Here is a 72089-nt window from a genome sequence, read left to right on the forward strand (position 1 = left end):
AAGATATTTTTTAGCAACATGGAACAAGGGGGTTAGAGCATTGGACTGTTTTTATGGTTCTCTAAATTCCTCTCCTTAAGGACTTATCTATAAGTGATCATCCGGGACTTACAGTACAACTGTGAAGGCTACATGGCTCTGGCTTTAGTCAAGTATGAGGATCTTTTCTAGCTTGTTAGTAGTTACCTTTATGGCACAAGAGGGGCTCCGACAGGTATGACCTTTGCCTGCCAGGTTGAGTGCATTTTGGTTTATTGACCTTTTGTCAGTCACTCCTTGGAGGGGAGTTCATGCTTATTGATGGGGAAACCTAGCGGTCCTAACTTGTTAGACGAACCTTTGAAAGGCTTCATAGTGAACTCTGCCGACCTTCCTTAGAAGTGGGTCAAGAGATTAGCTACCTCGGGCGAAAGGGTAAATCACGACTTACAGTGAAAGTGCACAACCTCAGCAGAGTATAAAACTAGTATATCAGCCGTGCTCACGGTCACGAGCGACGTTGGACCCTTACGGAATAGATGATGAAAACTGATGATAAAGATGCCCATTAATGGTTAATTGTTTATACTATTCATTATTCATGTTTACCTAATCATGTGTTTATATGGGCTTATGATAAACTTGTTGCTACTCCTATGCTAAAATTGTTACAATTAAAAGCTAATCGCAGTTAACCAGTGTCAGCCATTTGAGCCTCATGAATCCCATGTTATATTTGTTGAGTACGACACGTACTTATGCTTGCTTTATTTTTCAATTATTTAGATAAAAATTCTGGATGGGTACCAGATTACTAGAGTTTGAAGGAATTAGGCTTGCGATCAACCATTCAGTTGTCCCTGTGGAATTGAAGTCTTCACCCGAAGATCGGAGTTGTCTTTCCGTTGTTTGCTGTCTAAGGTTATATCCTTTATACTAAGTACGTTATATATTGAGCATTGTCTTTCGATATTACCCTTATTTATAGCTATATCTGAGATTTGACTTCCTGGGCTCATATATGGTGCGTATCTGGTTTTGTTCTTAAAATCGGGTGCTATAAGAATCAACAGTGATAAGGTTCACAGAAAACCCAAAAACAAGATGAAAAAATAGCAACATTTTTTTTCAATACTAGGAGAGACCCTTTTTGATACAAGTCACATGATTTTTCGCACACTTTGCGGCCGACAGCGCTTGAACCCACGACTTAAGGCTTCGAGTGTTCATCCTCGTACCACTCCACTTGCAAGACACTTGTGTCCATTTGGAATATTCGTCCTCCTCATTCTATTTTTATCTGGTTTTGAAATAAGTATTTGATACCCTAAAAGAATTCAAATAAAAAAGTTGTCAACTACAAAGTTTTATAATTCATTGTGATCTACAACTTTGGTTTTGGCCATTTCTCCATCCAAGGTCATTTGAAAATTTTGAATTTCAAATGTGAGAAAATTCGTCCATAGTTTTCTTTAGATAAATGATTTCAAATGAAAAGTTGTCAACTGCAAAGTTACATAACTTTTCGAGATCTATAACTTCTGTTTTGGTCATTTCTCGATCGAGGTCATTTGAAAAATTCAAATTTCAAATATGAGAATTCAAATATAATTTTCGTTGGAGTCGATTTCAAACGAAAAAGTTGTCCACTACAATGTTGCATAACTTTTCGAGATCTACAACTTTTATTTTATTCGCTTCTCCATCCAAAATCATTAAATATAACTACACATTCACTTATGACTACAGAGCATATGGATTCCTTTATATTAACTTCTATAAAATGTTGTAAAACAAATAATTCATCACCTTCCTTTTAAGTTTTATTATTATCCCAGAGTACGTATATGTGTCAAATGCTTTCAACTGCCACGGCATTTTTTTTTCTGAATCACGCACGCAAACAAACAACCATGTTCTGTTGTTTCTATTGTCAAGGAACCGCAGGACAAATTGAAGACCAGAACCTCTATAACAGGGTTCACATTATTTTTGTATAAGCCGTCCAAGGAAAAAAGAAAGACTAAGAATAGCGGGACTCCAAGCAATGAGTTATGGTCTTCTGGAACAAGTTGTTATTTTTGTTTAAAGTATGTTTGCCATATATTGGAAGGACTTGTATGTTTGGTATGGCATCGATGTCATACACCCTATAAGAAGAATAAATATGTTTCATGGCATCATTTGATTCTTACTAAACATATAAGGTGAGACAAAAGTATGGAACCAAATTAAATCCACTTGTACAATTAAAAATCAGGCCATAGGTCCATCCTGAAGACACAGATCAAATGGAAACGTTATCTTACTCCGCCATTTGGTCAGAACAAGTCTGTTGCTCAAGTCCTTATACATGGGGGTAGTGGGGAGTCCTGACTGGTTACTTACCTCATGATTTGTCATGTGATGTGATACTATCGCTAGCCATTGCAATGAAGGCCGTCAAGCGGGTATGCATGCACCAAGGTGGTCATCGATGGGCTACCTCTTTTCTTCAAGGGTTTTTTTATTCACGTCATTGTAATTTTTTAAGTTTAGAGATACGTCATTACAATTCATCTATTTAGAGACTGCCATTATAATACCATCTCTCCCCATTGATGCCATTTTCTACGTCTTCCGTCTACATGGGCCCACTGTCACTCATGTATACATAAATGATGGCGTATGGACGTTAGGTCCCGGCCTCCTTAGTTAGAATGAGCCCACCCACGGCGGAGGACCGCGCGAGGCGGAATGGCGGCGCTTGCCCTCGACGGCCTGCGCGCGAGGTGGGCCTACAAGATGATGCGCATCCCGGACAGCAGGGGGCGATCCAAAAAATTGAGTCATTGATGTCATAGTGTAATAATCTTATTAAAATCATAGGATCATCTCTTGCACAAGCAGTGTTTACAAGGTAATTTGTCCAAATTCATTGCTGTCAGATGGCTCCGCCCCTGCTGGACAGGATGGTGTTCGCCGGGTGCCAGAAGCCGTCCTAGAGCACCCCATCCTAGCCGCGCACCTCGAGGTTGTCAGTGTCCCGCGGGCCCTCTTGTTGGAGGACTAGAGCAGCGACGCCGCGGCAGTGCCGTTGGACGTCGTGCCATTGAGGATGCGGATCTCGCCAGTGGCGTCCCCGTGCCGATGGACATGACGAGGAGGTCGTCGATGGTGGCCCCGGCGGAGAACTCACGCCGATTGTTGAGTACGTGCGGATGGCGTCCGCTGTGGGGTTGCCCAGCGCGACGGCGCCGCTGACGGCGCGGATCCGCCACGGACGCCACCTCCACCACCCTGGCTCTGGAGAAGAGAGGAGGCCACGCACCCTTCGTCAGAGCAGCGAAGCCATCCAGTCCTTCAGCGAGGCGGAGGTGCTCCAAGAGGTTGGTTGGGTGCACGAACACGAGCTCGCCTCTGCAGATTTCTTGGTTCTTGTTACCTTTTCGCAATGCTCACGATCGGGGAAATTCTTCTGTTATTGGTTGCGTGGTGGCAGTGATTTTGAAATTCTTCATATAGGCATCGCGTTCTGAAAATCTAAGAATTTCTTTGTGGTTTTTTCCCGTGTTTGTTTTGTCCCAGCAAGGCAGAAACTCCAACCTTCAGCAGAAATGCGAAACCAAGAAGGAAATTCATCAGCCCATGAGCGAGACACAGAGCTCCCTGAAGAAAGAGGCAGGGACCTGAACTCTGCGGCTTGCTATTCTTTTGTTTCTGGTTTCAACTTCTCTTTTGTTGTTAAAAACAAAAGCTCCAATCCAACACAAAACTGTGCCTGAATAACATGATGAACTGAACTGAACCTGAAGTTTCTTGCTCTGTTTTTTTCTTTGTTTGAAAGATAGTTTCTTGGTCTGTTTCTCGGACTGACATGATGCGCACATGCCGGAACTCGTGTGCGGATGCGCGAGAAGAACAGTGCCCGCGCCGCCAGGTCATAGCAAGGGACCAGCACGGGGCGCACCGTGTTGCGTAGGAGGAGAGGCAGCGGCGGCTCGCCACCAGCCCCAGGCCCCCCGCGCTGCAGCGGTGCACGCGGCGGAGGCAGCGCCGCACATGGGCCGCGCCGTGCCTCGTGCACAGCAAGGCCGCCGCGTCGAAGAAATCGGCAAGCTGTTCCGCGGGGTTGCCGGCGCGCCGCTGCAGCACGGCCTCTAGGAGCACCAGCGCGGCGCCGGCCTGGAGCCTGTCGGCCGCCATCGATGGAGAGGACACACACCTCTCCCGTGCTGGCGGCTACCCAGGGGGGCCGGAGGCGGAGCGGCGGCGCTCGCCCGTGGCAGCCTGCGCGTGAGTGGAGCGGCTCTTGTCCGCAGCGGGCATCGCGTGAGGTGGAGCTCGTCTACGGCAGCCGGCGCGACGGCGGCGACATAGCAGAGAACGACGGCAGGCTCATTCTAACGGAGGCGGCTGGGACTTTGACGTCCAAACACAGTTATGTACGTCTACTAGTATGACAGTAGGTCCATGTACACCGGAGACGTAGAAAATGGCATCGGCGAAGGAAAGATAGAATTATAATGACAGTTTTTCAGATAGACAAATTGTAATGGCGTATCTTCAAACTTGAAAAATTGCAATGGCGTGGAGTCAAAAAGCCCTTTCTTCAAAACAACTACACAAAAGGTGGTTGTAGGAAATGTGGTGCCTACAAGCACGTGATTGTGATCAAAAGGGAGATGGATGAATTGGGTTAGGTAAAACTTTTCTCCTATCGCTTTGTTAGGCTTAGTCCAACACTGAAATTTGATGGTGGGGGAATAACATGGAAGGTGGGATAACCCAACTTATGAGGCTAGTCTTTGGGTCAAGTTAGGTCCAATGCCTTGGGCTCCTGTTCACCTCCAATCCTTTCTCAAGTGGCCCTAAATCATCGCTCTTCCATTTGGCAAATTATCAAGGAGATGTGGGAGGTTGGTGGCCAACTATGGAGACCGGAGACGGTAAAGATTAGCAGAGTTTAGAATAATTTATCTCATGAGTTGGCGCAGTATGTCATTAGGTCTAGGAAGTGTCAGTCCTTTTTTGCTTGTTTTCCAGAGTGGGTTTCTTCACTCTCTTGTAAGGATGTTACTTGAGGTTTAATAATTTTCCCATTCGCAAAAAAGTAGAGGGAATACAAACCTCCCGGTGCAAACCACACAAGTTGGGAGCTCCCAGGCAACACCTAGCTGGCTAGGGACAAAGCCCCAAGAATAATAAACAAAAACCGCATAGGCTTAGCAAAGAACTCAAGTGGTGAATCTTAACTTTTCTAGCGAATTCCCTTCTCATAATCTAAAGCAAGATCTCACTTAGAATCAAAAGGTGAGAATTGAGGGAGCTTTATGAATTCTCTTCAACGGCTTTAGCTGAAGTTTGGTCCCAGTAAATGAAGTGAGCAATGGTTGGGAGAAGAGTATATATAGTCCTCACTCAAACTACTCGTTTTTTCTGAGAAAGTCGAAATTTTCGATCAACTTCCAACCAACTTCCGATCACTAGTACAGAAATAATTTTTAGCGTCAATCAAAATCGATCTTCAGGGGCGGTTCAAAAAACCGCTACTATGCCATCGATCGTAAAGGTAGGTGTTTGTAGCATCCGGCATCTAACCGCCCCTGGAAAGCATTTCTAGAGGCGGTTCCATTAAGATATCTGCTCCTGAAAATTGTATTACCAGGGGGCAGATGCAATATGAGAACCGTCCCTGTAAACTTATTTTTAGTGGCAGGTGTTGCACTGCCACCATCCTTGAAACTAATTTTTTAAACACGGTTGTGGTAGTGCAACCGCTTATAATAACACATTTTTAGGGGATTCTACTAGCAAAAAAATAAGTCCATCAATATTTGAACAATTTCAAGCTAAGCACCATAAGATATAGCATTTAAAAAAGACCGAAAGTAGTTTCATAATTTTCTAAGCTAAAACAATTTTTCTATAAATTTCTAAGAGTAAACTAGATTTTCATTTTTTTAATTGCATTATTTTTCTACATAAAAATATATTTGATTTTTGAAAAAAAATCTATGATTTTTAGATTTTTAAGTAAAAATATTTCTAGATTTGGTATTGGTAATTGAGACAGCTAATGGGCTAACATTTTGCTAAGTGTTGATTAGCTAGGTTAGGTCCAGAGTGAGGTGGTGAGCAAGGCTTGGACATGAATGAAGGGTGATCAATTCAATTGGAGCAAGCTCATACTTGAAAAGAAGAAAGAGAAAACAAAACCCTATGTCGAAAGCAGGGATATATGCTAGGGATTTTATTTGCCGGCCGAGACGCAATAAAGTGCATGATCGGGTTTAGGATAGATAATTGTACTATTAAGAGGGGACTAAGCTTAATCAATTATCTAAGTGCCACTAGGTGTAAAACAAATTTGCATATGCATTGGACCTAGTGACGTGGTGAGATGCAAGTGAAAATCCTTTTACTAATATTTGAAAAATGCTAACTCAGGGCTAAAGATATTGTTGTCATGTTGCACAATATTTGGAAGTTGGTGCATTTGAAGAAGGGTTTGAAATGGAGCTTGGGGAAGTGCTTTTGTAGGCACTGGATTGGTCTGGTGTTAGCCTGCCAGAAGCACCAGACTATAACGGTTGTGCTAACGGAGCTAGCTAGGGTTTACCGCTAGATTGGCCCGGTAGTCACGCACTGGCAGGCACCGAACCATGCATGGTCATTGTTCACAGAGGGGGTTCTCGTAGTACTCACCGGATTGATCGGGTGTGAAAGCACCAGACCAATCTGTTGGCCTAAAAACGTTTCTAGACCACTCTAGTGGACACCGGATTGGTCTGGTGGTGCATTAGGGGGTCACCACTAGAGCCATTGGGGAGCCAATGGCTTGTTTTCTATGGTCCAGCGGTTGCGAAGCTACCGGATTAGTCTAGTGGTGGTAACATGGGGCATCGGACTATGAATTCTACAGGCGATACACGTAGTTTATAGTCCGGTGGCGGGAGTCTGGCAGGCACTAGACCAATCTACAACCTGTTCGCTTGAACTTATCAGCCTGGCTTACCAGTCATAGTACAATATTTTCTCTCACAATAAAACAGCCATAGCCGGCTTATCAGCCGCAAAAACCATCAGCTGAACAGTCTGCTAGTTCCTATGCAGACTGCCCATCTTGAGGTCTATATATATGGGATGGCTAGTACTTTGGACCTCTCTCTTGGTTTTCCTAATATTTTAAGCATCCTATAGCTTGTGTGAGCATCAAGAACAACTTCCACTCATCCCCTTGCTAGTGATTGATCCAAAGATTAAGACAGATTTAGTGCATTTTCTTTCTTGATTTACATCTAGTGGCACTAGTTCTTCGATTGAGCCTTGGTTTTCTTGTTACTCTTGGTGGTTTCTGCCATCTAGATGGCTCGGTGGATTGGAGATCATTGAGGGGTGGTGATTGTTGTCGCCTCTAATCAAGTGACTGTAAGGGGCTCTTCTACTCATCCCCTATAGGGTCGAGATGGCGGACTAGAGGAGGGTGAATAATCCTTAAATTAAATGCATCGGCTAACCAAAACAAATGCGGAAATAAGACTATCGGTCTAGCCAAGACTATACCTCTCTATCTAAGTTCACAAGCACCTTATGAAGATCTTAATTAGGCAACAAAGGTGTTAGGCTAGCTAGAGCTCACCTAAACAATTCTAGAGAAAGGTCACACAAACCTATGCACTAGTACTTTGCACAACCGAGGGAGCTCCTACACAATCTAGTAAGCAAAAGCACAAAGCTCATAAGCTCACTAGCAATGCTTAATAACAAGGCTACACAAGCCAAATTATAGAGCGCAAATTACTTAGCTACATAAACTAAGAAATGTGACTAACAAGGTTACTCAAACCAAATTAGCCACGCAAGGGAGCTACTTCTATACTACACAAGCAAGAAGGTAACTAGCCAACTACACAAGTCAACTAATTACAAGAGCAGCTACACAAGTACAATGTATATGAAAGTAATTTTAAGCTTGTGTAAAGGAGATGCAAACCAACGGGAAGATAAGGATGACACGGTGATTTTATCTTAAGGTTCACGTGCTTGCCAACACGCTAGTCCCCGTTGTGTCGACTGCTCACTTGGTGGTTCGGTGGCTAATTGGCATCACCCGCCAAGCCTGCACGTCGGGTACTATAAGAACCAACCCCAAAAGTGAGGGTAGCTCAATGACACACTCTACTAGAGTTGCTCTTTACGATCCCCGCGGGGTGAGCAGAATCCCCCTCACAAATCCTCCTTTGGAGCACCGCACAATCTTCTCACGTGCTTCAACGAAGTCACAAGCCACCAAGGCATCTAGGAGGTGGCAACCTCCAAGTGTAACAAGCACCACCAGCTTGCAACTCAATCACCTAGTGCCACTCGATGCAATCTCACAATGCAATCACACTAGAATCACTCACTCACAATCGATTCACACTATTGCAAGCACAAGTGAGTTAGAGGCTCTCCTAGCACTCCGCAAGCATGGACACCAAGTCCCAAGGGTGCCAAGCATATGCCAAGGCCGGCCACACACTCCTTTAATAGCCCCAAGGGCTAAAATAGCCGTTACCCCCTTCATCCTGATTTCTACGTACTGATCGGACTCGCTGACCGGACTCACCCTAGAGTCCTGTCTAGAGTCCGGTGGTAGAGTCCAGTCGCTTCTCGTGCGCCACGTGTACTAGCCGTTCGAAGATGACCGTTGCTCGCCAACGGCTAGCTCCCGCACGCGCATACTCCAGCAACCGGATGCGCCTAGGTCCAGCAACCGGACACGCCGAGGCCGAGTCCAGTCACCAACACGCCTCTGCACAACTGACCTGACTCCCTTTTCTCCTATGACCGGACTCGACTCTCCTAGAGTCTGGTCACTTCTAGAAAGGTTTCAGAGAGCTCTTTTGATGACCGGACACGTCAGGTCATCACTGACCGGACTCTCCGTGCGTACGGTCATTCCTGGACACGTTAAAAACATTGACTAGACTCTCAACCGGACTCGCTGGTACTGATCAGATGCGTCCGGTCGTAGAGTCCGGTCACAGACCTTTCAGCGCTAAAATGGCTATAACTCTTAGCTTCGAACTCTGATTTTGATGATCTTGGACATTTTGGAAAGCTTATTCAGAGGGATACACAACACACTTGCATATTTGATCCAAAGCACAATGGATCAATGCAGAATTTCAAATCAAGAGCCATCCTATAGTTCAGAGTACACCGAAAAACACCTCTCTCTTCTCCAAGTTGATCCAATTCAACTCCAACAAGTTCTCCTTTGCAAATCTGCCAACACCACCAAGTGCAAGTGTGTCAGCATTTTCACAAAAAAAATTCAAAGGATTAGTCACTCAATTCACCACGCCACTCGATCCTAGCAACGTCGCAAAGTTAGATCGCTCAAGTGGCACTAAATGACCGATATGCAAACAAGTTTGCCCCCTCTTGATAGTATGGCCATCTATCCTAAATTCAGTTATCAACTTCTCTACATGCCTATGACCGGTGAAATAAAATACCTTAGGTTATACCTTTGCCTTACGCATTTCATTCCATCTCCTCCATTGTTGATGCAACACATGCACCAACCAATCACCAAATGATATGATCCACTTTGTAGGACACGTGGACGCCTAAGAGGGGGGGGTGAATTAGGCAACTTAAAAATCTAACTCTAAGCTATGGCCTCTTTTTCTACCTCTAGCAAAACCTATGCAAAAGATAATCTATCTAGATGTGCAACTACGGTTTTGCTAGTGTGTTGCTATCTCTACCGCAAATGATAATAATATGATCAATGTAAATGCGGAAGCTTAAAGAGCAAGGTAGAAATATGCAAACTCCCATCGACGACTCCGGTATTTTTACCGAGGTATCGAGAAGCGCGCAAGCTTCCCCCTAGTCCTCGTTGGAGCCCCTCGCAAGGAATCCCTCGCAAGGGCCAAGCTCCCGGTCGGGTAACTCCGTGGATAGCCTCGGGCCTTCCCCACGCGCAAGTGGGTCTCCGATGTGCCTCCCGGCAAGCCTCTCCCGGATGCTCCCCGCCGTCTTCACTATCAAGCTTCCGGCCGAAACGCCGTGGGCCTTGTTCCCTCCGGTACACGGTGGCGGCCACACCACAAACGCGGTTGGTGTGATCTCGCAAGACTTCAAGCCCCTCCGATGTACAACACTTGTGCTCACAAGCACGGGGTGGCAAGAGGTATGCAAACCTCACTTAAACACTAGGCAAACACGTAGAGCAAGCGCATAAGCGGTGGTCTAATCAACCTAAGCACTTCGCAAAGCACTTATGCTAATCACCTAATAAAACACTAAGCACTATGCATGTGGAGATCACTCAAATGGTGTATCAACACTCTTGATATGTTTCCTCAGCTCCACACACCTCAAATGGCCGGTTGGGGGTTGTATTTATAAGCCCCACTGAGAAACTAGCCGTTGGGGTCGAACTCCCGCAAATCTGCTACTGACCGGATGCTGAATCGTCCTGACCGGACGCGTCCGGTCGTCCCGACCATTGTAGCCGCGAACTACCGATCGGACGCTGCCAGCGTCCGGTCGCCTGCCACCGGACGCGTCCGGTCGTAGTTTCGCGCGCCTGGAACCTCTCTGTACTCGATCGGACGCTGCGTTCCTGCGTCCGGTCGGTTGCCGCCAGCGTCCGGTCGCCTGTCTGCCGAGCCACCGGTCCAGCGTCCAGTCGCGCTTCCAGCATCCGGTCCAGCGTCCGGTCGCCTCTGCGAGCTCGTTTCTTCGTGATCTTGCGCACGGCTTGGTTCCTATCTTCATGCTTGGACTTTGCTTGACATCTTGAGTCTTTTCTTGTGCTTCTAAGGTCTTGCTTGAGGTGTTGATCATCAGATCATCATGTCGCCTTCGTCCAAGTCACGTCTTGCACCCTATTGGACTACAAAACAAACACTTGCAAATTCATTAGTCCAATTTGGTTGTGTTGGTCATCAAACACCAAAATCCAAAGTAAATGGGTCAAGGGTCTATTTTCCTTACAATCTCCCCCTTTTTGGTGATTGATGACAACACTACCAAAGCAAGCAAATGATAAAAAATTTTAAATTTAAACATTATCTACTTGCTAGGATGCAATGCAAAGGGCAAGGTTATATGATACTAATTGATAGATACCAATTAAAACTTTACTCAAAAAGCATGTCTTGCCCTTGCAAATGTCCCCATGTGATATTATGGATTAAAGCCTATCTTTCTAAAAAAAATTCTCCCATTACATAGACTAATCCATAATTCACTTTCCTCCCTTTCTCGGACCATTACAACTTGTAGACATCAACTTGATGCTTGCCTTTGGTCCTTCAAATTCTCCCCCTTTGGCATCAAACACTAAAAAGGAAGACATTAGTAGCACAAGGGAGGGTCAAATTTCATGATCCTTTGTGTATAGAGAGAAATGGATCACAAAATTTGACTCTCGCATTATATAGACTAAGCTCCCCCTAAATATATGCATACATATGGTAGAAAGCAAAGCATATGCATATTTAGCAATATTTTGCACAAGAGAGTTTAATCTATATAATGCATGGAGAAAGCATATAAAAATGAAATGAAATCAATATGATGATGCCAATTGAAGAACGATGCTTCTCTTCGGGGACTCCATTTTCCTTGCACTGAGACTACTACACACATGATAAACTTCAAAAAGGTATTAGTCTCAAAGCATCCATTTTGTAGATGATCCTCCCCCTAAATTTGTGCATGGAGACATGGAATACTTGTAGTACTCATGCACAATTGATTTTGGAGTCAAAATACCACTTGAAAGATGATATTTGGGAGAAAATTATCTACAATTTGGACTTTGGCACATATTAGATAAACAATAGTAAGACAAGCTATGTGCCGTGCTCCTAAGCAATTTTCAACCATGTAGGTTTGCTCCAAGGGTTACAAATGAGACCGAGCAAGCCTACCATATGAAATACCTAGTGTATGCATGACAAAAGATATAAGCATGCAAATGCAACCCTAGGTATGAAGAGTAACAAGATGCTTAAAGATACCAATTGTATGAAAATCTAATTGCAAGATGTACCAATTAAAAAGTAATAACATCTAGTTACCTAACATGGGAAGGGGAATTTGGGTCCATAGTATTCACTAACCCACTTGGCAATTTCTTTGTCCATCTTGATGCACCCCATGAAATGCACCCCTACTTTGCCAAGTCTCCAAATTCCCCGAGGTCCGACGGACTTCTCACTTCCCTTTCGGGATCCAAACCTTCTTGGTGCTCTTCATGTTTGAAATGATTTCCTTTGGCACCCAAAAGCGTTTGACCCCTTTGTTGGCTTGCTTGTTCACCTTGATGGCCACCACCTTGTCATTTTTTTTCTTCTTCAAGAGATAAGGTGTGGAGGTCTTCTTGTCCACCTTGTTGGTGTAGGTGTTGGAGAGCTTGCTTGTTTGCTTTTTCTCCTTCATCTTTGCTCCTCCTTCATTCTTCACCTTGCACTCATAGGACTTGTGACCTTCCTTGTGGCACACGTAGCAAACCACGGTTTGTCCTTCATCAAGCTTCTTCACTCCCTTGACGGTGTTATCTTGATGAAGTTGGGTTTGCTTCGCCTTGCCTTTCACTTGAGTCAAGTCCTTGGTGAGGCGAACTACTTCTTGCTTGAGTTGCTCATTCTCCTTTACAACCTCTTGTGTGCATGTATCTACAATCACTTTCTCAACACAAGCTTGGTTGCACAAGGGTGAGTCTAAATATAAATCATTGCAAGAAGTAGAGGCATCCTTTTTAATTATGTCATTTCTTTTAGATGCCTTGGTGGAGGTTAAATTGACGGCCTCAAGATTAGCAACTTTATTAGTTAGCTCATCACAATGTTTGCACATGATTTCCATTTTAGCAAGCAAACTTTGATAATCTTTTTGTGAGATAGCTAACTTTTCTTTTAATTTTTCATTTTTCTTTTCAAGTTGCTTATCGTTAATTGTGCATGCACTTGTTGTTGCACTAGCCTCAAGTTGCTCAATTTTAGTAGATAGTTCAACATTGAGATTTGCAAAGTTTTCATATTGTTCAAGCAAATTCTTGTATGCTTCTTGTGAACTACCTAGCTCTTCTTTTAAAGTTTTGAGCTTCTTTTGTTGACTAGTGCAAACTTTAGCATATTTAAGATTTTGTTGCACAATTGTATTGTAAGAAGGCAAGTCATCATCACTATCACTCTCACTAGAGGATGAGCTTTTGTTACCTCGTGCCATAAGGCACACACGAGAAGAGCTTGATGATGAGTGCTTATGACCTCACCTTTTGTGATGGTTTTCTTCTTCACTTGAAGAATCATCCCATGACCTTATTGTTGTGAGGGCTTTGTTTTTGCACGCCTTCTTCTTTGTCTTGGGTGTGGGCTTGTTTGGACAAACTTCCACAAAGTGCCCCATCTCGCCGCATCCGTAGCATCCTCTCTTTCTTTGCTCATTTCTTTGATTGGTGAAAATGAGATCTTGAATTTGGATGGGCACACCCTTGACATTGAGCCTTTGGATCATCTTCTCCACCTTGTTGATTAATTTGATTGATTCTTCATCAAGGTCGGAGGTGGAGGAGGAAGATTGATCATCATCACTTGATTCTTGTTCATCATCATCATCATCCTCATCTTCTTCTTCTTCACTTGAGGAGCTTGAGCTTGAGCTTGACTCAACTTTCTTGCCCTTCATCTTTTTCTTTTCGCTACAAGCGAGAGCTTTGCCTTTGCTTGATGAAGATGCTTCTCCTTGACCCATCTTACGTGACATTTCAAATGCCACTAGCTTGCCAATGACAATGCCTGGGGTCATGGTGCTCAAGTTCTCCATGTTGTGAAGGATGGTGATGATGCTTGCATATTTCTTTTGTGGTAGAACAGAGATGATCTTCCTCACGATGTCTGCATCATCTAGCTTTAATAATCCTATTGAATGGAGCTCATTGATAATTAGATTCAATCGAGAATACATATCACGAACAAGCTCATCATCATTCATAGCAAAGGAATCATAATTTTGCTTAGCTAGACAATGTTTTTGCTCACGGACATTACTTGTACCATCATGGAGCTCTTGAAGTTTTAACCAAATTTCATGTGCCGTATTTAAGGTGAACACTTGGTTAAACACATCCATGCTAAATGATTCAAACAAGCAATTCTTAGCTCTAGCATTAAAATGCATTTCTTTTTCATCACTCTTTGTGGGTTTTTCGGGATTCTTGATGGGTTTCATCCCGTCATGAGTGACTCTCCATACACCCAAATCAATCGCCTCAAGGTGGCAAGCCATTCTAGCTTTATAGTATGGGAAGTTAGTGCCGTCAAATTGTGGAGGCCTAGCGGTATCCATCCCAACCACTCTACAATAGCGTCGGCTCAACGGCGGTTAAGCCAAAGATCCAAATATGAGCCAACCGGCTCTGATACCACTTGTAGGACATGTGGACGCCTAAGAGGGGGGTGAATTAGGCAACTTAAAAATCTAACTCTAAGCTATGGCCTCTTTTTCTACCTCTAGCAAAACCTATGCAAAAGATAATCTATCTAGATGTGCAACTACGGTTTTGCTAGTGTGTTGCTATCTCTACCGCAAATGATAATAATATGATCAATGTAAATGCGGAAGCTTAAAGAGCAAGGTAGAGATATGCAAACTCCCGTCGACGACTCCGATATTTTTACCGAGGTATCGAGAAGCGCGCAAGCTTCCCCCTAGTCCTCGTTGGAGCCCCTTGCAAGGAATCCCTCGCAAGGGCCAAGCTCCCGGTCGGGTAACTCCGTGGATAGCCTCAGGCCTTCCCCACGCGCAAGTGGGTCTCCGATGTGCCTCTCAGCAAGCCTCTCCCGGATGCTCCCCGCCGTCTTCACTATCAAGCTTCCGGCCAAAACGCCGCGGGCCTTGTTCCCTCCGGTACACGGTGGCGGCCACACCACAAACGCGGTTGGTGTGATCTCGCAAGACTTCAAGCCCCTCCGATGTACAACACTTGTGCTCACAAGCACGGGGTGGCAAGAGGTATGCAAACCTCACTTAAACACTAGGCAAACACGTAGAGCAAGTGCATAAGCGGTGGTCTAATCAACCTAAGCACTTCGCAAAGCGCTTATGCTAATCACCTAATAAAACACTAAGCACTATGCATGTGGAGATCACTCAAATGGTGTATCAACACTCTTGATATGTTTCCTCAGCTCCACACACCTCAAATGGCCGGTTGGGGGTTGTATTTATAAGCCCCACTGAGAAAGTAGCCGTTGGGGTCGAACTCCCGCAAATCTGCTACTGACCGGACGCTGAATCGTCCTGACCGGACGCGTCCGGTCGTCCCGACCGTTGTAGCCGCGAACTACCGATCGGACGCTGCCAGCGTCCGGTCGCCTACCACCGGACGCGTCCGGTCGCAGTTTCGCGTGCCTGGAACCTCTCTGTACTCGATCGGACGCTGCGTTCCTGCGTCCGGTCGGTTGCCGCCAGCGTCCGGTCCTTGCGTCCGGTCGCCTGTCTGCCGAGCCACCGGTCCAGCGTCCGGTCGCGCTTCCAGTGTCCGGTCCAGCGTCCGGTCGCCTCTGCGAGCTTGTTTCTTTGTGATCTTGCGCACGGCTTGGTTCCTATCTTCATGCTTGGACTTTGCTTGACATCTTGAGTCTTTTCTTGTGCTTCTAAGGTCTTGCTTGAGGTGTTGATCATCAGATCATCATGTCGCCTTCGTCCAAGTCATGTCTTGCACCCTATTGGACTACAAAACAAACACTTGCAAATTCATTAGTCCAATTTGGTTGTGTTGGTCATCAAACACCAAAATCCAAAGTAAATGGGTCAAGGGTCCATTTTCCTTACACACTTCGTATCATCACGTGACAGTATTGATTCATCGATCTTGACTTCACTTGCTCTTCACCGTTGTTGTCACACCCTAAAAATTTTCATTTTCTAAATAGCCAAATTAATTTATTTAAGCAATTTTTGTGAGCATTGAACCTAGGGAAATAATAGTTTTATGGAATTAAAATCAATTATAAGGTTAGTAACCTCTTTATGCATGCATGCTGCTGCAAATTCATTCTTGGGATGATTGGTTTGACCAAATTTGAAAACAAGAATTCAAATCCATTTGAAAAATACTTTTGAAAAACTCTAAAAATAAAAAGAAAAAGAATTTCTTCTTTTCTCTCCATCTCTTCCTCACTTTCGGCCTGCAGGCCATTTCCCTGGCAGCCGCCGGCCCAGCTCCCCTCCTTCCTTGCGCACGCAACCGACCGCGCCCTGGCTCGCGTGGCCCAGCAACACGCCGGCCCAGCTCGGCCAGGCAGCCGTTGCCGCGTGCCTCCGCCCCGCTCTCTGTTGCTGCCAACCTGGCCCCACCTATCGGTGTCATCTCCCTCCTCCCGTAACCATCGCGCCGGGTCCATGCCGAAACCACCGTTGCGCCCACCTTGCATCATGGGAGCACCCCCCCACGCCCCGGCCTCTATAAAAGGGTGCCGAGTCCTTCCTCACTCCCCCTGCTGCTCTCCCCATTCCAATTTCGCGCCCCGCCCGTGCACGAGGAAGCTGCAAACTGCAGCACCGAGGTCGCCGGGATCCGCCATCCGCCCCTCCGCGTGAACCGCTGTCTCTGAGCCGCCGTCAACCCCGTTTCTCCCCGCTGTGAGCTTCACTGTTCTCCCCTCTCTCTCCTCGTGCTGTTTATTTCTCGTTTCATGGCTTCTAGTGGCCGTTTTGCGTGCGCCCGCGAGCTTCGGCCACCGGCCATGGTGACCACCGCGCCAACCGCGTCCACCGGCCCCATTCTCGGCCTGGCCGAGGTCTCCTTCACCCCCTTTATCCCCCGGTGTTCTCAGATGCGCAAACCGAGGCTTCTAGGCCTTGTTTCCCGTACGCCAGCGAGGTTCTTGCCGTCAGCCATGGCAGCGCCGCCGTCGGGCCACTGTTCCGGCCGGCGTCTCCCTCTCTCTCTTCCCCTCTCTAATCCAGGCAGTCCCTTGATTGATCGACGGCCCAGAATGGCCAATACCCTTTCACCCTGGCAATTTTGCTTAGAGACCCTAGGTTTTTCTAAGTCCTAACCCGCCATCCCTAGCGCAGTTTCCACAGTACGCTTTCTCATTTTGAAAGCATAAAGTACACTATTTTAGTCCAAAATACGTTTTCAGTATTTACATAAATGCCACTAGATTTGTTTTGCTCATAAAAACTTCGTTTTAGCTCCGAATTGATCCGTTCAAATTGCGTTAGCTTCGTAATTTCATAATCTACATGTTAGTACCACTGTTAATCAATTTTGCAACTTTTAAATTTCATGGTTAGGTTTAATTAAATAAAGTACTATAGGAAAACCCGTTTAATTCATAACTTTCGCGTTTTAGCTCCGATTTTCGTGAACTTCGCGTTGACGTGATCGTAGCGAGACGTAGATTCTTTTCATAAACATTTTATCTTGTTTTCTATACTGTTGGTGTACTGTTCTAACTATAGGATTGTTTGCTTTGCATGAATGTTCCTGGAATGTTGTGTGTTGCCGTGTTGGTCGTGTTCAGACGATGAGGAGAACGTTGGAGATCTAGAGTTCTTCGAAGACCAGCAGGATCAATAGGAGTTTGTGAACCAAGGCAAGTATAGCATGGGCCTACCTTGATGTCCTATTCACTTTAATCATTCACTCATGTGCATGTGTCTAAATTTGATAACCTTAAGGACATCCTAGTTATTTGATGACATGTTCCCTTGACTCCTTTGGGTTAATTGCATATGGGTAGATTGCTAGTGCTCTAATTGAACATGGTCTATACAATGGTTAATGGTTCTATGGGACTAAAGGTAAAACATGTTTTATAACAACTGATCCATAGGGCGAAGGAGCAAATGACTTTCGATCATGTTGTTCTCGGCCCTCCATAAGGACTTATCTATCGGCAAAAGCTGGGACTGACAGTGCAACTGTGAGAGTCATATGGCTCTGACTTTAGCTCAGTAATAGGATCTTTTCTAGCTTATTAGAGGTTACCTTTATGGCGCAAAAGGGGCTTGCCATGTTGGGTATAGGGTTGCCTCTGTTCCTGTGTGTATAGCCGCGATGGATATGTGCCATAGGAAAAGGGGGTTCCTACATCTGCCTGCCGAGGAAACCTAGCGGCCCTAACTTGTTAGAGAAACCTATGAAATGGCTTCATAGTGTACCCTGCCCGCTCATCTTGGCAGTGACATGGGAGTAATTAACCCGGGCATATGGGAATCATGACTCGCGGTGAATGTGCACCACCTCTGCAGAGGGTTACAAACTGTTATAACAGCCGTGCTCACGGTCACGAGCGGCCTGGAAAACTCACAGAATAAATGGTTACTCATTGTGGTACATTTATGATGGTATACGATGATACTATGATGCAAATGGTTCTGATATCTGATTATGTGGGTATAAATGGGAGCTTAAGCATAACTTGATTATACTTGTTAATAAAATCTGGACTTACTAAAAGTGCTAACTGCAGTAAACCTGTGTCATCCTTTTTGAGCTACATAACCCCATGTTATCTTGTTAAGTACGGGAAGTACTTACTCTTGTTTACTTTCTATATTTGGATAAAAATCCCAGATGGTAACAGATGACAACGGGTATGAGGAGTTTCCTAAGGATTATTAGGCTTGTGGTAAACCAGTTGACCTTCCCTGTGATGGTGTTCCACGAGAGAGAGTTGTCTTTTATTTTCCGCTGTGATGTGTAAGACTAAGTTATGTTATTATCGTGATGTAAGATACACTGTGATGATACTCTTTTATAATTTGTCAGCTTGTGTGTGTGACTGATCCCTAGGCACACATGAGTTAGTGCATTCAATTTTATCCTTAAAATTGGGTGTGACAGTTGCTTTGGTCCATCGGTGCCAAGTCATCACTCAACTTGTCCTTCACATTTGCAACCGGTCCATCGAGCCAAGTCTTGTCTTGATCTTCTCCACCTTGATCACATGACTTCATGTCATGTTTCATATGCAGTGAGCTCCTTCATCACATGTGTGAGCTTTGCAACATCTCCAAGCCATTTCACCTCCATGGCAAAGGTTGCTCACACATGATGTACCTATGGACTAATCACATGTGTATCTCATATTAAACACAATTAGTCCACCTAGGTTGTCACTCAATTACCAAAACCAAATAAGGATCTTTCATCCCCATAGGGGATCGTGAAGAGAAACTATAGTGGAATGCTTGTGACTAGTTGGAGTGCTCCTCGTGCTTGATTCTTGTGGCACCCAAGTTGTGGATCTAGCTTGTCACACTAGTGAGCCCACGAATCGTCGCCACAACGTGGACTTATGTGGCCGGCAAGCAACCGAACCATGGTGATAAATCATTGTGTTTGATCTCTCTTTCTCTTGATGGTTTGCTACTACTCACACTTGTATATATATATATATATATATATATATATATATATATATATATATATATATATATATATATATATATATATATATATATATATATATATATAATATTACATGTGTGGTAGTTGCTAGCTAGTTGTTCTTGTTAGTAGTAACTAGTTGTTAGTTGCTCTCTAGTGTAGTTAGTTGCTGGTAGCTCTTGTGTGGTGTTTTAATATAGATTAGAAACCATTGCTAGCAATTGTGTAGGCGATTGCTTGGGTGAAGCAGAGCTAGAGTTTATAGTTGCCATTAGGGTCGTTTGTTATACTAATCAACTTTGCTTTACTCTTGTGCTTTTGTAGAAGAATTTTTTATAGGCTATTCAAATCCTCCTTTAGTCATCTAGATCCTTTCAAGCCCGCAAAGCAGTAGCAGTGGGCTTTGGCCCGTAAAGCACCAGCATGCAGCGCAACAGTCAAGTCCTTTGCCATCTATTTCTCTTCTTTGCCGTTGTCTCTCTCACCCTCCTCTCTTTCTGTCGCCAGATTGCACAGGCTCAGGTTGGCATGTTAATATTTCACTTGTCGGAATTCTTATGCAGTACTCCATCCGTCCCAACAAAAAGTGATGTTCTGTGATTTAAAATTTGTCCCAGAAAAAATGATGTTCCGAGTTTTAGACACGTTGTTGGCCCACAAATCCGACGCCAAATTACCAATTGAGATGCGCTACTGATTGTTGTCTGCCTCGAATTTTTGCATGCTTGCATGCATCGCATGTTAATTAGGAAGTAAACCATGCGACATCCCTTTCTTTTAAGGGAATCATGTGTGACATACTAAGGGTATTAAGGACGTTTCTCTTCTCCACTAATCTGTCTGAAAAATCCAAGAACATCACTTTTTCTAGGACGGAGGGTGTATGTTGAAGCATGTGTCTTTGAACTCCGTAACTATAGAAGATACCCAAAATGAGCAACCAGTTTGGTGATGCTTGTAATGTAACAATTGATGATTCTTAGAGAAATTTTCTTGCCTAAAAAGTTCCCTTTTCATCCTGAGAAGAAAAGGCCATAATAAGAAGACGAATGTTATATTTGTGCTCAATTATTGACCTCAGGTTACAATGGAAAGTATGTGTGTGTTTTTTAACAGGTGGGCAACAGGAGCCCCCTACCTATTTTTTTCCTTTTCTATTAAATATGGTTATGTACGAATATACAGCAAACAGGAAGTACAAGGCTTCTAGGCCCAAAAAGGGAAAAATAGATGAAACTCTAGCTGTAACTCTCTCTCTCTCTCTCTCTCTCTCTCCACAACAAATGGAAAGTATGTCTGATTTGCTCTGATAAATTGTATTCAGCCATGACCTACATCATGTATCCATGCTTGCTTATCAACAAATTATATAATAAAAACTCGCTTTCCTGTGCTCCACTTCCTCCATTGAATATTCACCTTTTCAAGTGCTAGAAAATTAAAGGTAAATTTACCATGCTAACATTTATTCTTCTTTCTGTTGAGAAATTTTATAATAATTGGAATGTCCACACTAGGACTAGGAGGGAAGCAATCCAGTCACTCTTTCATCTCCTCCCCTCAGGCTCCGTTTCACACCTTCTAAGCAAAAATCAAGGGAGAATGAACCCAAGGGGGCATTTGGTTGATCCCCAACCCTCCAATCAACCCCCTTCCATGCCGGGGTTTCAATCCCTTCGCTGTTTAGCTTCATTTGGCATCCCAATTCTGTTTAGCTTCATTTGGACATAACAATGAGGGGGCTAGATTGGATTGAGCTTCTACACAACTCGGTGGCTATTGGAGTTGGGCATCTCTCCATTATAAAATCTTGCTTGCTTGGAGCATGAGTTCTTATGGAACCAATATGGCTCCAATATAAAATATGTCCAGTACTACTAGCGCATCTGTATACTATATGTCACATTTCTTCCACGCAAAGTGCAAGCAGATCAGCCCTTTGTAAGGTTATTCATGTTTCGACTTCAAATTAAATAAACTTCAGAAGGAAAAGATCTACAAGTAACTGGCATCCCACGGGGCAGAGCAATGCTTTCAGGAGTAATATGTAATATGTAATGGGGTGTTGCCGAACCAGCGACCACACATGCAGGATTCAGAGAATCCGAATGGCCCAGGTTGCATTGTCCCGAGTCCCAAATATAGATACTAGAAAGCACGGCCCAAGTGCAAAAGCGAAGTCTGCTTACATGTGCAAGTGGCTGCTTACATGTGCAAGTGGCTGCTCAATGTCACAGCCTCCAATGACTTGGTTTTTTCGATTATTATTAATAAGGAGCACAAATATGACGGTCTCCAACATTCACAAATGAATGAATATATCCAAACAATACAGACTCATAGTACTTACGAGACCAAATTTCCCCTTTTAAGGATAAACAAAGTTTAGCCCTCCAATGACTTGGTATAGTAGTAAATTTGATTGGGACGACGACGCAGCGTAATCTTTCAGGATGGACTCGTGGTGAAGAATGAATATGGAGCTGGAGAGCGACGAGGTAATTGATCACTTCACTGTTGTTCCTGACGACCTCCTCCTTCTTGGCATGATGAAGATCCTACATAGAGCCTGATAGTTTGAGTTTCTGCCAGAAGACTAGCTTAATTATCATAAAAGCTACCAAGGAAGTCTGCTTTTGAGGAAAAAATATTTTTGAAAGCCGCTTGCTTTTCAAATAAATATATGCAACTTTTGCAACTTGTTTCTCAGAAAGGTTCTTTTTTATTTGCCCACTGCTTTGGAACTTGTGCGAAAGCCATTATTAGAAGCCCGAACAAGCAGGGCCAGATGTAGACACCATCAATGGATCAATGCTTAATTTGGTTGTTATTCTCCTCTGGAAGTTTTCAAATGCACACCATATTTTTCTGTTCTAATAAACAAAGATTGTGTATGCAGAACTTTCTAAAGCCCTATTTGTTTTAGCTTAGGATTTTGGGTTGTACTACCTTTTTACAATTCCAAACAAACGAGCAGCTTTCTCCACAGATTTTAACAAACTAGCTTGCCGGCTTAGGGTTATTGCAATCCACTCTCCAATGGCTTCTAACAGACTGTAGCATAGTACATATTTATCCCTAGTACTATTTATTAACAAGTCCTAGGGGAGTGGGGTTTGTGTTCTCTGCAATATTCTCACTTTAGAGAGATAAACGAGCAGCTTTTAAGATTTCGCTTGACTGCGTGGAAATTTGAATATATAAGCACATCCCATAAGTCAAACAAATGCAGCAAGGAAGAAATATGGCCAGTACATTCAGGACAAGTGGAGAATGAACTGCCAAATAATTTACTTTTCAATGGATAGGAGACCCAGAGCAAGCAGAACAGAGGAAAACATTACCGGTGTCTGACGAGGATACTTCAACAGCCGTGGCACCGGAACCAGGGTGGTCGTCACGCAAGGAAAGGCTGTTGAAGGCGCTGCTGAATGCATTTGCAAGGCCGTCATGTTGCGACGGCTCGTAACACTCCATTGCCTGTCGTTCAGCTTCAGCGTTGGGAGCTGATCCAGAACTGAATGTGAAGACGGCGGCATGAATGGCCCCTGTTGCTGAGGAGCAGCGATGAGTGGAGGCCCCAGAATATCAGAGGTTGGGGCGGCCCCTGCCAAATGATTAAAATCAAGTCAATGGCATTATCAAGTTTGGAGCATGGACCGTGTAAGGCACTCGACAGTAGGAGTGTAGGACATACGAAGCTGAAGGAATAATCAAATAAACGCGCCCGGGAAGAGTTTGTTTGGTAGGCATAAATAAATGCATATAAAACCATACCTGAAGTTCCCTTGACGCGATCAGGAATAAGTGGTGCACCCTGAACCAATTCTCGTCCACGGATGGTGGCGCTCTGGCGAGCTTCCGATCGGCGCCGCCGTGGCTGGCCATGTCGACTGCTAAGTTCAGGGGAGGTGCCGTGATGGTGGATGGTGAAGGAGAGGTCCGCGGGTAGAGTCAGTGCTGCAGTCCGTGACTGGCCGGAGTTATCGTCCGTGATGGAGGAGCCCACCTTGTCATCACCACCTGCAAATTTGCATAAACACACGGCGATTTTAGTATAGGAGCAACAAGCAAGCTAGCAAGTTCTTGTTTCTGTGACTGTGAGAATGAAGAATCCATACCTGAAGCGCAGATGGCAACATCGTCTGCTACCTCCAGAACAACTTCTTGTTCCGACAAGTCAGCTGTGGAAGGAGGCTTTGGCTGTGTTGTGTGAACAGTAGACTGGCTGCGTCTTCGCGGCCTTAGGCGTTCTCGGTGGCTCCACTCGCCTTCGGTTGAAACGAATCGTGGAAGCTTCGGGTGGTTGGCAAGCTCTTTCTCAATGGCAACTTCTAGACGCAAAAAATTCAGTTTGGTGCCGAACGTATGACACAAGAGTACAAGATCACCGTGAGTTGGGAGAGATGGTTGAGACCAAAATCAAGACGACCATTGCTCAAAGAAATTGTTATATCTGCATCAAAGTCAATATAGAGTTGTTCCAGCTTTGGCATGGATCCAGCTTCAAACGTCAGCATCGAGATACTGGGGCGCCCATTCAATGTTGCTACACTGAAATGCCTCAAGCTTCTGTATCCATACCTGTTGCTGATCAGAAGACGTTGTTTGTCTTCAACGTTCTTTAATATCTCCAGTGTTAGATCGACAAGAACTGGTAGGTCACCGAGAATACAAAGACTTTCCTCATCCAATTTCTTTATTCTTATATCCAATTCTTCAATGTTGACAAGAGACTTCATCCACCTTGGCACCCTTGGCATGGGATTCATCTTGAGAACAAGCTTTCTTAGGCTAGCAGAGCACCACGGCACCTCAACGATGATGTCACCTCCATTGAAGATGACGTCCTGCCCTTTTTCATATCTTTTATATTTTACCTTTAAAGTTTGAAGCTTATTTAACCGTTGAAAAGAAGAAACCATCTTTTTTATAAGATCCACATAGCTTTCCTCGTCAATAAAACCAAATTGGGAAGAGAAAAATATACCCAGATGCCTCATCTTGGTTAAATCGCCAATTTCTTCAACAAAAATAGCTGCCTTTATCTTAATTTCTACTAAATATAACCATTCCAATGCCTGCATGTATTTAATTCCACTGGGAAAACACTTTAGCGGAGAAGGAACCATTAGGTTGACAAGTCTTTTTAGTCGAACTATAGCTGTTGGTAATTGGATTGTGGAATAGCCCGATGACAAGTCAAGTGTTTCCAAATACTGTAGCGCTCCAATCTGTTCTGGGAGCTTAGTTATCCGTGTATCACTGAGACCCAAATACCTCAGCTGGGCTAATTCTCCAATGTTTGCAAGATGATGGTTTCCAAAACTAATAATTGACCGGACATTTGCATAAATCTGGTTCGAATGTAAGGTCGCGTCACCTTGCAGACTCAATCGACGAACCTTGATTCCTGGTGGAGGTGCTGGTCTTGGAATACCATCATGTACTACAACAAAGTTGTCTTCGGTGGACTTGCACATGATGAAATCAAGAATTGTATCATGGACACGACAGGCGTCCACCTCGCCAGTCCACTTATTCATGTTCCCTGGAAGGATTAAATTTCTATTGATGAGCTCATTAAAATACTTCTCTCCCAATTCATACAAGGTGCATGTAGATTCAGCATGAATGTACCCCTCTGCAACCCATAGCTGCACTAAACGTCTTTTCTCAATTTCATAATCTTCAGGGAATATACTAAGATATAATAGGCAAGCTTTTAAATGATGAGGAAGATCAAAGTAACTGAGTGATAATATTCCCATCATTCCCTCCACAATATTATCTCTCTCAAGTCCATAACCAATAGAAGTTTGAACTTGATCCCACTCTGTGACCGAGTGAACTTCATTCCGTGCTTTGTTAGCTAACAAACCAGATATTGCAATAATGGCTAATGGTAAACCTCCACACTTCTTCAAGATCTTATCAGCGACTTCTTTTAGGTTTTCTGGGCATTCATTTCTGAGACCAAATATTCTGTTCTGGAACAACCTTTTTGAGTCCTGTTCTTGAAGAGGCTTTGGTTGGTAAACCAAACCATCAGAATATAATGAGCAACATGCTTTGGCCACATCATGAATCCGAGTTGTGATTATTATGACACTACCACAACTATTGTTTGACAATGCATACTTAATTGTGTCCCATGTTTCCACATCCCATACATCGTCGATTACAATGAAGTACCTACGACAAGATTTGATAAAGCTATTTAGTATGGCAGGATACATATTTAGCTCAAACAAATCTTCCACCAATATTTATTAATATGATAGACGACCAGAATGTATGAAACTCTATTCTTTAAAATAATAACGTTATACTATAGTAAAGTGTAAGCATTCACCACTGGAAAACTGGACTTTGCCGAGTGTCTGAGACTTTGCCGAGTGCTTTTTATCGGGGCACTCGGCAAAGCAATATTTTGCCGAGTGCCGCACTCGGCAAAGGTGGCTTTGCCGAGTGCCAGGCACTCGGTAAAGCCTGGCTCTCGGCAAAACTGGGCTTTGCCGAGTGCCGCGGCACTCGGCAAAGATCCCACTCGGCAAAAGGTGGCCGGCCCATGACGGCGGCCACTTGCCGTCAGATTTTGCCGAGTGCCTGACGGCTGGCACTCGGCATTTTTTTTTATTTTTAAAAACTTATTTTGCCGAGTGCCAGCCCCAGGCACTCGGCAAATTTTTTTTAAAAAAAACATATTTTGCCGAGTGCCAGAGATAGGCACTCGGCAATTTTTTTTTTAAACTTATTTTGCCGAGAGCCAGATCCAGGCACTCGGCAAATTTTTTTTATTTTTTAAAAACATATTTTGCCGAGTGTAAGCCTTGGGCACTCGGCAAATTTTTTTTTAATTTTTTAAAACTTATTTTGCCGAGTGCCAGCGCCACGCACTCGGTAAATTTTTTTTTGGCATCCGACGTCAAAACTTGCTCGAAACCTTCTCAATTTTTTACCACAGCCTCCACATGCGATAACACGACGCCTCGACAAGTTTCGTGATTTTCGGACTTCGTTTGGATTTTATATAATTTAAAATCACATTTCCGGCAAGTACCTCGACAAGTTACGTCAACGAGATGCTCCATATTTCATGTGAGTTCCTGGATACGGCCTAAACATACCCTAAATATCATGAGTATCAATTTTTGGATGACCAAAGTCCATTATTCCATGTACCTGCAGTTCAAATTTGAAATACCCCGAAAAATTCGACGAAACGAAATAAACTAATGAAATATATCAAAAAAAGTCAAAATTGCCCCAAATTTTAAAATAGAGTTTGAAATATTGTCACAAGGCTCCAGAAAAAAAATTGGGCCCAAAATAAAAAAAAATATTTTGCCGAGTGCCATGGGGGGCACTCGGCAAAGTTGAAAAAAAGGGCACTAAAAGCCCACCGGCCCAACCCCCACACGGCCCAACCCTAAGTCATGCCCCCAGCCACCCGCCCGCTCCCCCGCGCCCACCCCAGCCGCCGCCGCGCCCACCCCCGCCGCTGCCGCGCCCTCGCCGGCGAGCCCCGCCCTCGCGCCCGTGCCCTCCGCCGTCCTCGCCCGCGACCGTGCCCGTCGCCGGCCGCGCCCCGCCCCGGCAGCTCCCCGCGGCCCGGCCCCCCTCGCCTCGGCCGCCCAGAGGTTGCGGCTGGTGCCGACCGGCCATTTTCGGCAGCGGCGGCCGTGTCCCGGCCGTCCCTTCCCTGACCGCGCCGCCCGTAGGAGCAGGGGAGGTAGGAGGAGCAGGGGAGGAGGGAGAGAAGGGAAGGGGAGAAGAGGAGGAAGAGAAGAGGAGGAAGAAGGGAGAAGGGAGGAGGAAGAAGGAAGAAGGAAGAAGGGAGGGAAGAGAGGAGAAGGGAGGAGGAAGAAGGAGAAGGGAGGTGGAGAGGAGAAGGGAGGAGGAGCCCCGGCCGCTGTCCACGCCTCGTTAGCGGCGGTGCCGTGCTCTCGGCGCCCCGCTCCCGACTCCGCCCACCATCGACGAGCACACTAGGTTCGCCCTTCCCTTTCTATTCAAATCGTGCAATGGATGTCGGCCATCGAGCCCTTGTTAGTAGTAATAGTTGTTGTATGTGGTTTTCGGCCATCGAGCCGTTGTTTGTGGATGTTGGTCTTCGTGCCGATCTTTTTTGCAGGTTTTTGAAACCTCCCCGTGCAGGGGAGGTTCTGCCGAAATTTTCAATTGTCACTAATGTATTGCCTTTTTATGCAGGAGGAGGCCCCGGCGGAGGGACCTCGGTGACCCCGATTGTCTTCATCAGCGTTGCAGGTCTGCCTGCATCGCGGCGCGGCGCCACTGCACCGACTCTCCACAGCCCCGCTAGCCTGACCTCACCGGCACCCTAGGTATAACCCCTCTATCCGTGTTCACCTCGCCAGTCCACTTATTCATGTTCCCTGGAAGGATTAAATTTCTATTGATGAGCTCATTAAAATACTTCTCTCCCAATTCATACAAGGTGCATGTAGATTCGGCATGAATGTACCCCTCTGCAACCCATAGCTGCACTAAACGTCTTTTCTCAATTTCATAATCTTCAGGGAATATACTAAGATATAATAGGCAAGCTTTTAAATGATGAGGAAGATCAAAGTAACTGAGTGATAATATTCCCATCATTCCCTCCACAATATTATCTCTCTCAAGTCCATGACCAATAGAAGTTTGAACTTGATCCCACTCTGTGACCGAGTGAACTTCATTCCGTGCTTTGTTAGCTAACAAACCAGATATTGCAATAATGGCTAATGGTAAACCTCCACACTTCTTCAAGATCTTATCAGCGACTTCTTTTAGGTTTTCTGGGCATTCATTTCTGAGACCAAATATTCTGTTCTGGAACAACCTTTTTGAGTCCTGTTCTTGAAGAGGCTTTGGTTGGTAAACCAAACCATCATAATATAATGAGCAACATGCTTTGGCCACATCATGAATCCGAGTTGTGATTATTATGACACTACCACAACTATTGTTTGACAATGCATACTTAATTGTGTCCCATGTTTCCACATCCCATACATCGTCGATTACAATGAAGTACCTACGACAAGATTTGATAAAGCTATTTAGTATGGCAGGATACATATTTAGCTCAAACAAATCTTCCACCAATAATTATTAATATGATAGATGACCAGAATGTATGAAACTCTATTCTTTAAAATAATAACGTTATACTATAGTAAAGTGTAAGCATTATTTGTAGCTGTCTCATTTTACTTTTCACACACTCAGAAATGGGTGTTAGGAGGAGAGGTATGATTTAGGATTTCTAGAACAAAGACACGACATAAGATCATGATGTACTAATAAGAGGATAAATCCAAACTAGGATTTGTAAAACTAAAGCTCGGACACTTAGAAATGAAACCTACACCAAACTATCTAGATACGCTCTGAGCTATTCTTGTGTATGACACAAGGAGGTGTCAAAGTTTTGCACCCTAGGTTCCTATTTGACAATAGTTTCTTGTTTTATAGTTTTGTAATGACAACTCACTGAATAATCTTTAGAACATACTTAGGCAGAACAAAACTATAGTATATATGCAGTTATGCACAGCTACTTGTGGAAAACTTTGGTATATTTATTTGACCCAACAAATAGGCAGCCTATATGCATGTACAGGCTTTAGTGGTGCGGAAACTGTACTATTAGATTTATATTACAAAAAACTGGTTATCTGTTTTCTAACTTTTAGCAATATATTGAGAGAGAAATAATTTGTCGAACTCTAACTAATTACAAGTGATTACAAGTGAAAAATCAAATTGCTCCTTATAAATGCTCTTAGTGATAATTAATTTAAGGGATTTTCTCCTTATCAAGTGACTGATACCTTGGATGTGTACTATGCGCATTTCAAGGCTACCAGTCCTAGATAAAACAACAGAAAAGAAAGAGCATTTATGATAACTATCTCTCGAAACGCCCGTTTCCTTCAACTGAATTTCTTATAATGGCAAAAGCTTTGCTAGAAGAAAATTAAATTAGGTTTCTTAGCGGAATATGGATGTGACATGCTGAAAGTATACACCGTGTGTACCTTTTTGTCTGAAGGAATTCACGGATTTTCATGACCAACTGTTGCATGCTTGCTCCTTCTGTCATATAAAAAGCTTGACATGTCAGCTCGCTGAGAATGGTTCTCAAAATCTTAACCATGTCAGGATTCCGTGACACCGACAAGAAAGCTCGGCACTGGAACTGATCCTTCAGCTCTTCGTACACTCGATTTGCAAGGGTTGTCTTTCCAACTCCTCCCATTCCCACGATAGAGACTATCTTCGGTTGTTGTGATGAAATACCACCATCTTCCTTCTTCAGAAATGAAATTATCTCTTGTTTTGGTTGATCGATACCCACGAGCCTTGAAGCATCCTCAAATATGGCAAGAGCTCTTCGATCCACGATGTTGTTGCTTGTGTTCATGACAGTATTGCTGATCTGCCAGTATCTTGCATTCCTTTCACTCACCTCCTTGACTTGGCCTTTCAGCTTTTCAAACTCCGTGGCAATCCGACGGCGGGCCTTGATCTTGTCCAATTGGAATAGCTTCTTGCATTTGTCGATGAAGCCATCTGGTTTCGCCGAGTCGTCGTCAACACGGACTCTGAAGTCATCGAGGCTGTCCTCGATGTCGTCGGAGAGCTCTCGCACCTCCTTCATCCACGCCTTGTCTTGCGCATCAGGATTCTCCTCTTCCGACTTCTTGAGAAGGAAGGCGTGCATGGCTTCCAGTTCCCGAATGAGGAACTCGACCTCACCACGCAAGCCTTTGAAACGCTTGTACTCATCGCTGAGCAAAGCGCCAAGCTTGTCCAGAACGGGGCTCAAGGCCCCCGTCACTGCGCTCACCAGGAAGTCCGGCATGGCGCACAGAACAAGCTCTAAGCTTCCATTGGGTTCAGTTGGCGTGGTTGCGTGGATAGGAAGGATGCAGGCAGTAGCTCTGTGAAACGGATTCTGCACAGGCCGGCCTTTGTGGATGTTGAATTAAGTATAAACTGTGTCTGCTCCGATCCACTGATGTAAAATAACCACAAAGTTTTCTAGATTCAATCTGCACTTCTCCCTAGGCTTCAACACTACTAAAAAAAAAGATACTAAAAAAAGATTTGTAGCAAGGGCTCATTTTTTTAGGGGCGGCTGGGGATGGAGGCGCCCCTACAATGAACGTGCTCGGGACTCACGAGACCAGCTGCACCTACAAATGACACAGTAGGGGCGGCGGGTGATACGAGCCGCCCCCTACAAATGGATCGATTTGTAGGGGCGGCTCACTCACCAGCCGCCCCTAGTGTTGCGATTTGTAGAGGCGGCTCAATCACCAGCCGCCTCTACAAATACATTTAGCCCACTGATCTCGTCCATCCATCTTGATATCCAACGGGGAGGCTCCCCTTCGCACCGAACCCCGTGCCCGGTTTGCGAAACCCATCGTCGCCGCCCCTGTTTTCGTGCGACCGCAACTGTGGTTTCAGCTAAACCGCTGGGCCCTGCCTGTCCTCGCTTGTCCCCTGCCGCCTTCCCCCTGAGACCAAGCACGCGCGCGCGAATTGGAAATTCGCCGGCCCCGCCGCTTCACACCTGCACCCAATCTACCCAGTGAGACCGACGAAAGGGCCCCACTGCCAGATGGCGCTCAGGCACTGGCCAGTCAACCTTCAGGAGGTCCCCCACAGCCGCTTGACCCAACGCCGTCCCAATTTTCCCGCGCGCGACGGCGCGTTTGGGGAGGATTGGCGCTGGTTGCTGACCGAACCTGCTGCACCGGCCTCACCTCATCTCGTTTCGCGTGCGTGGTATGGAAAACAACCGGCGCCGCGCCCCTGGTTTGGCGAATCCGCCGTCGCGTGGCATGCGGCCAGTGGCCATCTCCCTTACCGCCACACGCACCCACCCCTTCCTTTTCCCAACTCCGCCCCAGCCTCTAGAGAGAAAAGCTCGAGAGCCACGCACCTCATTTCTCTCCTCCTCCCATTCACGCGACAGCGCGAGCTCTGGATCCGGTGCCACCGTGCGGGCGAGCTCCGGCCCTGGCGTCGCTGTGCACTGTGCATGAGGTCTCTGATTTTGATTTTCGCGATTTTGTGTTTGCAGTTTTGTGTTCATCGTTGTTCTCCCATTCTTGCCCCAAATCGAGCAGCCACGAAGTTTGAATCAATTTCAGGCAATGATTTCTTGGGGATAGATTCGTTGCAAGTTGAATTGCATCTCTACAAAATTTGGGAGCATTTCCTTTTGATTTGGTCGATTTTCCTTCGAATTTTGTGATCACTTTCTCTTCTGTACGTAGCTCTGTTCTTCATTGATTGATGTGCAGGCACATGGAATTCTTACAGGAGCGTTACTAGAGCCGGTGCACAGGTGTCGTGCTTGCTTCCTAGAAGCAGCGTTCGTCCCTCTCCTTGCTGCCCGTCAGCGCTCGTGCTCAGTTCTTCTCTGTCCGCTCGTTCTTTCTTTTTCCCTCTGTTCGTTTAGCGCCGGGCTCAGTCAGAGCGCTCGATGTGATCAGGTGGCAGCGACTCATCTCCGCTGTCGGTTTGAATCTTATTATCAGTTGTCTAGATTTGGTGTGTTTTTGTGAGATCCGGAACATATTGGCTTGAAGTCTATTATGTTGTTTATGAAAGCGTGTTCTACGGTTTGCTTACTCATTCTCTTCGTGCCAAGAGCAGGAGCTGATCTTGTGTCTCAGATTTGCAGGTCAGGCAGCAACTAGCCCAACAATAACAGTTCGCCCTGCAAAAGGAGTTTAACATTGTTAGTCAGCAAGATTAGCCGTGCTCTCTACAACATTAACCACAGCTCGGCTCTGCCTTGTTCTTTTGTTTCTTGCAATAAATGCATTTCGTTTCCTTGCAGCTAGCTGTAGCCGCACTATCTGTTTGTGCTTTGGTCAAATTTGAATTATATATATATATATATATATATATATATATATATATATATATATATATATATATATATATATATATATTCGGGTCGAATTTGAATTGTAAATTTATTTTTTTTTACGAAAAAATATAATGTAGGGACGGTTATAGACTGAACCGCCCCTATAATACCCCTACAAACAGGTATTATAGGGACGACTGGTACTATATCCATCCCTAAAAATCAATTTTGTAGAGACGGCTGGTGTTACCAGCCGCCTTTACAAATTGATTTGTAAGAGCAGTCTAGAAACCGCCCCTACAAATACATGATTTGTAGATACGGTTTGGTAGGGGCGGCTGACCAAACCGTTGCTACAAATGGTCTTAAGCCGCTCCTAAAATGCTTTGTGGCGTAGTGCAAGTTGTTGTATATCATATGTCATACTAATGTAATTGGCAATATCTCTGTCAAGTCAACTCACTCCAGCTATCCAATTGGCTTATTTATAGTCTCCGGCTTCCTGGAAACGATGTTGTCTCGCCTTAGATTTTTTTTTTACTAGCAAATAACCACATTAAAATCTGTAGTACATTGCGAAGAAACGTATAGTCTACAATATGTAAAATAACCACATATTAAAATAGATGTCGGTACATTGCGAAGAAACGTATAGTTTACGTCATCTATTTTAATGTCTTAGACGCGATATAGTAAATCAAGTAAGACACTTATCTCTAACTGATCACATACTCTTAGTAAAATCATGGAGACCGTTATACTTAGGGTAGTGGATGGACGGATATATGGAAGAGAGAGTGAGTGACGAATGGAGAGACAGAGGAAGAAATTTTCTTCTTTTAGTTATATAGTGTGCCTGTGTATTGCTATGGGACAACTAAATCACTACTAGAGACGGCCTCTTTGCCGAGGGCCTGAGGCCCTCGGCAAAGGCCCATTAACCCTCGGCAAAGGCTTTGCCGAGGGCGGCCCTCGGCAAAGAGCTCTCGGGGAATTTTGAGTCGGCGAAGAGGGTCTTCGCCGAGGGTCCTTTATCGGGCACTCGGCAAAGCCTTTGCCGAGGGCTGGACCAGCGCTCGGCAAAGAAAAGCAGCCGTCACGGCGCCGGCGCCTGGGACGGAGTCTTTGCCGAGGGCCGTCTCCGGGGGCCCTCGGCAAAGAATTATTCTTTTTTTTAAAAAAAAATCTTTGCCGAGTGCCTCCAACCATGGCCTTCGGCAAAGAAATGTTGCAGATTTTTTCCAAAAAATCTTTGTCGAGGGCAATGGGACAGCCCTCGGCAAAGAATTATTCTTTTTTTAAAAAAAATCTTTGCCGAGGGCTTCCCCGCAGGCCCTCGGCAAAGAATTTTTTTTTAAAAAAAAGTCTTTGCCGTGGGCCTCCAACCATGGCCCTCGGCAAAGAAATGTTCCAGAATTTTTCCAATGAATCTTTGCCGAGGGCAATGGGACGGCCCTCGGCAAAGGACCCTTCTTTGCCGAGGGCCTTGGTCATTGCCCTCGGCAAAGAGGCAGAAATTTAAATTTTTTTTTGTTTTTTGCATTCCATCGACACAAGCATTTCATATATATACATATATATCAACCATCACATATATATATCACACAGAACCCATTTTCTCATAATATATCACAACCATAATTGTGAACCACAAATCACAATATATTACAACGACAAGTCACATGTCCATCATCATTCACATGTTTATTACGACAAGTTCATGAAATCCAAGCACAAGTCAGAACCATAAACCACAAATATTACAATAAAGTCTAACCACATCACCTAGCACTAGTCCTCATCAAGGTAGCCTATGAGACGGTGGTGAAGGAAAGGCGGGATCACCCGGTGACGCACTACTGGGATGATTGGAACCCGCGGACGGAGGCTGCACAAAGGAGCAGAGATTGCATGTGTGAGTAATCCGGGAAAACAGTTTTGGAACTTAGAGATTGCATCTAGTAATCTAGGAATACAAAAAGATTAGACTCAATTGAAAATTTCGGCAGCACCTCCCCTGCATGGGGAGGTTTCCAAAACCTGCAAGAAACAACGGCACAAACGCCGACATCCATAACGACACGAACACCGACATCCACAACGGCACAAACGCCGACATACATGCAAAGCACAAGCGAAAAGTGAACTTTCATACTTACAGGAGTAGCTGCAGGAGTAGGAGGTGGAGGAGCTGAAATCTGCACAGGTACACCCGATGCTTGCCCAAGACTTTGCATGATCACCATCATCTCCGCTATCTGCTTCTGCGCGGCCTCGAACGCGACCTGCTGGGCCTGCAGCTGTGCGGTCAGTTCCGCGTTCTGCTCTTGACTTTGCCTTTTTGTTTCTTGTAGCTCGGCCTGCAATATTTCACTCCAATGTATCAGTAATGCAAATCTAATTTAGGTGTGTAAATATCAACGTACGACGAGTAAAACAGGAATTACCTGGAGTGCATGGACCTGCTGCAGTGCTGGAGAAGGCCGTGTGCGTATGGGCTGGCTGGAGCTCGTGCTCCGTGCTCGGATAGCGTCGAGGGAGGGAACAGTGGTGGAGTCGATGGCGCCGTCTGCAATCCACAGCCACCCGTGCTTCTTGCCTCCTCCGAGCGTCATGATCGTCTCTACATCAATGGGCTCAGTGCGCACATTGTAATCTTCACCATAGATCTCCCTTACTGAGGACGTGTACTCTTGGACTTTAGTGTACACGTTCGGGGCGGAGTACACCTAGGGCGGGGCAGTCGGGTCGAAGGAGACAGAGGACGACGCCCTGTCCATGTGGGACATAGCCCACGCAGAGAACTCCGAGACCTCCTCGCCCGGGTGCGCAGCCTCCTGCGAGAAAGACGGGAAGATGGTGAGAAATCAAGCAGAATTGAGCATCAAAATAAATGAAAGAAATCACTTACGTATGCTTGTTTGTATCCGGAGAGGCTGCGGCTACCTTGATGGTGAGTTGGACCTTGCCTCATCAGACACTGTTCCCGCTGCCTCTTGTGCGTGTCAACATAGTCCTATGATAACCACTTGTCCACGATCATGGCCCAGCACTCGGGATACGATCGGCACCACCAGGGAATCACCTACAAGTCATCGAGTATTTGACATATAAGAAGATGAAATTGAACCTACTTAATATCAAAACGAATCATTATGAATGTTATTCGCCTACCTCAAGGTACTGGTCCTGGGTCAGCGTAATCAGTCTTGCTTGAGGCTTGGGGAGGGACTGCTTAAGTACCGACCTGTAGTAGTCTATGTGGGCTTGGACGCGCCCATGGTGGTGCATCTCGGTGACGTACTTCCTACAAGCTGCGGCAGCCACCCAATCCGCCTGGGCCTCAAGTCCTTCTTCGGCCCTGAAAAATTTCTGCATACAAAACCGATGTATCCATTCATTATTTCAATAAAACATTTAACCAATGAATGAGATGTATTAAGCAATGTTGTGCGAGAGAAACTTACCCAAAACTCCGCCAATACCCACTCTTGCTTGTTGCGGTAAGTGTCATCCATGGCCAGCGCGTACCTGTCCCAGTTGGAGGCCGGCTCCCGCACCACCGGCTCTTCGGACAGTTGCACAATGCCGGGGTACCATTTCCTGCACAAAACACCAAGGATGCTCGCGGGGGTGCGTGCTGGAGTACCTGACAAAACCAACCAGGCCCTGCACAAGTGATTAAGAAAAAATATCAGTTTCTCTTATGATTTCCAACATATCTTATGAAGTAGTTGTGATAACATCTATAGTTACTTACCTCTTTGCCATAGGCCAAATCACTAGGCGGTTGTGAGGAAGCGGAACCGGAGGGAGGCTCGCGGGACCTCGCTCGTAGGGAGTCCGGGTAGCGGTACCCCCTCCCTCGCCCTTGAGCCCCTCGCCTCCCTCACCCTCGAGCGCCTCGCCTCCCTCGCCCATCTGCTGACCCCTCTCGTCCTCCGACGAGGATGTGGCCGTGGCCGTCACATGCTCCTCCTCCAGCACCTTGTCACGTGGCGAGGGAGGAGACCGCTGCCTCATGCGGCTGCTACCCCTGGTCCTCCTCTCGTCACCTCCTGTGGACGCTGCCCCGGACGACGACCCCTCACCTCGAAGGAGAGGGCGGTCTCTCCCGTAAACCGAGGGCGTGTCATGGCGTGGACGTCTGCTCGCCATCTTTGTTCAATCACCTGCAATCACAAAGAATGAACAAGACTAATTAGTACATATATTAGAAATAGATTCAAAATATATAAACAAAACACAAATTAAAAAAACATAGTATTACATGTATTAGGAATAATCTTCATGATTGGGATCATAGGTCTCATCATCACTGTCAAAATTGTCCAAATGGGCAACACTATCCGAAGGTTCTATGTTGTCATCATAGTCATTGCCTAGAAGTAATCGCTCAAGCATTGCTATGTCCTTGGCATTTACCACCACATCTCCATCGACCTCGCCATCAACCATTTCGTTGCCTACTTCCATTTCGATTGCTTCAGGTAAGACTATCTCAAACGTGCCTGGTAGCCCATCTTCTTAATAGAACTGTCCATCATATGTGTTTGCGTTGAAGTTGAAATCATCATCGTTTGGGGCAGGTAGTTTACCATGTGGAGATACCTGGTGCACAATAGCCCAACCCTTAAGATCCTCTTTGTCTTGGTTGGCGTATTGAGTATAATACACCTGCACGGCCTGTTGAGCCATAATGTAGACATCTTTTCCAGGATAGATGGAATCTTCTCGAATCTCGACTAGCCCAAGATGAGGGGTTCGTCTCGTTGATTGAGGATTAAACCAGTGGCATTTGAACATGATAGGTTTAAGAGGTTTGTCTCCATGAAATGAGAGTTCATAGATTTCCTCAACTCTATCATGATAGTCGAGGCCATCAGTGCCGGGCGTACAAACTCCGCTATTTGTGGTTTTTCGTTTGGGCTAAATATGCTCGTAACTTGTTGTGTGGAAGCGATATCCGTTCACGTCATAGCCGGTAAATGACTTCACCCTAATGTCACAGCCGTTTGCAACCTGTTTCAACTCGTCACTCATGGATGAACCGGTCTAGGCTTGCAAGGTGAAGCATGATAGATTGTTATATTAATCAAACGTACGATCACCTTGGACGATCGAACGTACGAGCTAAATTGGACATTACCTTTTGTTTGAACCAAGAAATGAAATCAGGCCTCCTCGCTCCCGCACCCCGCGAAACAAGGGTGTCTTGTTCATGCGAGGTAGGATCCCTTGATTGATGCCAGAATTCACGAACAAATTCCCTGTCCGAACGAGAATCAATGGGGTTGGATGCAGAATAGTGACAGCGTATTGAAACAAGTTCGTTGCGAACTTACTTGATGAACGGCTGCACCTCAATAAGGTTATTCAACACATATAGCATGATACTACGCCACTCTTCATTTCCCAATAGCTTTGGGGTTGATCCACTTGCACTGCCGAGTTGGCCTTGGAAAAGGCTGAGGGTCGATTCATTTTCGCCAACATTGTAATGAGGGAGTGGATTATGATTGCTAGGAAGGTTCGGCTTGTAGTATTGCGTTGTGAAGTTTTCCACCTCCTCCAGAAGGCATGCCTCTGCAATGGAAGCCTCAATTCTGGCTTTATTTGTACATTTTTTGTAAAGAGTCTTTAGACATCTCTCGATTGGATAGCACCAATGAGCCTGCACGGCCCCCCCCCAAACGTGCCTCAGACGGGAGGTGCACAATCAGATGCTACATCGGCAAGAAGAAGCCGGGTGGAAAGATCTTCTCCAGCTTACAAAGCAACACAGGTGCCGCTTTTTCCAAGTCCTGAGCGACGGTCCGAGATATCTCCTTGGCACAAAGCTGGTGGAAGAAAAAGCTCAACTCTACCAGCACTAGCCAAACATGCTCAAGGACATAGCCTCGGACCATCACCGGAAGAAGCCGCTCAATCCATATGTGGTAGTCATGACTCCTCATCCCGTTGACTCGCAGAGTGCCTAAGTTCACTCCCCTGCTAAGATTCGCTGCATATCCATCTGGGAACATTAATGTCTGGATCCATTTTAGTACTTCCCTCCTTTAATTGATTTGCAAGACGAAATTGACATTAGGCCTTTCCAGTTCTTGTTTCGGCCACTAGGAGGCTGCATCGCTTGATTTGGTCTATCACACAACGTCGCTAGGTCCACTCTAGCCTTAACGTTGTCCTTAGACTTGTCACTGTCCATGAGAGTTCCCCAAAGTGCCTCGGTAATATTCTTTTCAGTGTGCATTACATCAATATTATGTGGCAGAAAAAGGTCATCGAAATAGGGGAGCCTCGTCAAGCTGGACTTATGAGTCCACATATGTTCCTCACCATATCCCACAAAACCACCTTCTTCATTGGGCACGAGAGCATCTATCTGAGCACAAACCTCGGCACCAGTCCTCAAGTGCGGTTTAGGGTCTGTCACTTTGACACCTTTCGTAAAGCTCTTGATGTCTTCTCTGAATTCATGGTCTAGAGGGAGGAACTGACGATGCTGGTCGAACGACAAATACTTGCCACCCTTCTTCAACCAAATGAACCTCACAGCTTCCTTGCATATTGGGCATGGGAACTTCCCGTGAACACACCAGGCGGCAAATAACCCATACGCTAGGAAGTCATGCAGGGAGTAGTGGTACCAAACGTGCATTTTGAAGCTTGTCTTTGTAGCTCGGTCGTATGTCCATACCCCCTTCTCCCAAGCATAGATCAATTCATCAATCATAGGCTCCATGAACACACCCATATTACTCCCTGGGTGTCTAGGAATTATCAACGACAAGAATACGTTATGCCATTGAAAGGAGATGCCGGGAGGGAGATTGAGGGGGATAACAAAAATGGGCCAGCATGTGTATGGGGCAGCCATCATTCCATAAGGATTGAACCCATCTGTTGCCAGCGCGACACGTACATTACGGGTCTCAGCTGCTTTGTCACGATGTTTGTCATTGAAGTACGTCCATGCTTCAGCATCAGACGGATGTACCATCTTCCCAGGATTGTACCATTTGCCATCTTTGTGCCATGTCATCTGTTTCATGGATTCCTCGATCATGAATAGCCATTGGATCCTTGGCAGGAAAGGAAGGTGCCGTAGCACTCTCGCGGGGATCGGAAGCTGCTTTTTCTGACCATCACCAGAGTCTACCTCTAGGTACCTGGAGGATTTACACTTCGGACAGTAATTTGCGTCCGTGTGTTCTTTCCTAAATAGGATGCACCCCTTCGAACAAACATGTATCTTGTCATACGACATCTTAAGCATACGAAGGAGTTTCTTTGCCTCGTACAAGTTCGTCGGCAAAGTGTGCTTCTCCGGTAGCATGGTGCCAATCACGGCCAACATCTTATCGAAGCCTTCTCGACACAGGTTTAACTCGGCCTTCAACCCCATTATGCGTCCAACCGCATCTAGCTGAGAATCGTTGTACGCTCATGAAGGGGTTTCTGTGCCGAGTGCAACATTTTGTAGAAGTCCTTTGCGGATTCCTCCATCTCCTCCTTTTCATGTCGTTCAGCGAAGTGAGCTTGGTGGGCGTCATCTAGCATGTCTGCTACCCCGGCATCATCATCAAAAGCCTCGAGGCATGCTCTCACCACCTCCGCTCTTATATGATCTGCTTCACCATGGTAGATCCACTGCTGGTAGCCAGGCGTATAACCATTGAACACAAGATGTCTACCCATGGTCTTCTCATCTACCTTTCTCCTGTTGTCACATTTGCTGCATGGACACCAAACTAGAGAATGTCCTCCTGCTCCTGGGCCAAATGCGTGTTTCAAGAAACGATCTGTCCCCTTCACCCATTCATAGTCATAGTCACTCCCGTTTCTCCAGCCCGTGTACATCCACTAACGGTCCTCCATCCTTTAACATTTACATCACAGAGTATTATGACCATCAATTGCATCTACGCGGTGTTCCTAATGTCTAATAGGTGAGGATAGGTCCTAATCCCACCCACGGATGCGTAGATGAGGTCAGTTTCTGGGCTCCGCTCCTCTCCGAGATAGAATTTCGGCAGCACCTCCCCGCTGTTCTCCGGATACACGTCCTGCAAGGGAGAGTGTGTATCCAGAGAACAACAGGGAGGTGATGCTGAAACTCCATCTCGGACCTGAGCGGACCATGGAAACTAACCCATCTACGCATCCGTGGGCTGTCCAAAAAACGTGGACAATCCGAAACAGATACGGTCGCAGATATGCAAAGATCCGCATACCTACGACCGTATCTCTTTCGGACGGGAGATGCCTAACTGGGTTACGCGCGGTCTACGACAGACATGCGGAAAAAGAAGTTATTTATACCTAGGGTGTCGGTGAAGTCAGGCTAGCGGGGCAGTGGCGAGTCGACGCAGTGGCGAGGCGACACAGTGCAGGCAGAACCGCGACGCCGACGAAGAGATCGGGGTCCTCCGGGTCCCCTCCGACGTGCTCTTCTCCTGCATAAAAAAGGCAATAGGTTATTGTTTGTTTAAAATTTCGGCAGCACCTCTCCTACACGGGGAGGTTTCCAAAACCTGCAAAAAACGACAGGATGGCCGACATTCACAACGACACGAAGGCCGACAACCACAACGCCACGAAGGCCCTCATATCAATTTACGGCACGAAGGCCCACACAACCACATACGGCACGAAGGCCGACAACGAGAGTTTTACCTAGGGTTGCAGTGGAGTCGGGCGTCGCGGTGCGGGGGTCACTTTCTTCTCCGGCGAGGTCGAGCGGCGTCGGAGTACTCCTCTCCCCCTCTTCCCTTCTCTCTTCTCCGCTTCTCCTCTTCCCTTCTTCTCTTTCTCCTCCTCCTCCTCTCCTTCTTCCCCTTCTTCTCCTTCTCTCCTTTTCCTCTTCTTCTCCTTCTCTTCCCCTTCCTCCTTCTCCTCTTCTTCTCCTTCTCTTCCCCTTCCTCCTTCTCCTCTTCTCCTTCTCTTCTTCCTCCTACTTCACCCTCTGCCTCCTCCCCTCCAATAGCAGCCGGCGACGGGGGTGGCCTAGGGGCTGGTGTCGGGGCGGGGAGGCCGGCGAGGGGGGGGGGCGGGAAGGCCGGCGCGGGGGGCCGCCGGAGGGCCGGCCGGGGCAGCCGAGCTCCCCTTGCTCGACCGAGACGGGGAGGGGAGGCAGGGCGCGCCCTCGGGGCGGCTCTGGGGCGGTGGGGCGTCGTCGGTGGGGCGGCGCGGTGGTGGGCGGCCGGGCGCGCTGCGGCGGGCCGCGCGGGACGGCTGGGCACGGGGCGGCGGGGCGCGGGGCGGCGGCGGGGCTAGCAGCGGCGGCGTATGAAATGTGGGCGGTGATTTTAGGCCAGGCCGCTGGCCGGTTTAGGGTTGGGCCCTTTGCCGAGGGCCCAGATCCAGGGCCCTTTGCCGAGGGCCCAGATCCAGGGCCCTCGGCAAAGATTTTTTATTTTTTTTAATTTTCTTTGCCGAGGGCCATTGGCGAGGCCCTCGGCAAAGATCCCCTTTGCCGAGGGCCAGGCTAGGCCCTCGGCAAAGATTTTTTTTTTTGTTTTTTGAACCCAGTTTTTTTGTTGTGCTATAATACATTATTGAAAACTCAATTTTAAAATTTGGGTCAATTTTGACTTTTTTATATATTTCCCTAATTTATTTCTTTTCGTTGATTTTTTTTCGAATATTTCAAATTTGAACTGCAGTTGGATGGAATAATGCAATTTAGTGATTCGAAAAATGTTATTCATGGTATTTGATGTATGTTGAGTCCCTATCCACGAACTCGCATCAAATTTCGGGCATCTTCTTCACGTAACATGACAAGGAACTTGTTGGAAAAGTGTTTTTAAATTATATAAAATCCATACGAAGTCCGAAAATCACGAAACTTGTCGAGGTGTCATGTTATCGCATGTGTAGGCTGTGGTAAAAAATTGACAAGGTTTCGAACAAGTTTTTGACGTCGGATGGTACAAACACTCACAACGCACGCACGCACATCCACAACGCACGCACAGTAGCCTGGAGCACCCTCAGTTCCCTCAGCAGACGCAGCTCCTTCACAAACTGCATTGTACCATCTTGACCGCGTCTTGTTTAGTTCCAAAAAGTTTTTTCCCAAAAAGTGCTACAGTAGCCATCACATCGAATCTTGCGATACATGCATGGAGCATTAAATATAGACGAAAAAAAAACTAATTGCACAGTTTGGTTGGAAATCGCGAGACAAATGTTTTGAGCCTAATTAGTACATGATTGAATACTAATTGTCAAATAAAAACAAAAGTACTACAACCAAAACTTTTTGAAACTAAACACGGCCCTAAACAACGTATCCGCAACTCTTGCAATGGTGTCAGCTTACCGATCAAACCAGCCGGCACTCTTCTTACAAAATCAGCTCGTAGGCAAACAAGTTGCGTCAGAAGTCCCACCTCCTCTGGCAGCTCCTTTATTTCGCTGTACTGCAAATCCAGTGTTTGCAGAAACCTCAGGTATCTTACCTCCCCAGGCAGCTCAGTGATAAGGATACCCACTACTCTGAGGTACCTCAAGTGAAGTAAACTCCCAAGATGATTCTCCGACACATCTTTGATGCAGTCTTTGTTAAAAACAGAACATCCTACCATTTCTACTACACGTAAAAATGCTAGGCGTGGACATAATGCACAAAAATCACACTCACTGGCAAAGACAGATCTCACTTTCTCCACAGCGATATTAGCCAGCTGACCAACGTTGTGTTTTTCAAAACAATAATGTAGGGCTAACCTACGAGAAATGCCCCCCCTGAAGTTTCTGTCGCTCACCACCATTCAATACAGTGACAAAATTTTCTTCACTGGACAATTGATGTATCAAATCAATCTCCATATCATGAACCGAGTAGGCTGCGCCTCCTCCAACTATCGGCTGCGCCTCGCCCATCGCCGTGGCGCCGCCTCCTCCGCAGTGATTTCCTGAGGACGTGGGCCTCGAGGGCGTCCACCGCACTAGAGCTTGCCTCCCTCCCTCTCCGCCGATTGGATCAAGCTGCGATGACTCTCCCTTCGCGCTGCCGCCTCCCTCCTCTGCCCCGGACCAGGCGGAGATGTGACTGGGATCTGCGATGGAGGACAAGGCCATCACGAACCAACCTCATCTCATCCTCGTGATGATCCCCCTCCGCTTCTGCAGATGACTTCATGGAGTATATCAATGGCGGAGATCTCTACTCCCTCCTCAGGAACCTCGGCTGCCTCGACGAGGACATGGCTAGGACATACATTGCTGAGCTTTGTTGCCGATGGGATTTAACTTTATCCTGTTCATAGTGACATCATTTTGCTGCAATGACTGAAAACATCAAGGATCCATTGCTTTGTTTCTGAATTGTGATGGCCATATAAAAGTAATCGGTACCCATTGCTTTCTTACAGCTTTCTCTATTCACACTAAGGATTTGTACCGCTGAACTCATGCCTCTCCTAGACTGCTCTTGTTCCCCAATGTTATACATTTTCTTAGGCTAGGCTTATCACTTACTTTCCTACATATAAAAATGTTTATTCATGGATCACTAGCCTGTTCAATTTGATTGGAATAGAACAATTGAGTTTTTTTTCTTCTATAGAACATTGGGCAGCTCAATCTAGAATAGAACTATTTCATAGGCAAGTATCAGGTCAGTGCACATAATCTGTAACTTGCAAGCATTACAGATCAGTAGGCCACCAACTTTTACAGTGGTATTTAGCTTCTAAAATATTTATCCTTTCATTCATTAGTCGATATATACTTGTTGCGCGTTCCTTGAAATTTTTTCATCTGTTAGTGATTGAAGATATAGTCTGAGTCCTATATTTGAGGTAGTTATCTTTTAGCATATCCTTCACCTAATTCTTCCCATATGATGTTGAAGGATCTGAGTCATGTTTGGAAGACAACCCTCCTTCGCAAAATTCAATCACTGTAATGCAATGTTCTTTTTTCTGGAAAAAACATGTCTGACCACAAATCTACAATACTGGAATATGCCTGAACTATGACATGCTGGTTTTAGGGGTTGCCTCTGGTTAACAACAATCCTCCAGTAGTATGATGGCAGCTCCCATTGGGTGCAGTGCATTTAGAGATATAACCAGCACCGGCAAGTTTCTTTTTTCTACTTTTTTATTAACCAGAAGTAGTTTCTTTTGGTTGCTATTTCCTTTAATTAATGCTGAGCCTTGGATTATATTCAGTATGATGCTACAACGTCTCATACCATGCGGGTCTTTTTCCTTCTAAACTATAATTTTTAGTTTACAGTCAACAACATGTAGAGATCAATAATGCTTACCTGGGTGAGTTGAAATCATCCTAGGTGCCTGCTGAATGTTTGGATGCAGAGTTTCAGAACTCTGAACTTTCTTAGCTACTCTCGGACACCTTCCCCTTCAAGTTAAATAAACCATTTTATATTGAGCATTGACAAATGAGTACCATTAGAGTAGGTAGTAGGTAGGTAGACTGCATCGAAGATGATCGCAAAGTCTCTTTTGCTGAGGTTCAGCGGTGTCTGCAGACATTATTCTTTATTGGCAAAGTCTGTTTGAAAGAGAGTTGGGTGGACTTAATCTTTCTTAGAGAGACTTTGAATTTGTTACATGTCTGATCGACAAATGAGGTGACATCTATATTTTGCACAATTGTAGTTATGAAGTCTATTACCAAAGTTGAATCACAATTTCTCTGAGAAAATGACTGATCCTTCAGTTTAGTGTATGTAACTGTTTAGGAAATCTGGGCTTTAAGCATAACTAGACATTTTCCTTTGTCTCATTCTTGTATCCCTGGGCTTGAATTGATGCGCTTGACCTTTGCAGGTATGCCGGTCAAAGGAATGCCCTGAAGCTAAAGATACGCACAAATGGGCATCCATCATGTTGCTCAGCGTGCTGGATCTGGATGGCCATGGGCAACGGGGATAGTGACCACCAGCCGTTCGTGTGTACTGCTTGGTGTGCTGAATGGCCATGGGCATGGGAGTGGCGAGGCAATGGCGCCTTTGGATGCTAGGCCACAAGGGTGCCATGCTGAACTGCATGCATATATAGATGTGTGACGAGGACAGGGCATGCCCTGGATGTGTGCAATGATGAGGAGGCATTGAGGCAAGTCGATGTGCTATCATGACTTGGTGAACTTATCTGAAAATTGTCTTGAAGTAGAAGACAGCTTTGACTTTTGATGCAGTAGACACAATAACACTGCTATAAGCCTAGAATGGTTTTTCAGATATTGTAATTTATTGATCATCATACTTTAGTAGCAGTAGCACTTGCATGTGTTGTGTTTCGTTTCACCATATTTACATGAAGTCTACATTTGGAAAAATAATAATAGGCAGCGCTTGATTCACCCTTTTTTGCAGAAGCAGTTTTATGTGTTTTGTTTCTTTCACTCGAGGTCTGCGCGCAGTTGGCTTTGTAAAAAATTTGAATAGCGTGCATGTTCTGGTGCAGACAAGCTATGCATAGTCTTCTTACACCCCATGAAGTCTGATGTCCCTGCCAAGCGTGAAAATGGCTATGCAACACAATTGACATGTTTATTAATATACAAGAGATTTTTTCGAGGACATCTTATCTGCATATGTTATGTTTATTTTTCTTTGCAAATGGATCTAGGTCAAATAAAAAATTTGATGGGATGGATTAATTAGAAATTAAATATAAACAGTTTCTTTTTATTGATGATGATTTGACTTCTGCGTTAGACAGTGTATGCCTTTATCGCGGTTTGTTTTGCCCATAGCAACGCACGGGCATGATCCTAGTAACAAAAAATATTTTGTCACTCTCATTTCCCTCTATATTTTTTCTTTACCTGAATGCTTTTCTCATAATTATTTTAGTAAGTCATGATATGCAAACTAACTCGTTACAAGTGGAGTTAGTCTGCATATCGTCACGATATCCAAGGACAATTTTCTCCACTAGTAACGAGTTTTTACAATGCATGTCGAAATCTCACATCATTCACAAAACGAGAGTATTGCAATTGCAATTCAACCTAAGCCAACTTGACTGGAGAATTGGGTAGGCTGATACTCTGCATTGTCCCAAGGTCGTTGTATATAATAAGATAAGAAAATACAATGCCCACTATCTAATTATGTTTTTTGAAAAAAAGAAGAAGAGAGATGGGGAGGGAAATGTCTCACCCACTAGCAACGTGCATATTTATTACAAAATAAGGAAGTCCTCAACGACATGAAAACACTAGTCTTACATATATAGATCTTGAGGAGATCTGACGATGGATGGTGTACACATAGCTGGATGGGGGTGCATAAAAACTCTGTTCCACTTGACTGAATACGTATCTAGCGGCCAAGCCAAAATATTTAACTGAGTCTGCTACTGCTGACATCACGGGATGGACGTTGTTCTGAGGTGACGTCGCTCCCCACTTGTACGTTGTGTGTATCCAACGGCTCCAGCACAAGAACAGCACCATCGCTCATGCCCACTGCAATCTGGTTTGGCTTCCACGGATGCGTAGCGACAACTGTGGGATAGACAGTTTCACCATCCCTGAGAACAAGAGAGGTAACAGAAACAAGACTTTGGTTACCAGAATTGAAACTACCACTCACAAAAAAAAAGGAACTGCTTGAAACTCCACATACCTGGATATTGAAGATGGTATGTAGGCAGAGGGTGCTATCCTGCACTTTAACGTAAGAGATTCTGCATCGAATATTCCAATTGCACCATCACGAAATCCAGCATAGACCAACAAACAACCAAGTGAGTATATCGCACTTGAAATTGGGGAAGGGGGTGCATCTCTTGGGAACCACTGCATTGTCAAGTTATGGAAGGTTAAATATCAGTGTGTAATGTGCTTATTATAATGCATCGATACGATCAGGAGCATTCTACAAGCATGATGTAAATCATGTAATATGTTAGTACTCCGACTCAATAGACAAGACTGCATATGATTACTAAGAGATGCAAATATATTGTTATGAAAATGCTGTGAATGACTTACCGAGCACAAGCATTCCAATTGCCAATCATAGATCGCCAACTGACTCTCATGAACTACTAAAAGATGTGTTCCATCATAGTGAAACTGCACCACTATATCACCGACTAAAGCACCGGAACCATTAGATGGATGTTTGATGTATCTTGATTTCTTCTTCTCCCAACCATCAATGCTCCAAACACATAGCTGCAAATTTCATTTCATTGCAAAAAAACAAGAAAAGAATGATTCAGAAAGAAACAATACTGTATTTTTAGATATTTATACCTTTTAGAAAGTGGAGTGTATTTATAGATCTTTATATATTTTAGAAAATGGACTAATGGATGGTATGAAATCTGACTAACATAATGTCGGGGGAGCATACCCCGGTTACCCCACAACGCGGCTTACGCCGGAGGAAAGCGCACTTCGTGGCCCACTAGGCCACGACCCATCATCCGCGTAGCACCTCGACCACTCGCTCCACCCGATCACGCAGTCGGGTCGGGATACGAGGCACGACCTCGACCACCCCGGGCCTAGGCTGACCGTCAACGGATAAGACCAGGGGAGGTTGGCGCATTCAATGCGCCTGCCACAATGAGATGTGCACGGACAGCACACCCACTTAGACCAAAAGGACGGCGACCACCCAACGGACCGTGGGGCCTTAGGATGCATCGACCACCCTTCGGACCGCAGGGTCTTGGGGTGAGGCATCACCCCTCGGACTGCTCCCCCACCAATTCAAAAGGCCACTCCGTGGCCAGGCAATGTCAGGATATGGCACGGGACCGCTCAAACACTATATGACTCGACGGACAGGTGTACGGCCACGCTCGCCACATAGCACGGGTCTCATGTCCAGGGACTTGACTCCTCGGAACCGGACAAACAAGTTGACCCCCGACCACCCGTGTGTGGGATGAAGCCTCACCGCCCCCTTCATGATCAGGAGGGTGGCCGGTCAGCAGAGGACGATAGCCATAGACTCAAACTAGCGCACGACGCCCTCTAGGGGCAGTAGGCGCAAGGACGAAGGCCACAACTTGCACTATGCGCCCATGTCCCATAGGACTACAAGAGGACAGCCACGACCCGCACTATGCCGCTATGGCGCACCATACCAACCACGACTCACACTGTGCCGCTATGGCGCACCATACCTCGACGTGGAGAACAGGAACCCGTGACGACATCCGAGCATGCAACAGAAGCTGGGACAAGATGCAGAGGGCCCACGGACCGGGCTCGCCTACCGTCGCCCTCCCCTCGAGCTCTCGACCACTCGGGTCGTGGGAACCCTTTCCTTTCAATTGTCACTCGGCCCCCGGAAGCATAAGAGAACCAGGCCGCCTTCATTCTAGCGGACGGAAAAAAGGAAACACTCTCTATGGCTCTGGAGGGATCGATCTATTCTCTCGAGTCCTCTCACTTCTGAACCCACGCTTACGAGCACCCCCATTGTAAGCCAACTGAGCACTTGAACCGAGAAACACGAACTCGAACCCCTCTGAGACCGTAGGGCTCCGGCCTGAAACAGTATAATCTCCCCATGTCTTGAGTGCTTCCATCGATTCCTAGAGCCGCGCGGCACTAAATTTACTGGTCGGTTCACAAAACACCGACACATAACATTTGACTGTATTTAATTCAGCATCCCTTAAATTTATAAGCAAAAACATAATCGCTAGTCCTAATTTTGATAGATATTAGAATTCACACCTGAGCATCAGCACCTGAAGATACAAGCACCCACTTTGATTGCGAAAATGCTAGTCCAGTTATCTTTCTGTGATGACCTGTGAGCACAATCTTAACCTGTGCAATTCGATTAAGATAAGTTGATATTTTGGCACGTCGATGTTAAATATAAGCTAAACGGTAATTAGTACACTAATCATAATGTTCCACATAGGAAGAATCCATTATCGTTAAAAATTCTCAAATTTTTAAATGTCGAGCTAACAACATATGTATGGTTTATGAAGGTTTTTTGGGTCATATACCACGAGGTACTTACTACTCTTCATATTGTTGACAGGAGCTACCACATAGTTGCTATGTAATATGCGTACCTTGTGGTATCTGCTCAAAGCCCGCAAAAAGTACATAATTTGTTATGTCAAAAAGATCATATGTAAAACAACATTTACAATCTCATGATCCTAATACATAAGTAAAACATGCGGGGATATATAGTCTGAAACGAGAGCACATTATTTTACAATGGGTACATTACTGCATTTCCAGTGAGAACCATATATAATGAGTTTTGCCAATACTCTGAGATTCATGGAAACAGGGGATGATAGATTCACGTTTAATACTCACTTTGTCTATACGGACATTGTAGATTTGAATTGAAGAGTCCTCCCTTCCAATAGCTATGATGTTATTGTCTAACGGGTAGAATGCAAGGAAAGTTGCAGCAGGTGGAGGTGCCATGAAAGTAGTCATGACCTATATATGAGAGATTGCACAAGATCAGTGAAGCCAAAGAAAGGCCATGGTGCAACTACGAAATAAAAATTATTTTACAGAAGTTGTCATGCATGATTCGTAAGAGATCAATCATGGAATTAACTACTTATTGTTATAGACAACTGAAGAAGACATACCTTGAATGTCATCATGTTGAACATTGAGACTTTGCCACCAGAAGCAGAAATTAGATAGAGGTCATTTTTGGATAGTGCAGTGCAGGCTGTTGCTTCTTTAGGGTCATTGCCATCAATGGTGTCGTTTGTCATTGGAATGCCATTTTCCGGTTCCCATAGTACAGGTGGAACAGATTTGGATGACTAATGAAAAGTAATGATGGATGGTTTTTAGAAAACAACAAACAGAACTACCGTGTTGAAATCTTAAGCTAGTGGTCCTATCTAACCTTGCCACGTGGATTCTTGTCCCTGTGCTCCCATTTCCACCGCTTATGAACAGCATTGGAGCTGAGAGCCAAAAGTTCCAGCCCATTATCTGTGTACAACAAGCGCATAACCTACAAAGAAAACAAATAAAACACAATGCTTATATATCAGAATTATATACTGCTCTGAATATGACCATAATAGTCTTAAATTCTACCGAATTGTTCCGTGTGTGCTATGTCATGAAAATCATAAGCACACGAACAGATACTGATGTGTGATATTCCTTGCATTAATTTAAATGGAAGATGTACATGCAAACGTTGGTGAACATATATACTTTGCTTGAAGATGCGGTCAGATCTGGCATACGCAGTACTTGAATTTGTCCTGAGCCAACAATGTCCGCCAACTTCCAGGCCTTGGTTACTAACTCAGGGGCTTTGCTCATTTCCATACATGCCTACCATTTGTTCGATACGGTTAGCAAATAAATACAAATATATTGAACTGCGAGGAAAAAGAAAAAAAAAAAGCACGTGCACACTCGGCTGGCCACTCAAGAATTCCCTGTCATCATCATAGAAACATGTACAACATACACATTCCAAAACTGAGTGCTTTTCCTTGCATTTCTAATTATGTTCCTTCACTAGTTAGACACCACAATTCATAATGTTATGAATGAATCTGCCTTGAGCCACGCAAACACGGCCAACTGGTTGGCAGACTATGGCATTTGTGAGACAACACGGCCAACTCGGTGACATGCATGCATGGCCACTGCAATCCTACGTGTTTGGATCGGAATCTGAGCTATAGGCAGCAGATCCAGCCACTGGTGTTCAGAATGAATCTGAGCTAAAAACAAACAGGCCCTACATGCATGCAAGTGAGAACAAGGCAATCAGGATATTTTTACGTTAACTATCACGGCCCACCCACCCTTACTTAATACGGAGTAACTATTTATTTAGATAATCTATGTTGCCCTTGCCCGGAATACTGTGTAGGAGAACCCGATTGAGCTAGGACTAATAATAATTCAAAGGAGAGGATGTATGAGATAAACATTTTATTGTGACCATTATACAGATAGAAAGACAGGATAGATAGGTAGCTAGCAATAGTAAATCAGAGCCAGTAGCATTTGAATTTTGAAAGCAAGTTCAAATGTGCATGCATGATCAGTTCATCATACCTCTTGGTAGCGTGACATCATATATTCTTCCCCTACCCTGAGGATTCGAAGGGTGGGATGTTTTGGATGGACTGCGGCCACATGTTCCAATGCGGCCTCCACTTCCTCCACCTCGGAGATAAAGAGAGAATGACAATTTACGTGGACTCTCTGGAGCGAACATGTTCCGAGGTTCTGGAAGCCAAATAGCTTGTCAAAACCAAGATGCAGGTTCTCGTCATGTTTTGAGGACCACATAAGATCACGAAACTGAAGGGATTCCTTGTTGGTTAGAAGGGTGGGATGTTTTGGATGGACTGCGGCCGCGTGCTCCAACGCAACCTTTGCTTCCAGTTCCTCCACATCCCAAATACTGGCACCTTCACAGTCTGCTTCCTCCTCATCCCAAATACTGGCACCTTCACAGTTCACTTCGGCTTTGACTCGCTGGAGCGAACTTGTTCCGAGTTTCTGGAAGCCAAGCAGCTTGTTAAAATTAAGATGCTGAAGTTGTTCCAATTTGGGCGGAAGTTGTTCCAATGTGGCCTCCACTTCCTCCACATCCCAAGTACGGGCACCTTCACAGTTCACCTGGACGTCGACTCCCTGGAGAGAACTTCTTCCGAGGTCCTGGAAGCCAAACATCTTGTCAAAACCAAGCAGCAGGTTTAGGGACCACATAGGGACATCAAACTCAAGGGATTCAAGACGTGGCATGATAGTATTAGATGATGCTACCCTGCTGCTGTTGCACTCGCTGCCGCGCACATCAAACCTGATAAATGAACCGAGTATCTTTAAGAATCTCAACTTGCGGAAGTAGCCAACACCTTCAGCACGAAGCTTTATGCTAACTAATTTGGTGACAGTCAAATGCAGTATGAGGCAACTAAGCTCTGGCAACTTGGCAAGGGTTTCCATGTCCTGGTCTTCCACAGCTACCACTAGCAGATCCAGATAGCATAGGTTTGGAGCAAGCGACGAGTTAATCCACGCCGGCAGTGCAGAGAACACCAAGCAATCCAAATGCAGGAAACGTAGATGCCGACAGGAGACCGATGCATTGACGCTCAGCCAGTACCAGTCACGTATGCCCGAAATCTGAAGTTCCTGGATATTGTGCAGATGGCCCAGGGAGTCCAGCAAAGCACTCCCGATGCTCTCACAGATCTTAGCACGAATATGAACCTGGAGCACCCTCAGTTCCCTCAGCAGACCTAGCTCATTCACAAACTGCATTGTATCATGATCATCTTTTTCACAACATACACACAGCTCTTGCAATGATGTCAGCTTACCGATCAAACCAGCTGGCACTCTTGTCTGGTAACTACATCGTAGGCAGACAAGTTGCGTCAGAAGTCCCACCTCCTCGGGCAGCTCCTTGATCCAGCAGTTCCGTAAATCCAGTGTTTGCAGAAACCTCAGATATCTTACCTCCCTAGGAAGCTCAGTCTTTAAATCCTGTGTTCCGAAAAACCAGCTGGCACTTACTCTGAGATACCTCAAGTGAAGTAAACTCCCAAGATGATCCAACACATCTTTGTCGCAGTCTTGGTAAACAAAACATCTTACCATCTCTACTACACGTAAAAATGGGAGGCGTGGACGTAATGCACCAAAATTGCACCAACTGGCAAAGATGGATCTCACTTTCTCCACAGCTACATTAGCCAGTTGACTAACGCTGTGCTCTTCAACACACTGTAGGGCTAACCTGCGAGAAATGCTCCGCTGAAGTTTCTGTCGCTCACAACCATTCAATACAGTGACAAAATTTACTTCACTTGACAATTGATGTATCAGATCAAGAACCATATCATGAACCGAGCAGGCATCAACGTACCCTTCATGTCTTCTCTCCTGTGCCTGGATCATGTTTCTATTTATCAATTCATTAAAGTACCTCTCCCCGAGCTCAAATAATGATCTTACCCCTGCATCTGCTCCTTGTTCCTCAGAGATGAAACCTTCAGCTATCCACATCCATATCAAACTATTTTTCTCTATGATACTATCTTCCGGAAATACGCTTAGATACAATAAGCAAGCCTTCAGATGTGAAGGCAGATCATAGTAGCTAAAAGACAATATCCTTCTGGTATTATCTACATCATCATTGCCTTTATGCCCAAAACCAATTGAGTTGTAGACCTCAGACCAGTCCTCTCCCGGTTTACTAGCCAACAAACTGGCTATTGTAATGATAGCAAGTGGCACGCCGCCACATTTCTTCAAAATTCTTTCACATGTCTCGGCCGAAAGACGATCGAAATACTTCCCTTCACCGTCAACTATTCTTGCGTACAATAATTTTTTAGAGTTATCATGAGAAAGTGGCTGTATTTTGTAAGCTTCATCAGCATATGCGGCAACTTCAGAAATGCGTGTAGTGATCACAAGTCTACTTCCACAATTACTTTCTTGCAGAGCACATCTGACTAATTTCCAGGTCTTCTTATCCCATATATCATCGATAACAATCAAACACCTACATATTCACAAGACAGTACAAGAAATGGTAAATAAATATACGAGACATCATTTATAGTTTTTTTATTCGTATATCACCATTTCGTTATGTTCCTTTGATCACTTTCCTTTATTAAAATAAATAAGATATAAAGAACAAATAATTGTGCAGTTACATAATCTAAAAGCGGCTATAATTATTTTTTAGCAGTGAGCCAGTGATGAGTAGCAATGATTAATGAATCGGTGATCATATTAGCTCGTACCTCTTTTCCTTGACGAATTCGTTGAGTTTGCTCATGAGCTGATTTTCATCCAAACCCATTAATTTGGGATGAGTGTAAGTTTGGTCATCAAGGGCTATGAGAATGTCTCTAAAGACTTTCTTGATGTCAGGATTCTGACCCACTGGAACAAAAGCCCGGCACTCGAAGCGCGGTTTGAGGTGGTCATAGACAGCTTTGGCAAGAGTGGTCTTTCCTAGCCCTCCAGATCCAACGACAGAGAGGATCTTCATCTTTGTAGTACTAGACGCATCCACGTCGCCATCCCCTAGGGACAGCATATTTATGAGCTCGTCCCTTGGTCCCTCGATGCCAACAAGCTCGGTCGCCCTTTTGTATAGATTCAGGATGCGAGGGTCGATGGTGTTTGCAGCTACCGGGCTGGCGACAATGCTGTCAAGTGTGTACCTGCCTCGCCTTGTTGCCACCTCCTCAAGCTTCTCTTTGATGTCATCTATTAGGCTAGAGATCTTGTGGCGAGCCTTGCTCTTCTTGACCAGCCTGCCCACCCTTTTCAGGAGGCGCAGGAGCATGTGTGGCTCAGTAGCCTCATTAGGGTCTTCAACGCGCACCAGGAATGCGTCGACGATGTCTTCCATATCGTAGGATGCCTCCCTGACTTCACTCGCCCAGAGCCTGACCAGCTCGTCGAGCTGGTCCGGTGGAACATCGCCGATCTTGCGGAGGACGGCGTGCACCACCCTGAGCTCCCGTGAGAGAGACTCGATCTTCTTCTTCACGCCCTTTTGCAGGCCGTACTCCTCCTTGAGCAGCTCGCCCAGCTTCGGGAGCAGGCTCCCCATCGCCCCCGCCACCAGCTCCATGCCTGCAATCTCGATGGGTGTGGGCGCCTGCACGCAGCAGCTTGCATTAGTAGTAAGCGGGGCAGATATTTTTGTGTTGGAAGCAAGGTGGGCTCACCCAGATTCACCGCCTGTTCTTGGTCTGAGCTCTGTAGCAGGAGAAACCCAGACAGGGCGCCGAGGAAGCTGCGCGCGCAGCAGCTGGATGTTCACGCCCCTCGCAATGGTGGCTCCCAATTAATTAAAAGAGATGGGAGCAAGTTGAAGAGCCCGCGGGCCAAGACAATTAAAAATAACCAGAGGTGGCAGACAACTTTTCCAATTGACGACAAGAGAATATGATTCTGCGGACCAGCTCATTGGACATGACGGGAATATGATTCTGCTGATCTTAAGTACAGTGGTGGAGCTTAATTAGGACTAAAAAGAGTCATTCCCCCTAGAAAGATTCTAAATGTACTCCTCCTTTCTAAATTATTACATATTTTGATTTTTCTATGTACGTTACTTTCGCTATTTATCTACGTACGGTGTATATCTAAGTGCATAATAAAAACTGTGTACCTAAAAAAAGCCAAGAGGTCTTATAATTTTGATGAGAGAGAGCAGTACTTAATTTAATCGCTTCAAACTAACTCTATGCCTCTACATATGTATACCTAATTAATAATAAAAAGATAAAATTTCTGTCCTTTTTTTTGGTCCGCTCATTTTTTTGTTTGGTCCTTGCATGCATGGTCTCCTGTACTCCCTCCGTTCCAAATTGATCCGGTGAAATAACTTTGATCACCTCTATGCCCTATATATATGGCTCTATCTATCCACGTTGGTAGCATATATATGTACAGCGCGTGTGACTTTTTGTAACAAACAGTATTATATTAACTTGTACGTTAATTTGTGACTAGTATTATATTAACTTGTGATCGAATTTATTTTTGGCCGAATGGTGATAAATTTGCTTTCATTACTCGTCAAATGATAGTAGTACATGTCACCCGTAGCTAAGGCTAGATAACGAGTCGGCTCGGCTCGTTCTGGCTCGTTAAGATAACGAGCTAGCTCGGCTCGGCTCGTTATCCTAACGAGCCAGAAAGCCAGCTCGGCTCGGCTCGTTAAAAGCTCGAGCTGGCTCGTTAAGCTCGCGAGCTAGGTATAAAAAATACATAAAATATAATATTTGCATTTATCTAAAGTTTGAGAATAATAATAATACAAAACAAATGCATCTAGATCAGTTACCAGTCAATTTATAGGGTCTAGACCAGTTACCAGTCAATTGTAAAGTGTAAGACATGAAGTAATACAAAACTAATATAAGTTTTGATACTTTTTTTTTCTTAAAAGCTTGGCTCGTTTAGCTCGCGAGCTGGCTCGAGTTGGCTCGTTATAGCTAACGAGCTAAAAGCTTGGCTCAGCTCGGCTCGTTATCATAACGAGCCGAGCCGAGCCAGCCACGAGCCGAGCGAGCTAACCAGCTTCGAGTTTTTCGTCTAGCCTTACCCGTAGCCTAACCCTAGCCCCCCCCCTCGATCCCCGGTTGTCTTCTCATGGGGTGATCTGCCAGCGGCGCGCCGCCTGAGGCCCGCTCGCTCGCCCGCCTGGAGGCCACGCCGTCCGGGATTCTGGGTCCCCACAACAAGTCGCCGGTGGCCTAACCCTAGCACCCCAGAGCCCCCGCTTCTCATGGGTGATCTCCTGGCTGTGCACCGCCTGAGGCCCGCTCGCACGCCTGCCTAAGACGCCCGCGGCCTCGGTCACCCGGCCGCCTGAGTAATTACCTCTTGTATCAAACAGGTTCTAAATTATTAACTTGTACGTTAGCAATCAGTTACATCTAGTATTTAATTTGGTCGTTAGAGCAATCAATCAATTTACTTTTGGTCCAGTGATGATAAACATGTCACCTGTGTTAGGTATGATGAATCTCGTTTTTATTAGTACTCATCAATCAAATGCTACTCCCTAAATACTATCTGATTGCAGCGTGCCGTTCACGGAGCTCCAGTGGCCCTCACTCCCCTCCCGGGGGACCACACTCTGGTTTTTGTCATCGAGGAGCCTGTGCGTGGTGCTCCCTCCGTCCCTAAATGTCTATCATTTTCATTTTCTAAAAAATAATATTGATTAAATATATATTAAAAATATTAATATTTATGATACACAATTAGTATCATTGGATAGATATTTAAATCTAGATATTTAAAGATAGAAATGTTGTACGTATTTTCTATAAATCAAGCCAAAATTATCGACACGTAAATCGTGGCGACTAACGTTTAGGGACGAAGAGAGTAGTACCGGATGCACAGTGGCTTTGAAGAAACCTATCGTGATAAAAGCACTCCTACTAGGCATGCACATGGCGTGTGCAGCACCACCTCGCACGCTTCACCTCCAATCCATGACCTCTCCAGGAGTGGACAAAGGCAAAAACCCACCCACTGTCACAGCAAGGAAGCGATGATCTGATTGTACTAAACATGATCTGATTGCAATCAGCCATAAGGCTGCCCCTTTCCCACTTTCGGTGGGCCGTGGGGCTCACACTCTAATTTTTTTATCGGTATAACTTGAACGCACACACTCTACATACTCCACACTCACACCACACGTACTCACACGTGCGCGTTCATACACACACAAAGAAGAGGACACATCCAGTGCGTGGAAAACACGTACGTGTGCGTGTACCTTGAAAATTCTAAAAAATTTATAGAAAAAGATGCAATCACTACGTTTTAAGTAGCGTTTTATTGGACAACTCTACCACTGAACCAGTGCCCCTTTGTGCCACACTCTGATTTTTTGCTGCTATTAGACTGGTGCGTTCAGTAGGGGTAGGAGCACTAGGATAGACAGTGACTCGTGATAAAGCAGTCCTCACTGGACTCTGCCACGCTAGGCCGTACCACAGAGCACATGGGGCCATGGCCCATGGGCCATGGCGGACAGCCTTTTTTTGGACGAATTGATGATGTGCCGCAAATGTGGTGGTGGATTGGGTTCTCATGGAGAGCTCGTAATAGCGGCGGCATTGAGCTGTGTTGTGCAGCCAGCGTGCACCACCTTAGACTTCGATCTTCTTGTTTGGAGCTTGGCTACGGTTAGTTATAACAATCAGTTAAAGACCTTTAAAACGGAAAAAATACAAAATTCTAGCTTTCTTTTATTTTTGTGCGTGTTTTTTGGCTAAAAGATTAGCCTAACTATTAGCTCTTCTGCTTTTCTTTTTCGAATTAAACAGTACAACACAGACACTCACAACGCACGCACATCTACCCCTATGAACATACGCACGTAAACCCTACCCTTATGATCATCTTCAAAGACTAAGCCAGAAAATCCTCGAGATTGATGAAGTCACCACATGCGTCTCGCTCCTTTTGGTTTGGTTTGGTTTTTGGTGGATGAATTTGATTTGATGATGACGTGCACAGTGCTTGATATCACTGTACCAGCAAGGAAGCAACCTCCTCATTTCCATCCATGCATGGACCTGGACTGTGCTGTGCCCATCCGTTCTCTCTCGAGTCATGGCCAGTTTCGTCCTGCGTTCTCACTCTAGGGAGGTGCTGGGGTGGGCATTGTCACTTTGTTACAGCATCTCTACCACTCATCTAAATTATGGTGTCTATGCTTGATTTAGTGTCTTTCCTTTACATTTTAGAGTCCTATTTTTCTAGTTTTCATGGCTCAATTCCAATAGGAGCCCCTAAATCAGCTCCTATTCTTCTCTCTTTTCTTATTTTCATTCTATGTCCTATCTATTTGCCACATTAGAAATAGAAACAAAGTAATTATGACTTCATATAGAAGACTAATTCACATCAACAAATTCTAACATGCCAATTCAAAACTAAATTCGAAACTTTTAAAAGAACGAGAAAACATGGCTCAGTCAGACACCCTCCCTACGGTTAGGCCGGCTTTGAAAGTCGGCAAGGCCAGGTTCTCCTATTTCATTGTACAAAACATAAACCTGCCTTAAGTCATGTTTCCCCCATATGAATAAAAAACTATAAAACATGTACATTTTAATATGAATATGTTTCCTAGTGGCTTAAGACAACCACCTCTCTATATATACAAGAGACTCATGGGTAATTGAGGTCTCCAATCAATTAAAATAAATCAATTTACCTTACTTTTTACTTCTTCAAACTCTAAACTTCTCCAACCCCAATTACTTGTTGTTCTGCATTTTTCTCGATGAGCTTCGTAGATGATCTAGGAGGCTTTACTAGCAAATATGTTTCCAAATATGGTTTCTCGATGTTTTCTACTGGCCAATATATCCAAATATTCCACACTGAGAAGACCAAACATCCGGTTCAACCTTTGATAATCGAGAAGGGTTCCCAAACGCTGTGCACCTCCGCAGTGGTCATGTCTCGAGCTATCTCCGATGTGGTCTGCTGCACCAGATTCGCCACCCTCTTCACGCCCAACTTTTGTCACTTGGCCTTCGACAATACCCTCTCCCACCGCTCCTTTAGTTCAATATCCGGGCAGTTTAAGCCCTTATCCTTATACTTCTCCTCTAACACTGTGAACCACTCCTGGCCAGCTCGTAGCGGACCCACCTCTGCGCACACGAACTCCTCGAGCAAGTCCTGCGCGCATTGGTGCTTCGACAGTGCTCGCAGAGCATCCTCCACCTTGCGTAGTTTGGACTTGGGGCTTATAAATATGACCCCAACCGACCAAAACAAGTGTGAAAAGAGCTGACGGAAGATACTAGGTGTGTTGATACACCACTTTGGTGCTCTCCATATACATAGTGCTTAGTGATACACTTTGTGATTAGTGTAGATATTTTACGAAGTGCTTAGGTTAGTTACTCATTTTTGTGTTGGAAGCAAGGTGGGCTCACCCAGATTCACCGCCTGTTCTTGGTCTGAGCTCTGTAGCAGGAGAAACCCAGACAGGGCGCCGAGGAAGCTGCGCGCGCAGCAGCTGGATCTTCACGCCCCTCGCAGTGGTGGCTCCCAATTAATTAAAAGAGATGGGAGCAAGTTGAAGAGCCGGCGGGCCAAGACAATTAAAAATAACCAGAGGTGGCAGACAACTTTTTCAATTGACGACAAGAGAATATGATTCTGCGGACCAGCTCATTGGACATGACGGGAATATGATTCTGCTGATCTTAAGTACAGTGGTGGAGCTTAATTAGGACTAAAAAGAGTCATTCCCCCTAGAAAGATTCTAAATGTACTCCCTCCTTTCTAAATTATTAGATATTTTGATTTTTTTATGTACATTGCTTTCACTATTTATCTATGTACGGTGTATATCTAAGTGCATAGTAAAAACTGTGTATCTAAAAAAGCCTAGAGGTCTTATAATTTTGATGAGAGAGAGCAGTACTTAATTTCATCGCTTCAAACTAACTCTATGCCTATACATAAGTATACCTAATTAATAATAAAAAGATAAAATTTATGTCCTTTTTTTGGTCCGCTCATTTTTTTTGTTTGGTCGTTGCATGCATGGTCTCCTAATTAGTACTCCCTCCGTTTCAAATTATAAAATGTTTTGGCTTTTCTAGATACGTTGTATTTGCAATGCATATAGATATACACTATATCTAGATACATAATAAAAGCCATGTATCTAGAAAAGCCAAAACGTCTTATAATTTAGAACTGATTTAATACCATTTTTGGTCTACCAGCTTGCATATATATGGTCTCCTAATTAGTACATTTTTGGTCCGCTCATATTCATGGTGTTATGAAAGACTCATTCGTTCATTTTAATTTTTTTCTTCTTCTTCTTCATATAAGCCAATAAACTTGCTTTAACTTTGAATAAGTTTGGCTAAACGTGGCAAAACTTGAAAGAAATTTGACTTATGACAACGACAGAAGAATGGACTGTAGTTTAGGAACCGATCGAAGGAAATGCAATCATGAATTAATGTATCATTTTAGTAGCATCAACGTTATTACCTATGACTCTATGAGTGATTTGTACGGGCTGAGAGCCTGAGACCTTGGGAAAACTCCGATCCAAAGGCTCTCTACACCGTACCATAGTTGGGTGCTCTGTCAATATATTAGGCGTATGTATATATACTGTCAACCAACGTAACACGTCCACTGCTTCTCCTACTGAATGGAACGTACGGGAGCTCGGAAAACAGTTGCTAATTAAACAGCGACAAGCAGCTAGCAATCAATTCCTTGTTCAGAAAACCCATTATTATTATTAAAGCAACAACACGACAGTTGGTACACGCCCTCTGACAGAGTCGAGAAATGAGAAGGCAAGGAAGAGATGGCTTTCCCCCTTTTTCTTTGGATAGGTAAATGCCCGTGCGTTGCAACGGGAACAGCAAAAAATTTCATAAGATGTCAGATAGTCAAGCCAAAATTGTGATCATGATAATTTAACTTTGCACATGTGGTGTACCATGACAATGAGAAAATATGATTGCAGATAAACTAACAGATGAAGTCCTAAAAAGCAAGTATGAATGTTCAAACAAGTTCTGCGGAGCAACAATCATAGATCTGGGAAACACAATGCATAAAACATAGATACCCGGATGAGGCCAACTATACCTGGATGAGGCCAACTATACCGCAAAAGACATACCTGGAAATATAAGACACAGTAAAATTACAAATGTATGTGAGAAAAGAACAAAGAAATTAGCTGCACTGATCACGTAGGTCTAAGATCTACGCCTTCATTGTCCTATGAACTACAAAACGCCCCAGCCTATCACTACATTTCATTCAGCCCGCTTCATGTCTGACTGCACGGGTTACTATCAAAGTCAAACATCCATTTGCCAGTTCAAATTTCACATTACAGACATATTATAAGTGCAAAGATCATTTCAAGAGAACTACCAGATCCATTGCCTTTGTTGAAAAGTTTATTCTTGAACAAGCATTGGTGCCATTGTGGAAGCTAAGCGACCTGTGCATAAGTTTCGCCTGATTGAACATCACAGGATGGCACATACATCGTCTGAACTATACTGGATCCACCAGAAAGATAATGATGCACCTAGTGTTGAGCCAAAATTGTCTGCAGGAAAGTGCGTAGTTCAGACTTTAGAATGAGCAAACCTGCAAAGGCATCGCAGGCAAGAAAGTTCTTGATGTTGTTTTGGAATCTAGTAATTTCCCATAATGCCACAACAGAAAGTATATATGCACATTTAATGTGTGAAGGCCAAGAAGAGAAGGGAACTCATCGAAACAAGAGCCATTTTTACTATAAACAGCACAAGGGAACCCAACCTAGTAGACAAGTGCCTGTAGCTGCATCAACACAAGAAAGTTTGATAGCAGCAAGGTTCAGTGGAAAAAAGTGCCCAGACTACAAATATATTTTAAAAATGCATCCTCCCTTCTCCACACCTCTCCTTCCAATGGCAATCCTCCAAATCAACAACAGGACATTTGTCAACGCCAAAAATGTTTTTTTAATGTAATTTTAGAGGTAATCGAGGAAGTTGCTTGTGTTGTCATTTAGATGGATTAGGAAACTAAACAAGAGAAATCTGGGATTAGCCTATGAGTGATTTGTACGGGCTGAGAGCCTGAGACCTTGGGAAAACTCCGATCCAAAGGCTCTCTACACCGTACCATAGTTGGATGCTCTGTCTATATATTAGGAGTATGTATATATCAGATATCACATGTGATGATGTCCTGGTTTGCTGGTTTGTGAACACCATATGTGATGACGTCCTCCAAACGTTTTTAAATTTTTACCACCGCATATGCATGTGATATCACGACATCTCACCAAATTTCATGATTTTCGGGATTCGTTTGAATTTTATAGAATTAAATAACCACTCGCACGCAAGTTCACGACGTTGCCCCGTGAGCACGTTGATCGAAATTTGGAGACAGTTCCTAGATTTAGCATAAACTGACACTAACAAACAAGAATAACATTTTTGGAATTGATCAAAACTATTATTCGATGCACCTGCAGTTCAAACCTACATTTTCCGGAAAACTGCAAAAAAACGAAATAAAGTGAAGAAATATAGCAAACAGCAATAAAATTGTGCCAAATTTGAACATGTTGTTCATGGTACAAATACAAATCTAAGAAAAAAAGATGGTGGCAAAAAACAAAAAAAAAATTATTTTGCCGAGTGCCAAGGTTTGGCACTCGGCAAAGCCAGGACAGGATTTTTTTTTAATTTTTTATTTCGCCGAGTGCCAGATCGGGGGCACTCGGCAAAATACTTTCTTTGCCGAGTGCCCCGGATCTGGCACTCGGCAAAGAGGTTTGAAATATAAAAAAAAACCGGACACACGCACACACACCACACACGCACACACACGCGCGCCGTAGCTGCCCCGCCGCCGCGCCGTAGCCGCTGCGCTGCCGCCGCCGGAGCCGCTGGCTCCCCGGCCCGTGCGCCCGCGCGCCTCGGCCCCGCGCCCGCCGCGCCCGCGCGCCCGCAGTAGGAAGGAGGAGGAGGTAGGAGGAAGAGGAGGAAGGAAAGGAGGAAGGAGAAGAAGGGGAGGAGGAAGAAGAAGAAAGAGAAGGGAGGAGAGAAGGAGAAGGGGAGAAGAGGAGAAGAAAGGTGCCGCCTCAGTTCGTCGACCCTCACGCCGTAGCGGTCGTCCCCGTTGTCGTCGCCGGCCCTCGGTCTTCGCATTCTCGCTGGCAAGGTATGCCCTAATGTTAGTATTAGTTAGTAAGAAGTAGTGTTAGTAGTAGTAGTTAATTAGTAGTGTTAGTATTAGTTAGTAAGTCGTAGTGACAGTAGTAGTTGTAGTTGTTGTTCATAGTTTTAGTGTTAGTAGTAGTTATTGTTGTATGTATGTGATTGATGGCCTTCGTGCCTATGTTTGGTATACATGTGGTTGTTGGCCTTCGTGCCAATGTTTTCTGCAGGTTTTGGGAACCTCTCCGTGCAGGGGAGGTGCTGCCGAAATTTTCAATGGAGTCTAACAATTTGCCTTTTCTTTGCAGGACGAGGACCGTTGGGAGGCACTCGGCGACCCCGATCGTCTTCATCGGCGTTGCGGTTCTGCCTGCACCGCGTCGCCTCGCCACTGCAGCGACTCGCCACCACCCCACTAGCCTGACCTCACCGACACCCTAGGTATAACCCATCTTCCATACTTGTATCTCGTGTAACCCCAGTTAGGCGTCTCCCGTCCGAAAGAGATACGGTCGTTGGTATGTAGATCTTTGCATACCAAATTCCGTACCTGTTTCGGATTGTCCACGTTTTTTGGACAGCCCGCGGATGCGTAGATGGGTTGGTTTCCGTGGCCCGCTCCTGTCCGAGACAGAGTTTCGGCACCACCTCCTCGTTGTTCTCCTGACACACAATCTCCCTGCCAGGACGTGTATCGGGAGAACAGCGGGGAGGTGCTGCCGAAATTCTGTCTTGGATAGGAGCGGACCATGGAAGCCAACCTCATCTACGCATCCTCGGGTGGGATTAGGACCTATCCTTCACCTATTAGATGTATAGTAGGAACGCCTTGTGGATTTACCTGCAGTTTTTATTACTCGCTTACATATGCATGTGCCAGAGGATGGATAACCGTGAGTGGATGTACACGGGCCATGCAAGTATGACCCCAGAATGGATGACCAAGACCAATGCTTTCCTGGAGCATGCATTTGGCGAGGCTGCTAAAGGGTCAGCCCGGATGCCGTGTCCGTGCAGCAGATGTGGCAACAAGAAAAGAAAAATTAAGAGGCTCGTGGGGGAAGATCTTATCAAGTATGGATTCACGGCAAACTATACCCGCTGGATCCACCATGGTGAAGCCGATCGTATTAGAGAGGAGGTGGTGAGACAGCGTCTCAAGGATTATGATGGAGATGGCGGGGTAGCAGACTGGATGGATGACATTCAGCAGGCACGGTTCGGTGAAGGATTGGAGGAGAAGCCAGAGGAAAGCGCAAAGGCGTTCTATGATATGCTGTCTTCAGCGCAGAAGCCCTTGCACGAAAAGACAACGGTATCGCAGCTGGATGCAATTGGACGCGTCATGGGGTTGAAGTCGTAGTTTAGCATGAGTCGGGACAACTTCGATGGTATGTTGGCAGTTTTTGGATCCCTGCTTCCGGAGGATCACATCCTGCCGAAGAACTTATACGAGTCACAGAAACTTCTTCGTGCACTTAAGATGCCGTATGAGCAAATCCATGCTTGTCCGAATGGATGCATCCTTTTTAGGAAAGATCACGAGGGAGCAACGCATTGTCCAAAGTGCAAATCCTCTAGGTACCTGGAGGTCGACACTAGTGATGGCAAGAAGGAACAGCTGAGTATCCCTACGAAGGTCCTACGGTACCTTCCTTTCATACCGAGGATCCAACGGCTGTACATGACAGAGGAGTCCGCGAAACAGATGACATGGCACAAAAATGACAAAAGGTACAATCCGGACAAGATGGTACACCCATCGGATGGCGACGCCTGGACCCATTTCGATGGCATACATCGTGTTAAAGCTGAGGAGGCTCGCAATGTACGTGTAGCGTTGGCAACAGATGGGTTCAACCCATATGGATTGTCCGCGGCCCCATACACTTGTTGGCCCGTGTTCATGATACCCCTGAATCTCCCCCCCCCCCCCCCCCGGTGTCATCTTTCAACCCAAGAACGTATTTTTGTCATTGATAATTCCTGGACATCCGGGGAACAATATGGGTGTGTTCATGGAGCCTGTGTTCGATGATTTGATCGATGCTTGGGAAAAGAGGGTACTGACATACGACCGAGCTACAAAGAGAAACTTCACAATGCATATGTGGTACCACTACTCCCTGCATGACTTCCTGGCGTATGGCCTATTCTGCGGGTGGTGTGTTCATGGGAAGTTCCCATGCCTAATATGCAAGGCAGGTGTAAGGTTCACTTGGCTGAAGAGTGGTGGCAAGTTTTCTTCGTTCGACCAACATCGTCAGTTCCTCCCCCTTGACCATCCATTCAGACGAGACATCAAGAACTTCACGAAAGGTGTTGAAGTCACCGATCCTGCACCTCAGATGATGACCGCTGCCGAGATCCGCGCTGAGATAGAGGCTCTCAAAGTTGATAAAGAGAAAGGTCGTTTTGATGGATATGGTCAGTACCACATGTGGACTCATAAATCGGGCTTGACTAGGCTTCCCTATTTCAACGATCTTCTTCTTCCACACAACATTGATTTAATGCACACAGAGAAGAATATCGCCGAGGCGCTTTGGGGAACACTCATGGACACAGAAAAGTCAAAGGACAATGTTAAGGCAAGAGTGGACCTGGCAGCACTATGCGATAGACCAAAGCAAGTGATGAAGACTCCCGCGCTTAGCAAGAAATGGAAAAGGACTTCGGTCGATTTCGTTTTGAAGAAGGACCAAAGGAGGGAAGTATGTTAGTGGGTTCAGTCGTTAATGTTCCCTGATGGGTATGCGGCGAATTTGAGGAGGGGAGTGAACGTGTCCACTTACCGAGTGTTAGGGATGAAGAGTCATGACTTCCACATATGGATTGAGCGGCTCCTTCCAGCGATGACCAGAGGTTTCGTCCCCGAGCATGTGTGGCGCGTCGTGGCAGAGTTGAGCTATTTCTTCCGTCAGCTTTGTGCCAAGGAGCTATCTCGGGCTGTGATTGATGACTTAGAGAAAGTGGCACCTGTGTTGCTCTGTAAGATGGAGAAGATCTTCCCACCCGGCTTCTTCCTCTCAATGCAGCATCTGATTTTGCACCTGCCTCACGAGGCACGAATGGGGGGGCCCATGCAAGCCCGTTGGTGCTATCCAATCGAGAGATGTCTAAAGGTTCTTCGGAAAAGTGTAGAAATAAAGCCAGAATTGAGGCATCCATGGCAGAGGCATTCATTCTTGAGGAGGTGTCAAACTTCACAACATCATACTATAAGGATAGCCTTCCCAGCGTGCACAATCCAATCCCTCGTTACAACACCGACGAGAGGTCATCAAATCTCAGCCTTTTCAAAGGTCAACTTGGCAGGGCAAGCGCTTCGAGCACCAAGACCTTACAGAATGATGAGTGGCGCACTATCATGTTGTATGTGTTGTTGAACCTTGACGAAGTGAACCCTTATGTGCAGTAAGTTCTCAATGAGCTTGTTACATACGCCGTCACTATCGTCTATCTATCCAACCCCCTTGTCTCTTGCTTTTTCAGGGAATTTCTGAATACATACTGGACAGGAAATAGGGATCCTTCCCCTCAAGAACAAGATAGTCTTCTCAAAGGTGGTGTGCCTGATTTCATTTCATGGTTCGAAAAGAAGGTACCATCCAATTTACATCGTTCCATCTGTGACATCCCACTTTGCTCCTACGAGCGAGTAATGATCTATCCGCCCTCACCTTACAGGCATGCACGGATGCGGAAATGGATGAAGAGTTGAAACAGGTTGTCAAAGGCTTCCCCTATAGGGTCAAGTCATTCACCGTATATGATGTGAATGGCTATCGCTTCCACACAAGAAGCCACGAGCTCAGTCGGCCCAATCAAAAAACCACGAATACTGGAGTTCGTACGCCCAGCACCGATGACCGCAACTACTACGGCATAGTCAAAGAAATATACGAGCTCAACTTTGAGCTTCGCGGAGGTCATAAGCCAGTCATATTCAAATGCCATTGGTTCGATCCCAATGTCATGAGAAGAGCCCCTGAGATTGGACAAGTTGAAATTCGACAAGATTCCCTCTATCAAGGAGACGATGTCTATATTGTGGCTCAACAGGCCACGCAAGTTTATTATCTTCCATGGGTGTGCCAAAAAGATCCCACTCTTGAGGGTTGGTACCTTGCGTAGTTGGTATCACTGCATGGCAAAGTGCCTGTCCCAAACGACGAGGATTACAACTTTGACCCAAACACATATACAGGGGAGTTCTATCAACCCGAGGAGCTAGATGGCATGTTTCACATAGACATGTTTTCGCTGATGGGCATGGAAGTAGACAATGACATTGATGTGGACGATGGAGATGAGGACGATGGAGAAGAGGTGCAAAATGCCAAAGACTTAGCACTGCTTGAGCGATTACAGTTTGGCGTTGCCATTGATGACAATGATGGAGATGAGGCAGAAATGTTAGACAATATTGCTAGTGATGACGACACTTATGATCCGGCCGCTGTCGATCCTAAAGATTATTTCTAATTCATGTAATACTATATTATTATTATTTTCTAGTTATGTTTCGTTCATTTTGCATCTCTATATTTGTCTATATTGTGCTAACTGGTTTACTCTTTGTATTTGCAGGCACTCGACAAAATGTCGGGCGGAAGGCGGACCCGGACCTGCAACTCGCTCTACGCGAAGATGACTTAGGAGGCGAAGGCGGAGGCGTCGGCGAGGAGCCGTCTGGCCCGCCGCCCCTGCGGCCGTCCGAGGAGGGCGGTGTAGTCGTCTGCCGCCCCCCACTCGAGGAGGACCGGACGACGACCACTGACGACGAGGACCAGCAGCTGGCCCCCCAAACAGGAGGGGGTGACACTTCCTCTGGGGGGTGGCGGGGGGTGACACTTCCTCTAGGGGGGTGGCGGGGGGTTCCACTTCGAGCACCTCATCGGCACCGTACTTGCACGGGTCCTCGCAGCTCCCGATGCGGCCAATCCCGTTTCAGAGGAGGCCGGTGATTCATCCCAAGGGCGACAAGTAAGTATCCGTTCATTTTGCATCTCTTCTTGTTCATATGCTGAAAATCGAACTGCGGACTAACAATTCTTCTTACTGACTCCTATAGGAACTGGGAACTTGTGTCCGGGGGTGATCATCGGCAGTGCAATGGGATCCTCGGCGGCCTGATCCGCCTGCACTACCTTGGTTTGGTCACCCACGCCCAGGTTGAGTCGCCTCCCTGGACGTGGGACCACTTCAACTCTGTCGTGGATGCCGTGTATGGCACCGTACAGGAGCGGATCAGGCGTGAGTTCTGGGTGAGTCTACATCACACTACATTGCTCAATACTATGAAATCATTAGACGTTCTTGAAATAATGAAAGGACACATGATGTCTGTATGCAGGACTTCTTCACATTGGAGGAGGGGCATGACCCCGCCTGGGTGACGAAGGTGCAAGACAGGGCATGCAGGGGCCGAGTCATGGACCTATACTACGAGGCGAGGCTGCAGTGCCACATCAACCACTCGTGCGACATCCTTGGTCGATACCCGGGGAAGAGCGAGGCTAGGACCATGACACTCACCAGGGAGCAGTACCTCGCAGTAAGTTATAAAACATTGTTACTGACTCATTCCATGAAGAATAGGTAGCCTTCATTTTATATTCTAACATTTCTAATACAATACTGGATGGCATGCAGATGTGTCCTTCTTGGTGCGCCAGGCACAGAGACTGTTGGGCGGCCATCGTGGACAAGTGGGTCTCCGATGAGTGGAGGGAGAGGCACGCCCTCCGTCGGGAGTGCCGCCTGCAGATGGGTGGGTCGGCGCACCACCAAGGCAACCGGCCCCTCAGTTCGTACGCCCAGGCCTGGGTACACGCTACGCACTTATTTATTTATTTGTTCTAACGCTCAATTCTCATTACTTCTAATTGTCTTTGTGTTTTCCTCACAGTCCCAGTCGCATGATGGCCAGGAATGCAACGAGTTCATGGCGTACGCCATGGCACACAAGGGCAAGGCGACAGCCCCGGACACCGTCTACAACCCGAAGGACGGGCCCGAGGCGTACAGCAACACGAGCGTCCACAGCAAGCTCACCGACTACGCCTCGGCGGCCCGCGAGCGGCATGGGGAGGACTTCGACCCCGCCACCCAGCCCCTTGATACCGACCTCGTGATGAGGCTCGGAGGAGGGAAGCAGCACGGCCGGTACTGGATGGCCTCCAACATGGTCGACTCGACCTCTGTGCCCAACCTCGTCTAGATCCGAGCACAGAGCACGAGCTCCTCCGTCCCCATTCGACCTCGGCAGGCGAGCACACTGCAACAGATGGCGGCACTCCAGGTTAGTTCTATTTCATTCGCCGTTCATTACTTTTACACATGTACCTTGCATTTGCATTGTTTAAACGTTGGTGATTGAATATTGCAGGCCACTGTGGAGAGGATGGAGGCCGAGAGGGAGGCCGAGAGGGTCGAGAGGGAGAGGGAGAGGGCCCAGAGGGAGGCCGAGAGGGCCGAGTGGGAGGTCCTGAGGGCCCAGAGGGCGGCCGAGGCGTAGAGGATGGAGGACATGTTCTCATTCATGTCGAGCCTCGGCACCACTCTCCCGGGTGTGGTGGTGCCCCAGTCGCTGCTCGCTCTAGTTGTGCCTCCTACTCCACTGGCTCTAGGCACTCCGGTGAGTATATATATATGGTTGATCAAGTCCTTTAGCTTGTGTAGATACTAATGAATTCAATTCTCCTTTGTGCAACAGTCGTCGGGTTCGAACCCGACGACTTCGCCTCAGCACACACACCTCGGCTAGACAGGTCCACCACCGCACGGAGGTGCCCCTTCAGGCTCCCATTGGGATCAGTGGTAGTAGGTGGTGCCCCTTCATGTTTCATTGACTTTTCTTGATCTAGGACTTGTGTTGGATGAAGACTTCTTAGATGTTGTCATGGATTTGCACATTGGATGTGCGTGTGATGGATTATACAGGAGGATGTGCTTGTGATGGATGTTGGATGTGCTTGTGATGTATTATGGATGTATGTGATGGATTATGTATGCGTTTTGTGTGATGCTAAATGCCTGTGTGCTGTCTCATGTATTATATATGAGTTTTGCGTGTTTGCTTTCGAAGGAAAGCAACAAACAAAATTTTTTTTGCAAATTTCCCAGCTTTGCCGAGTGCCAACACTGGGCAAAAAAGTCTTTGCCGAGTGCCAGGGGTGTGGCACTCGGCAAAGCTGGAAAAAATGCTGCAAAAACAGCCACTTCCCCAGTTTTGCCGAGTGCCACAGCCTGACACTCAGCAAAGAGGTCAATTTTGCCGAGTGCCAGATGGTACCACTCGGCAAAGACTATTTTTAAAAAGATTTTTAAAAAAAAATTGTTTCTTTGCCGAGTGCTGAGCCCTGGCTCTCAGCAAAAATTCAAAGTTTGCCGAGTGCCAGTCCCTAGGCACTCGGCAAAGTCGGCGTCAAATGTTGACGGCAGTTATTTTTTTGCCGAGTGCGGGCTTGGCACTCGGCAAAGACTTTGCCGAGTGTCGATTTTTGGCACTCGGCAAAGAATTTTTTGCCGATAAAATCTTTGCCGAGAGACCTTTGCCGAGTGCGGCACTCAGCAAAGCCTTTGCCGAGTGCTTGGCTGGCTTTGCCGAGTGCCCCCAGCACTCGGCAAAGAGGGCGTCTGCAGTTGTGATAGTCTTCTTACACCCCATGGAGTCTGATGTCCCTGCCAAGCGTGAAAATGGCTATGCAAGACAATTGACATGTTGATTAATATACAAGAGATTTTTTCGAGGACATCTTATCTGCATATGTTATGTTTATTTTCCTTTGCAAATGGATCTAGGTCAAATAAAAAATTTGATGGGATGGATTAATTAGAAATGAAATATAAACAGTTTCTTTTTATTGATGATGATTTGACTTCTGCGTTAGACAGTGTATGCCATTATCGCTGTTTGTTTTGCCCGTAGCAACGCACAGGCACGATCCTAGTAACAAAAAATATTTTGTCACTCTCATTACCCTCTATATTTTTTCTTTACCTGAATGCTTTTCTCATAATTATTGTAGTAAGTCATGATATGCAAACTAACTCGTTACAAGTGGAGTTAGTATGCATATCGTCACGATATCCAAGGACAATTTTCTCCACTAGTAACGTGTTTTTACAATGCATGTCGAAATCTCACATAATTCACAAAACGAGAGTATTGCAATTGCAATTCAACCTAAGCCAACTTGACTAGAGAATTGGGTAGGCTGATACTCAGCATTGTACCAAGGTTGTTGTATATAATAAGATAAGAAAATACAATGCCCACTATCCAATTATGTTTTTTGAAAAAAAGAAGAAGAGAGATGGGGAGGGAAATGTCTCACCCACTAGCAACGTGCATATTTATTACAAAATAAGGAAGTCCTCAACGACATGAAAACACTAGTCTTAGATATATAGATCTTGAGGAGATCTGACGATGGATGGTGTACACATAACTAGATGGGTGCATAAAAAATCAGTTCCACTTGACTGAATATGTATCTAGCGGCCAAGCCAAAATATTTAACCGAGTCTGCTACTGCTGACATCACGGGATGGACGTTGTTCTGAGGTG

General features: G+C 45.5%; 1 protein-coding gene, 1 long non-coding RNA gene and 3 pseudogenes across 2 annotated transcripts in view; all 5 read right to left on the reverse strand.

Annotated features, from left to right (window-relative positions):
* Positions 1–2916: 2916 nt before the first annotated feature.
* Positions 2917–16409, reverse strand: LOC136510497 (patatin-like protein 3; annotated as a pseudogene).
* Positions 16410–21759: 5350 nt separating this feature from the next.
* Positions 21760–30251, reverse strand: LOC136510498 (disease resistance protein Pik-2-like; annotated as a pseudogene).
* A 5995-nt stretch (positions 30252–36246) lies between these two features.
* LOC136511520 (uncharacterized) lies at positions 36247–41239 on the reverse strand. Its single transcript, XR_010772744.1, has 3 exons — positions 40959–41239; positions 40605–40738; positions 36247–36451 (listed from the first exon to the last, which is right to left on the reverse strand). It is a non-coding gene; the product is annotated as an uncharacterized lncRNA (long non-coding RNA).
* Positions 41240–46269: 5030 nt separating this feature from the next.
* Positions 46270–55099, reverse strand: LOC136513194 (putative disease resistance RPP13-like protein 3; annotated as a pseudogene).
* Positions 55100–71829: 16730 nt separating this feature from the next.
* The window catches only part of LOC136513106 (putative disease resistance RPP13-like protein 3), an 8177-nt gene continuing 7917 nt past the window's right edge, over positions 71830–72089 (reverse strand). Inside the window, exon 10 of the mRNA XM_066507102.1 lies at positions 71830–72089. This exon is cut by the window's right edge and continues 138 nt beyond it. Within this exon, the coding sequence (XP_066363199.1) occupies positions 72038–72089 (52 nt within the window). The 3' untranslated portion in view covers positions 71830–72037.

The sequence above is a fragment of the Miscanthus floridulus genome, chromosome 16, assembly GCF_019320115.1.
Source record: "Miscanthus floridulus cultivar M001 chromosome 16, ASM1932011v1, whole genome shotgun sequence".
In the NCBI taxonomy this organism is placed as follows: domain Eukaryota; kingdom Viridiplantae; phylum Streptophyta; class Magnoliopsida; order Poales; family Poaceae; genus Miscanthus; species Miscanthus floridulus.